Here is a 72,089-nt window from a genome sequence, read left to right on the forward strand (position 1 = left end):
ATGGGGACATTGCTACAGGTCTATGTGCTGCAATACTACACATAAACCCCAATGGGGACATTGCTACAGGTCTGTGTGCTGCAATACTACACACAAACCCCAATGGGGACATTGCTACAGGGCTATGTGCTGCAATACTACACACAAACCCCAATGGGGACATTGCTACAGGTCTATGTGCTGCAATACTACACACAAACCCCAATGGGGACATTGCTACAGGTCTATGTGCTGCAATACTACACATAAACCCCAATGGTGACATTGCCCCAGGTCTATGTGCTGCAATACTACACATAAACCCCAATGGGGACATTGCTACAGGTCGTTGTGCTGCAATACTACACACAAACCCCAATGGGGACATTGCTACAGGTCTATGTGCTGCAATACTACACATAAACCCCAATGGTGACATTGCCCCAGGTCTATGTGCTGCAATACTACACATAAACCCCAATGGGGACATTGCTACAGGTCTATGTGCTGCAATACTACACACAAACCCCAATGGTAACATTGCTACAGGTCTATGTGCTGCAATACTACACACAACTGCAGTGTTATTGATAAGTAGCTTTAGATCCTGTAATGCAAATTAATGCCCACACCCCTCATCCCCTGAGAAAAAAACGAGCACGAGGTCACGGTAGAAGGTCAATATATGGTGTTTATTATGACGGAGTATAGTGAGTTACCCTACCAGGATCCACGCATTGTAAAACAACCGTTCATCGTGCTGCGCTAAGCTGTGAAGATCGCTGAATACATGAAATCGTCATCCATGACACAGAATGTGAAGACACGTTTAATAGGGGGGGATCACGTCAGGCTGCAGGGGAGAGGCCGGCGGAACGGGACGGACGATGAGCGCTCGAGCGGTATGTGATATCGGTATATATGGGGGCTTCCTGTGAAATAGTCACAATTCATATAATATTATAATATCCAGTCTGAATAGAACGGTTTTTGGAGTTTGTATATACTATGTTACATTGAGGCAAGATGGAAAATCTATAGACGGGTTATTGGTTCTATGGAATGAGCCGGAACTAAGGGATCTGTATTCAATCCCATCTGACGACGATTTAGGCTTTGTGCGCACGAACATGCTGAAATTTCTGCAGTGATTTGGCAGCACATGTGCGCTGCAAATCGCTGCAGAAACCCTGCGTCATAGATGCAATGTGTCTGCAGAATAGATGCCGATTTCCTGCTCTCTGGATGCGGCCTCTCCCATAGACCGAGTGGGAGCAGCATCCAAAGCGCACAAAATAGGTGACATGCTGCACTTTTAAACACACGGATTTTGTCAAATGTTTGACACTCAAATCGCTGCGCTCAAAAAAGCAACGTGCGCACGGATTATGCACAATCTTCATAGATTGTGCAGGGGACGCAGGACGCATGCGTTTACGCTGCAGTGCTAAACACAGCGGAAATGCATGAAATTACGCTCCATGCGCACACAGCCTTATAATGGTCGTGATAGAGTTAATCGACCATAGATACAGAATAAAAGGGGCAACATAGAAATCACCTAACTGGGCCACCATCGTGGTGCTGGATTCTGCCACCCGGGGTATCTGTTTGCCCCCTGGACCAATTCGGGCCCATTACAGTGCTGCCAACTTTAAATACTTGCCAACTTTTGAAACTTGGCAATGGAGTGAGGACGTTTTTTGCTACTTTTTAGCCCGGCCCAGACCCCCATTCTCCACCCATTTGGCATTCGCTTTCTGCCCCCTCAGTGACTCGGTTCCTTCTCTCCTGAAACCAGGGCACAAGAAACTGTTCCAAATTTCTGATGACCGGTATTTTCTACATTACCCAGGAGATTCCCTAACTCTTCCGAGGGTCGGGTGGGTCTCGCCTCATTCTGGACGAGTTGGCACGTAACAGCTAAGCGGATGGGTCGACCTTGGACCCTGTGCATTGATCTGTCCACAAAGAATAATATAAACGGTGTTTTCCAGAAACTTCAATGGGATCCATGGCGGCCAGTTCAGTCCATCGATATATATGTAGGGTCATTATTGGTTGAATATGACAAGAGGTGTCAGACAGAGACATTAGAATTTTCCCAATTGCAACAATGTATCCATTTTCCATGCATTGTGTGAGACGGCCGCCAATCTCTTACATGATAGGGAGGCGCTTGTCTGCCACTTTCGGCAAAGCATTGGACTGCCGATAGGTATGAAAGATTATCCGAACATAACATATATGTTCTCACCCTCGAGACACCAGCCTCGGGTTATTGCATAGTAGTGACACCGCTGCTGTGTACCCTTAATATTAGGTGCATGCAAATCTGTGGATAATTTTTTTACATTTAGGGCTCGTCCCATAATAAAATAAGGTTTGTATTCCAGGGTATGAGAATCCTGTGCATGCAGGTGATGCTGTCCTCCTCCTCCGCCTCCCAGCCGGGTCCTCAGCCCTGTGCGGGCAGGCAGAGTTATGCAGTGAGGGCCACTCTGAGGATCTCTCTCCGATTGAAAGTTTTTATGCTCCACGTACGCGCTCGGCTCTACACAACCAGCGCTGATCATCTCTATGCCCGCTTCTGTTCGGACACAACTTTTTTTTTAATCCTCCCCTCTCCGAAACAGCAGTTCAATGCCTCCAAGAGGGTGCATGGGTAGAGGGGGGTTCTGCAACCATGATACTTGGTACTGTGCGTTTAGGCTGTTTCGAGGGTCATTGCATATTCAGCAGCCCTGGTCGTACCGTTTTCATCCTTATGGAGTGGTTTCCTTCAGCAAGAAAAGTAGACAAAAATGTAGGAAAACATTATTAACACAACAGGAAGAAAAGAATCGGGATAAATTAGATGCATCCAATAATTAATAAGTTTTTATTCCAAAACTGATCCTGAAATGTATCCTTATATTACAGAGCTGCACTCACTATTCTGCTGGTGCAGTCACTGTGTACATACATTACATTACTGATCCTGAGTTACCTCCTGTATTATACTCCAGAGCTGCACTCACTATTCTGCTGGTGCAGTCACTGTGTACATACATTACTGATCCTAAGTTACCTCCTGTATTATACTCCAGAGCTGCACTCACTATTCTGCTGGTGCAGTCACTGTGTACATACATTACATTACTGATCCTGAGTTACCTCCTGTATTATACTCCAGAGCTGCACTCACTATTCTGCTGGTGCAGTCACTGTGTACATACATTACATTACTGATCCTGAGTTACCTCCTGTATTATACTCCAGAACTGCACTCACTATTCTGCTGCTGCAGTCACTGTGTACATACATTACATTACTGATCCTGAGTTACCTCCTGTATTATACTCCAGAGCTGCACTCACTATTCTGCTGGTGCAGTCACTGTGTACATACATTACATTCCTGATCCTGAGTTACCTCCTGTATTATACTCCAGAGCTGCACTCACTATTCTGCTGGTGCAGTCACTGTGTACATACATTACATTACTGATCCTGAGTTACCTCCTGTATTATACTCCAGAGCTGCACTTACTATTCTGCTGGTGCAGTCACTGTGTACATACATTACATTACTGATCCTGAGTTACCTCCTGTATTATACTCCAGAGCTGCACTCACTATTCTGCTGCTGCAGTCACTGTGTACATACATTACATTACTGATCCTGAGTTACCTCCTGTATTATACTCCAGAGCTGCACTCACTATTCTGCTGGTGCAGTCACTGTGTACATACATTACATTACTGATCCTAAGTTACCTCCTGTATTATACACCAGAGCTGCACTCACTATTCTGCTGGTGCAGTCACTGTGTACATACATTACATTACTGATCCTAAGTTACCTCCTGTATTATACTCCAGAGCTGCACTCACTATTCTGCTGGTGCAGTCACTGTGTACACACATTACATTACTGATCCTGAGTTACCTCCTGTATTATACTCCAGAGCTGCACTCACTATTCTTCTGGTGCAGTCACTGTGTACATACATTACATTACTGATACTGAGTTACCTCCTGTATTATACTCCAGAGCTGCACTCACTATTCTGCTGGTGCAGTCACTGTGTACATACATTACATTACTGATCCTGAGTTACCTCCTGTATTATACTCCAGAGCTGCACTCACTATTCTGCTGCTGCAGTCACTGTGTACACACATTACATTACTGATCCTGAGTTACCTCCTGTATTATACTCCAGAGCTGCACTCACTATTCTGCTTGTGCAGTCACTGTGTACATACATTACATTACTGATCCTGAGTTACCTCCTGTATTATACTCCAGAGCTGCACTCACTATTCTTCTGGTGCAGTCACTGTGTACATACATTACTGATCCTGAGTTACCTCCTGTATTATACTCCAGAGCTGCACTCACTATTCTGCTGGTGCAGTCACTGTGTACATACATTACATTACTGATCCTGAGTTACCTCCTGTATTATACTCCAGAGCTGCACTCACTATTCTGCTGGTGCAGTCACTGTGTACACACATTACATTACTGATCCTGAGTTACCTCCTGTATTATACTCCAGAGCTGTACTCACTATTCTGCTGGTGCAGTCACTGTGTACATACATTACTGATCCTGAGTTACCTCCTGTATTATACTCCAGAGCTGCACTCACTATTCTGCTGGTGCAGTCACTGTGTACATACATTACATTACTGATCCTGAGTTACCTCCTGTATTATACTCCAGAGCTGCACTCACTATTCTGCTGGTGCAGTCACTGTGTACATACATTACATTACTGATCCTGAGTTACCTCCTGTATTATACTCCAGAGCTGCACTTAGTGTTTAATATTGCTTTCTTGTTCTATACAGAACTTTTTCTGCTGATTTGCATTCTGGGAAATGTCTTTTTTACACCTAGCACTGTGCAGTCATTTCTTATAGGAAGATTTAGCCGTCCCCTGTATTACAGCAGCTCTTCTATGCTGGATGGGGTCAGCAGAGTTGTGAGTGCATCGGACGCTGTATGGAGCTCGTCATGTGATTCATATTATATTTGTTTTGTAAATGTTTAGATCTCTTTCCTATTTTCACATCCAGAGCCGCTGCTAACCTTCTGCTGACCTTCTGCTGGCTGCACTGGCTGCACCTTCTGCTGGCTGCACTGGCTGCACTGGCTGCACCTTCTGCTGGCTGCACTGGCTGCACCTTCTGCTGGCTGCACCTTCTGCTGGCTGCACTGGCTGCACTGGCTGCACCTTCTGCTGGCTGCACTGGCTGCACTGGCTGCACCTTCTGCTGGCTGCACTGGCTGCACCTTCTGCTGGCTGCACCTTCTGCTGGGTGCACTGGCTGCACCTTCTGCTGGCTGCACTGGCTGCACCTTCTGCTGGCTGCACCTTCTGCTGGCTGCACTGGCTGCACTGGCTGCACCTTCTGCTGGCTGCACTGGCTGCACTGGCTGCACCTTCTGCTGGCTGCACTGGCTGCACCTTCTGCTGGCTGCACTGGCTGCACTGGCTGCACCTTCTGCTGGCTGCACTGGCTGCACCTTCTGCTGGCTGCACCTTCTGCTGGGTGCACTGGCTGCACCTTCTGCTGGCTGCACTGGCTGCACCTTCTGCTGGCTGCACCTTCTGCTGGCTGCACTGGCTGCACTGGCTGCACCTTCTGCTGGCTGCACTGGCTGCACCTTCTGCTGGCTGCACTGGCTGCACCTTCTGCTGGCTGCACCTTCTGCTGGCTGCACTGGCTGCACCTTCTGCTGGCTGCACTGGCTGCACTGGCTGCACCCTCTGTTTGTAACGTGATGGTTACACAGAATCGGCTGCACTCCTCTGCTCACTGGTAACCAGAAACCAGTACAATTCACAATGCTGTCATAGATGGAACTGGGGGGGGGCACAATGTCATTTAGGATAAGTAAAGATCATGAGTTAGAACGTTACTTCACATTATATTATATTATTCAGGAGAACACAAATGATTCTCAGTCATTTCTTGATATGACGTCAGTTTTTCTGTTATGATTGGTTGAGGGTCAAAGTTAATAGAGGTGTGATGTAAGGGTTAAACACTGTGATGTCATCACCTGGGATCGGGATCAGCTCTTCCGTAAAGGGGATCTGGTCTTCCTAGGACACCAATGGGCTGAGAAAGAATCAGATCCAGACTGCATTACAATAAGGCACGCTGATGGAGCATGGTGGGAGTTGTAGTTCCCCCCTCACTTGAAGATCATTGCTCTATGGTTCTCTTAGACTAGTTTCACACTTGCGTTCAGCGCATTCCGTCACTATGGAGAATAGCGCAGTCCGTTAATGCACTGCGCTATTCTCCATAGACTTGTATGGACGACGCACTGTAACGCAAGTGTCTGCGTTGCATCCGCTGGACGACGCAGCGTCGTTATTTTGACGCTGCGTCGGGCGGATGGAACGCAGCATGTAACGTTTTTCTGCGCTTGGCGGAGTGTCAAAAAAACGCAACCTGCAGGAATCAGTTAGGAGTCCGTTGTTTTTATAATGGACGCCTATGGTGGCGGATTCCGTTAGAATGCGTCATTTGACGGATTCCGTTAACGCAGCTGTCTTTACACAACTGCGTATGCTCAGATGTGTAAAGTCAAGGAAAAAAAACTACAACGGACTGCGTTATTTTGTACGATCTGTAGCATGCGTTGTGCCACTATATGCAACGCATCCGTTGCATGCGTCACACAACACAATGCTACAGATCCCGTCCAACGCAAGTGTGAAACTAGCCTTATTGGTTTGGATACAATGCAGCTCAGTGAATGGAATTGTTATCATTGACATCCTCACAAAGCAGCGTGTTTGCTACAATGCATCATTCTTTATGAGATACATCTGAAAATACATAGTAACACATGGAGACATGAGAAAGAGAACATTACTGCAGCTGTGTTCATCTCGAAAAGAATATTTGGACTGAGCACATTGTCACAACACCCCAGCTGTGTGCACAGAAGGATCCGGCGACTAAAACGCTCCTGGATTCCTGATACTTGTTCCCAGGAATGTGCTCGTAGATGTTTGCTCCTATGTGTCGCCCATCTCTCCTGATGTTTGTGCAAGTTTTGCTGCATCTATTAATTTTGACTGTGATAATGAATGGTTATCCCAGAATGTAATCGCCCGCCGCCTGTCCGCACGAGGCAAACGCCGCCGCCGCAATTTATACCGCATCAATCATGGCGGAGATGAGACTGACATATTTTTAAATGGAGACTGCAGACCTTTTCAAATCCTGACTGTAATGGAAGGAAATAACACGATTGTCTGCAGACTGGATAATAAGAAGTTGGGATACGGTACAATGGTTGTCAGCAACAGACGTACAAACGTTTGCATTTTCACCTGTGACATGACAGATCCAGCACCGGCTTATTAATGGGAGGATTTGATAATCAGACAGCTCTTAAAATCTCCCCACGGAGAGAAGCGGCAATTAGCAGAGCGTAATGGAAGCGAAAAAAATAAAATAAAAATCAATTCTATGCTGTTCCCTGCAATTACATCAGGACTGCGGAAACTGCGGCCGATTGTATGGGTAACCGAATCCCGCTACCGGCCCGCAGCTCAGCACACCAGCCATTACACTTGACGGCCGATGCAAAATCTCATATGGGCCCTACTCTCACAGGTCTTTAATAGGATTGGTCTCATGGGGGCCATATAGACCTTGTAGTCCCCTTAGGCTCCAGGACCCAAATGTAACTGCAGACTCTTGCACCCAGAGTGATGACCAGCTATTTTATTTTTTTTATACATGTATCCTAATTTTGTCTCAGTCTTTCAAAAATGTTTGCTCCCCATGCTTTAAACTGCAGCATTACTCCAAAAGGGTGTAGTTGTGATTAATGATTTTCAGCTTAGCAGAATTGTCTATTAGAACCTGATCATCAGAGGACAATAAAACTTTCACACTGAACTGCAGCAATATTTATGGCCACAACAGTTTGCCCCCTGCCATAGTGAGAGTTCTGTTTCATATAACTTTTTTTTTTTTTTTTGCTGCACTATTCTATGTCCTGTTGTGAATAAATATGTGACTTCAGATTTTGTGTTATACTGAGCCTGATGAAGAGACCTGAGGAGTCTGGAGCTGCTATTATCACCATCTTTTCAGTTAGCCATTAAAAGGTATCAACCACTGAGGACTTCAGTTCTTTTAAACAAACTTTTTTTTTATCTCTACTGGCTAACACGGTACAAAGATATATTTTACCTCTATTAGAACCTGACCCAGTTGAAAATGTTCCTTTTGTTTTTGCTGCTGCACTTTCACCCTACCTAGGCCTCTGCTACACTTCGGCAAAAAAATGTATGTGTCTCACATTCCGTTTTTCGGGTCCGTGTTCCGTTTTTAATGGGCGTTTCTCCGGTACGTGTGACATCCGTGTGATGGTGTATGCTCGCCGTGTGTGCATGTGGAATGTCCGTGTATGTGTGAGATACATACATGTGATGTCCGTGTGTTATCCGTTTGAAATGATCCATGTGTGTGGCAAAATGTCATTGCTACATACCCGCTGACACAGACAGCGACGCGCGATGAGAATGAACTTCACCTCATTTCATGTCATACCACGGCTCTGTCTGTGTGTGGCGTACTGATTAGCGGTCACCCGTGAAGGACTCACCGGTGACCGATAATCCCCGGAGTGACTGAAGTTAGTGGTGTCATTATCGCTGCCGTCACTCAGGCTACCCGCGGCTAGCTGGAGTCCTCCACCTGAGCCCACAACACACCAGTGACTTTTTTGCAGATCGCTTAACTCACTTCTGTCACTTGGGCAACTTGCTGTCACAGTTGGAGGTTCCAGCGGTGGCCGCGAGTAACCTGAGTGACGTCATCACTAATTGCGCGTCTCACCTCAGTTGCTGCGTGGAGCTGACAGAGAGCGGTCATGTTATGTGGCCGCTCCTGTCACCTTCATGTAGCAGAGCTGATAGCATCGTTGGACCTCCGTGGATTACGCCGGACCTGGATGGGTATTTGTGGCTTAATAAAGTGGTGAAAGAGGTTGGTTGGTTTTGTGTATTATTCCAAATAAAGGATTTTTTGGATGTGTGTGTTTATTTTCTTTAACTTACAGGTTAACCATGGAAGGTATCTCGGGGAGACGCCTGTCATGATTAACCCCTTATTACCTCGATTGCCACCGCACCAGGGCAATTCGGGATGAGCTGGGTAGAGTCCCGGAAATGTCGCATCTAAAGGATGCGGCAATTCTGGGCAGCTGCTGGCTGATATTGTTAGGCTGGGTGGCTCCCCATAACGTGGAGCCCGGCATTCTGAGAATACCAGCCTTCAGCTGTGTGGCTTTACCCTGGCTGGTATCAAAATTTGGGGGACCGCACGTCGTTTTTTTAAAATTTATTTATTTATTGTACTGCATGATATAGACCCGCCCACCGGCGGCTGTGATTGGTTGCAGTGAGACAGCTGTGACTCAGCGTGGGGGCGGGTCTGACTGCAACCAATCATAGGCGCCGGTGGGCGGGGGAAGCAGTGAATACGAGATTGAATTATGAGCGGCCGGCATTTTCAAAAAAATAAAAGCCGGCGGAGGTTTTTCACAGCTGTGCAGCGCCGCGCCCGTGATCGGGGATCGGTGAGTGAGTATGCAAGAGGGGGAGAGTCTGACCGACGGACAGAGAGAGGGACAGACAGACAGACAGAGCGACCATCTGACAGCGAAAAATACCGACCGACAGAGGGAGATTGACCGACATCGCATCCAGAATTCACCAAAAAAAACGCACACGGACGGTACGGGTAGAACACGGACATACTAAGTGTCACATGTGTGCAGACATGGACCCATTGACTTTAGCGGGTCCGTGCCTGCGTGATGCCGGAGAAAAACGGACATGTTGAGCGTGTTGACAAACGCACACACGTACAAACGACACGGACACATGTTCCGTGTGGCTTTACGTGTGTGTGCCTGTTACCATAGGGTAACATTGGTGTACGTGTCTCCGTGCCGCCAGTACGGGCAAAAACGTACCAAACACATACCGGTGGCAAGGATGTGTGTCGGAGGCCATAGAAATATTGTCTTTTAGACCCAGAGAGATTCCAGAATCTACCTCCTGTCTAAAAGGCTGAGGTTCCTGCGCCATCCCCCCCATACTTTACACTGCAGCTCTGCCTGTTCTGATTGGCTGTGACAGTTCATAGAGAGCTGCATTTCATACAGCGAGGACAGAATGATTATATATGACTGTACGTTATGGCCATAACTTATAGGAGAGGCCGAGGTGTCACTTTTATTGCAGAGTTCACCGTGTGGACCGCGGCGCAAATGTCACTGGAAGGTGGAATCTTAATTCATTTTTATTATCAACTGCCTTAATAAAAAAGGAGGACGGAGCGCAGTCATGAAACATGGCCTTATTTACCGTACGCAATCTTTGGGACAGGGGGAGAGAGTTATTACCTTTACAACCACTCTGCCATATAGGATAGCCCCCAACAACCGTCAATCTTCTGTTATGGGGTCACTCACAAGTTTAATAGTGGGGGGCCGCACTCCTCCTTGACATAATTCACAAGAGGAGAGTGGCAATAAGTAAAGGGTGACGGGCCACACCTGGATGTGGAGGTCTAATAGGACCCTGCATAACCCTACTAGTGGCAGCAGAGAAGTGGATACAATTGTATCCAGTGCAGACAATGCTCCGTGAGCCTGATACATTGTTGCAAACTATCATTTGTGCTGTTTTGCTCACAGTTCAGACTGGACACAACCATAAGGACAAAGATCAGCTGTGTACAGAGATTGACCCATTCACTGACAGCAAGCAGAGATGTCGAAAATGATGAAATGACAAAGTTGCAACTCTTTTGTACATTGTATTTTACATTATCCTGAAAACCTATTAAAGGGCTCGTCGTGGCCTTGTTACACCTGTCTAGTTGCACAGGTCTGAAGGCGATGACATCATAGGAAATCTGGTGACATCACAATTCAGGTGGCAAGCCATCATTGGACACCATGTCAAGACTGACAGCGATGAGAGCTCCTATCATCCCACAATTGCACCCTTCTAGTAATGGTAGTGGCTGGTTGTGAGGCCCTTGTTGCACCCTGATGAAGTGTACCTTAAAGGGGATGTCCAGACTTGGAAAGACGCGCTGGAGTCCTCCCGTCTGTCTGAGCTGTGTTGCTGCTCAGCCCCATTGAGGTGAACAGGGCTCAACCACAACCCTTTTTTTTGGAAGATATCAGAGCTGTTTTTGTAATCCTGGACAATCCCTTTAAGGCTGTAGGTGTGCACCCAGCATCCCAATGTGTGAGCTCCTCTCTCCTCAGAGACTCTGGGTTCTCCCACCCTCATCATAATTTATTATTCATGATCTTCTGCCATCTGCCTTCTCATCAATCACAATAAAGCCCTGCGCCGTCCCTGCAATGTTCTCCCCATCTCCTCGCCAATTCCCAGCGCTGCAATAAACCTGCGGATTCTGTGCATCCAGCCATGAAGTGCGGGAAGCTGTCACACAATCCCCCATGACTATTCATAAACCCCTCCAGGGGGGGCTCTCACCGCCTCCAACAAGACAAAACTCAACTGGGGCGAAACGCAAAAAGTTGGCGAAAGCGGCCAGCGGTGTCCACCACGGCCAACTACTAATACACTCTAAACAGTAAAAGCCTATTAACTCCAATAGCTCCCAAACTCTAATAATATCACATCTAGTAATCCAAAAACTGTAATCTGTTATCCTTTAATCCAAAAAGTATAATAATCTGTCATCCTATAATGAAAAAACTGTAATAATCTGTCATCCTATAATCCAAAAACTGTAATAATCTGTCATCCTATAATGAAAAAACTAATAATCTGTCATCCTATAATCCAAAAACTGTAATAATCTGTCATCCAATAATGAAAAAACTGTAATAATCTGTCATCCAATACTCCAAAAACTATAATAATCTGTCATCCAATAATTCACAAACTCTAATATCACATCTAATAATCCAAAAACTAATCTGTCATCCTATAATCCAAAAACTGTAATAATCTGTCATCCTATAATCCAAAAACTATAATAATCTGTCATCCAATACTCAAAAAAATATATAATAATCTGTCATCTAATAATCCAAAACCTATAATAATCCAATACTCCAAAAACTATAATAATCTGTCATCCAATAATGAAAAAACTGTAATAATCTGTCATCTAATACTCCAAAAAAATATATAATAATCTGTAATCTAATAATCCAAAAACTATAATAATCTGTCATCCAATACTCCAAAAAATATATAATAATCTTTCATCCAATAATCCAGATACTTTTTTTCATTAAGTAACAATCCTTGTATGCTGGATTAACAGGATATTCTAGAATGTTCTGTCCTAGGTTGGACTCTACACCGTGCGGTATACATTGGATTGGCGCTCGGCTTCTGTTCTGCCGCTTCATTACGGAGCGCACAGCGGGGAGACGGGTGACCCTGCTATTAATACTCCGGCCGCTCCAGATGGGAACATTACAGGGTTTCTTTATTTAGTTCTGGCGATGGATCCAAAAAAGTGACAGCAGCTGAGAGAACACGGCTGATAACAGCGAGCAGGTCACTGCAATAACGAGGAGGATCTAATGATTGATCCTACAGACGACCAGGGAGACGAGAACTGGGAAACTGCTGTAGTAGCATTGTGTTATGGTCATGCTGGGAGTTGTAGTCTCCTGTGTATAAAGTATCATAGAACTGTGTTATAGTTACAGTATGATCAGTGGCCGGGTCATGCTGGGAGTTGTAGTCTCCTGTGTATAAAGTATGATGATCAGTGGCCGGGTCATGCTGGGAGTTGTAGTCTCCTGTGTATAAAGTATGATGATCAGTGGCCGGGTCATGCTGGGAGTTGTAGTCTCCTGTGTATAAAGTATGATGATCAGTGGCCGGGTGATGCTGGGGGTTGTAGTCTCCTGTGTATAAAGTATGATGATCAGTGGCCGGGTGATGCTGGGAGTTGTAGTCTCCTGTGTATAAAGTATGATGATCAGTGGCCGGGTGATGCTGGGAGTTGTAGTCTCCTGTGTACAAAGTATGATGATCAGTGGCCGGGTGATGCTGGGAGTTGTAGTCTCCTGTGTATAAAGTATGATGATCAGTGGCCGGGTGATGCTGGGAGTTGTAGTCTCCTGTGTATAAAGTATGATGATCAGTGGCCGGGTGATGCTGGGAGTTGTAGTCTCCTGTGTATAAAGTATGATGATCAGTGGCCGGGTGATGCTGGGAGTTGTAGTCTCCTGTGTATAAAGTATGATGATCAGTGGCCGGGTGATGCTGGGAGTTGTAGTCTCCTGTGTATAAAGTATGATGATCAGTGGCCGGGTGATGCTGGGAGTTGTAGTCTCCTGTGTATAAAGTATGATGATCAGTGGCCGGGTGATGCTGGGAGTTGTAGTCTCCTGTGTATAAAGTATGATGATCAGTGGCCGGGTCATGCTGGGAGTTGTAGTCTCCTGTGTATAAAGTATGATGATCAGTGGCCGGGTGATGCTGGGAGTTGTAGTCTCCTGTGTATAAAGTATGATGATCAGTGGCCGGGTCATGCTTGGAGTTGTAGTCTCCTGTGTATAAAGTATGATGATCAGTGGCCGGGTGATGCTGGGAGTTGTAGTCTCCTGTGTATAAAGTATGATGATCAGTGGCCGGGTCATGCTGGGAGTTGTAGTCTCCTGTGTATAAAGTATGATGATCAGTGGCCGGGTGATGCTGGGAGTTGTAGTCTCCTCTGTATAAAGTATGATGATCAGTGGCCGGGTGATGCTGGGAGTTGTAGTCTCCTGTGTATAAAGTATGATGATCAGTGGCCGGGTCATGCTGGGAGTTGTAGTCTCCTGTGTATAAAGTATGATGATCAGTGGCCGGGTGATGCTGGGAGTTGTAGTCTCCTGTGTATAAAGTATGATGATCAGTGGCCGGGTCATGCTGGGAGTTGTAGTCTCCTGTGTATAAAGTATGATGATCAGTGGCCGGGTCATGCTGGGAGTTGTAGTCTCCTGTGTATAAAGTATGATGATCAGTGGCCGGGTGATGCTGGGAGTTGTAGTCTCCTGTGTGTAAAGTATGATGATCAGTAGCCGGGTCATGCTGGGAGTTGTAGTCTCCTGTGTATAAAGTATGATGATCAGTGGCCGGGTGATGCTGGGAGTTGTAGTCTCCTGTGTATAAAGTATGATGATCAGTGGCCGGGTGATGCTGGGAGTTGTAGTCTCCTCTGTATAAAGTATGATGATCAGTGGCCGGGTCATGCTGGGAGTTGTAGTCTCCTGTGTATAAAGTATGATGATCAGTGGCCGGGTGATGCTGGGAGTTGTAGTCTCCTGTGTATAAAGTATGATGATCAGTGGCCGGGTCATGCTGGGAGTTGTAGTCTCCTGTGTATAAAGTATGATGATCAGTGGCCGGGTGATGCTGGGAGTTGTAGTCTCCTGTGTATAAAGTATGATGATCAGTGGCCGGGTCATGCTGGGAGTTGTAGTCTCCTGTGTATAAAGTATGATGATCAGTGGCCGGGTCATGCTGGGAGTTGTAGTCTCCTGTGTATAAAGTATGATGATCAGTGGCCGGGTCATGCTGGGAGTTGTAGTCTCCTGTGTATAAAGTATGATGATCAGTGGCCGGGTGATGCTGGGAGTTGTAGTCTCCTGTGTATAAAGTATGATGATCAGTGGCCGGGTCATGCTGGGAGTTATAGTCTCCTGTGTATAAAGTATGATGTTCAGTGGCCGGGTCATGCTGGGAGTTGTAGTCTCCTGTGTATAAAGTATGATGATCAGTGGCCGGGTGATGCTGGGAGTTGTAGTCTCCTGTGTATAACGTATGATGATCAGTGGCCGGGTGATGCTGGGAGTTGTAGTCTCCTGTGTATAACGTATGATGATCAGTGGCCGGGTGATGCTGGGAGTTGTAGTCTCCTGTGTATAACGTATGATGATCAGTGGCCGGGTGATGCTGGGAGTTGTAGTCTCCTGTGTATAACGTATGATGATCAGTGGCCGGGTCATGCTGGGAGTTGTAGTCTCCTGTGTATAAAGTATGATGATCAGTGGCCGGGTGATGCTGGGAGTTGTAGTCTCCTGTGTATAACGTATGATGATCAGTGGCCGGGTCATGCTGGGAGTTGTAGTGTTCTGGATATTGAGTACAGTAAAAGGCTATTATGGGCATGTCCAGCAGGTGGACATGTTGGGGGTTGTAGTACCCCACGTCTACAGGGTAATAGCATTGTGTTATCGCCATTTCTAGAGGGTTATGTCATGTTGGGGGTTGTAGTACCCTGTGTGTATAGTATAGTAGGACTGTGTTATCGCCATTTATAGGGTCTTGTCTTGATGGGGGTTGTAGTACCCTATGTGTATAGTAGTATTGTCAGCCATGCTGGGGGTTGTAGTACCCTATGTGTGTAGTAGTATTGTCAGCCATGCTGGGGGTTGTAGTACCCTGTGTGTATAGTAGTATTGTCGGCCATGCTGGGGGTTGTAGTACCCTATGTGTATAGTAGTATTACAGCCATGCTGGGGGTTGTAGTACCCTGTGTATAGTAGTATTGTCGGCCATGCTGGGGGTTGTAGTACCCTATGTGTATAGTAGCATTGTCAGCCATGCTGGGGGTTGTAGTACCCTATGTGTGTAGTAGTATTGTCGGCCATGCTGGGGGTTGTAGTACCCTATGTGTGTAGTAGCATTGTCAGCCATGCTGGGGGTTGTAGTACCCTATGTGTGTAGTAGTATTGTCGGCCATGCTGGGGGTTGTAGTACCCTATGTGTACAGTAGTATTGTCAGCCATGCTGGGGGTTGTAGTACCCTATGTGTATAGTAGCATTGTCAGCCATGCTGGGGGTTGTAGTACCCTATGTGTATAGTAGTATTGTCAGCCATGCTGGGGGTTATAGTACCCTATGTGTATAGTAGTATTGTCGGCCATGCTGGGGGTTATAGTACCCTATGTGTACAGTAGTATTGTCGGCAATGCTGGGGGTTGTAGTACCCTATGTGTATAGTAGTATTGTCAGCCATGCTGGGGGTTGTAGTACCCTATGTGTATAGTAGTATTACAGCCATGCTGGGGGTTGTAGTACCCTGTGTGTATAGTAGTATTGTCAGCCATGCTGGGGGTTGTAGTACCCTATGTGTGTAGTAGTATTGTCGGCCATGCTGGGAGTTGTAGTACCCTATGTGTGTAGTAGCATTGTCAGCCATGCTGGGGGTTGTAGTACCCTATGTGTGTAGTAGTATTGTCGGCCATGCTGGGGGTTGTAGTACCCTATGTGTACAGTAGTATTGTCGGCCATGCTGGGGGTTGTAGTACCCTATGTGTATAGTAGTATTGTCGGCCATGCTGGCAGTTGTAGTACCCTATGTGTATAGTAGTATTGTCGGCCATTCTGGGGGTTGTAGTACCCTATGTGTGTAGTAGTATTGTCAGCCATGCTGGGGGTTGTAGTACCCTATGTGTACAGTAGTATTGTCGGCCATGCTGGGGGTTGTAGTACCCTATGTGTATAGTAGTATTGTCGGCCATGCTGGGGGTTGTAGTACCCTATGTGTATAGTAGTATTGTCAGCCATGCTGGGGGTTGTAGTACCCTATGTGTGTAGTAGTATTGTCAGCCATGCTGGGGGTTGTAGTACCCTATGTATATAGTAGTATTGTAGGCCATGCTGGGGGTTGTAGTACCCTATGTGAATAGTAGTATTGTCAGCCATGCTGGGGGTTGTAGTACCCTATGTGTATAGTAGTATTGTCGGCCATGCTGGGGGTTGTAGTGCCCTGTGTGTATAGTAGTATTGTCGGCCATGCTGGGGGTTGTAGTGCCCTATGTGTATAGTAGCATTGTCAGCCATGCTGGGGGTTGTAGTACCCTATGTGTATAGTAGTATTGTCAGCCATGCTGGGGGTTATAGTACCCTTTGTGTATAGTAGTATTGTCGGCCATGCTGGGGGTTGTAGTACCCTATGTGTATAGTAGTATTACAGCCATGCTGGGGGTTGTAGTACCCTATGTGTATAGTAGTATTGTCAGCCATGCTGGGGGTTGTAGTACCCTATGTGTATAGTAGTATTGTCGGCCATGCTGGGGGTTGTAGTACCCTATGTGTATAGTAGTATTGTCGGCCATGCTGGGGGTTGTAGTACCCTATGTGTATAGTAGTATTGTCAGCCATGCTGGGGGTTGTAGTACCCTATGTGTATAGTAGTATTGTCGGCCATGCTGGGGGTTGTAGTACCCTATGTGTATAGTAGTATTGTCAGCCATGCTGGGGGTTATAGTACCCTGTGTGTATAGTAGTATTGTCGGCCATGCTGGGGGTTATAGTACCCTGTGTGTATAGTAGTATTGTCGGCCATGCTGGGGGTTATAGTACCCTGTGTGTATAGTAGTATTGTCGGCCATGCTGGGGGTTGTAGTACCCTATGTGTATAGTAGCATTGTCGGCCATGCTGGGGGTTGTAGTACCCTATGTGTATAGTAGCATTGTCAGCCATGCTGGGGGTTGTAGTACCCTATGTGTATAGTAGCATTGTCAGCCATGCTGGGGGTTGTAGTACCCTATGTGTATAGTTGCATTGTCAGCCATGCTGGGGGTTGTAGTGTTCTGTGTTTTCCTGCTTTCTGCTCTCACACGTGACCGTCTTCTCTGGCAGTCTCTGCGGATTCGGTGCAGCCGTCCTCTCTGCCGGAGATCAGCGGCCGCCTCATTAGTTGCCCCTTACTGTATAATTATGGAAACAGCCGAGGAGCAGGGGGTAAAGAAAAGCAATTAATTCAGCCAGCAGTGCCCCAATCAGCGCGGCCGCAGGACGCCTCGTCACCGCCGGAGCCACAAACCTTCACAATTTGTTAATTTGTAGCAATCCCTTTGGTAATTGCAGATTCTTGAGAATTTACCCTAAACACATTTTGGGGAAAATAAAGGATTAGTCTACTGCATTTCAGGCCTATATCTTCCATCCTACATTATGGGAGCAGCGCCACTCTAGTCCTCAGGCGCTGTCTGGTATTACAGCTGGATTCAGTTGACCTGACATGGCTGACCTAAATAAAGAGCTCCCTTCTTCAGGGGGCTCCCGCTGTGTTTGGACGCCCGGCTCTTACCTTTTTATTGCCTTGTAACACATAATAACCACTATGAAGAGGACGACAGCTGCCAGGATGATGAGCAGGAAATGCCACCAGGTCTCCTCCACGCAGCACTGCGGGATCTTAACTGCAAAGACAAAGGCACGCGGTCAGGGGGAAGAATATAAAGCGAGAACACGGGGACCCCCAAACTGGGCCGCAACAACTGCTGCCACTACAACTCCCAGCATGCAGGCAGAAAACCACATGACGGCAGCACACGACACATCAGCTTGCATAGGAGCTGTATACACAAACTGACATTGGGGTTCCAATATCTTATTTCAGATTTTTTTAAGTAAACAAAGGGCTGTGAATATTCTGCACGGTGCAAAGGCTTTAGGCAGGTGAAGATAAAGTGCTGCAGAGTAAGAAACGTCCAAAAATAGAAGGGTTAATAGTTTATTTTTATAAGTTACCAAAACAAAAAGTAAATTAATTAAACAAAAATGTAAATTCCCTCAGTATTCAGTGACCGCCCGTCTCCTCCATCCTCAGTATTCAGTGACCGCCCGTCTCCTCCATCCTCAGTATTCAGTGACCGCTCGTCTCCTCCATCCTCAGTATTCAGTGACCACCCGTCTCCTCCGTCCTCAGTATTCAGTGACCGCCCGTCTCCTCCATACTCAGTATTCAGTGACCGTCCGTGTCCTCCGTCCTCAGTATTCAGTGACCGCCCGTCTCCTCCGTCCTCAGTATTCAGTGACCGCTCGTCTCCTCCATCCTCAGTATTCAGTGACCGCTCGTCTCCTCCATCCTCAGTATTCAGTGACCGCCCGTCTCCTCCATACTCAGTATTCAGTGACCGCTCGTCTCCTCCATCCTCAGTATTCAGTGACCGCCCGTCTCGTCCATCCTCAGTATTCAGTGATCGCCCGTCTCCTCCATCCTCAGTATTCAGTGACCGCCCGTCTCCTCCGTCCTCAGTATTCAGTGACCGCCCGTCTCCTCCGTCCTCAGTGTTCAGTGACCGCTCGTCTCCTCCGTCCTCAGTATTCAGTGACCGTCCGTCTCCTCCATCTTCAGTATTCAGTGACAGCTCGTCTCCTTCGTCCTCAGTATTCAGTGACCGCCCGTCTCCTCCGTCCTCAGTATTCAGTGACCGCCCGTCTCCTCCATCCTCAGTATTCAGTGACCGCCCGTCTCCTCCGTCCTCAGTATTCAGTGACCGCACGTCTCCTCTATCCTCAGTATTCAGAGACCGTCCGTCTCCTCCATCCTCAGTATTCAGCGACCGCCCGTCTCCTTCATCCTCAGTATTCAGTGACCGCCCGTCTCCTCCGTCCTCAGTATTCAGTGAACGCACGTCTCCTCTATCCTCAGTATTCAGAGACCGCCCGTCTCCTCCATCCTCAGTATTCAGTGACCGCCCGTCTCCTCCATTCTCAGTATTTAGTGACTGCCCGTCTCCTCCATCCTCAGTATTCAGTGCCCACCTGTCTCCTCCGTCCTCAGTATTCAGTGACCGCCTGTCTCCTCTGTCCTCAGTATTCAGTGACCGCCCGTCTCCTCCATCATCAGTATTCAGTGATCGCCCATCTCCTTCATCCTCAGTATTCAGTGACCGCCCGTCTCCTCTGTCCTCAGTATTCAGTGATCGCCCATCTCTTTCGTCCTAGGTATTCAGTGACCGCCCGTTTCCTCCGTCCTCAGTATTCAGTGACCGCCCGTCTCCTCTATCATTTCTTCTTGGCCTCTTGTACACAGGTTATGGAGGAGCTCAGAAGGAGATTGCTCTAAATCTTGGAGACCGGACCGTGGATCTTCTGTCTCTGAGGCTTGTGTGGGTCCTTCTGTCTCTGAGGCTTGTGTGGGTCCTTCTGTCTCTGAGGCTTATGTGGATCCTTCTGTCTCTGAGGCTTGTGTGGATCCTTCTGTCTCTGAGGCTTGTGTGGATCCTTCTGTCTCTGAGGCTTGTGTGGATCCTTCTGTCTCTGAGGCTTGTGTGGATCCTTCTGTCTCTGAGGCTTGTGTGGATCCTTCTGTCTCTGAGACTTGTGTGGATCCTTCTGTCTCTGAGACTTGTGTGGATCCTTCTGTCTCTGAGGCTAGTGAGGATCCTTCTGTCTCTGAGGCTTGTGTGGATCCTTCTGTCTCTGAGGCTTGTGTGGATCCTTCTGTCTCTGAGGCTTGTGTGGATCCTTCTGTCTCTGAGGCTTGTGTGGATCCTTCTGTCTCTGAGGCTTGTGTGGATCCTTCTGTCTCTGAGGCTTGTGTGGATCCTTCTGTCTCTGAGGCTTGTGAGGATCCCTCTGTCTCTGAGGCTTGTGCGGATCCTTCTGTCTCTGAGGCTTGTGCGGATCCTTCTGTCTCTGAGGCTTGTGCGGATCCTTCTGTCTCTGAGGCTTGTGCGGATCCTTCTGTCTCTGAGGCTTGTGCAGATCCTTCTGTCTCTGAGGCTTGTGTGGATCCTTCTGTCTCTGAGGCTTGTGCGGATCCTTCTGTCTCCTGATTCCAGTCTGGATGATGTGAGATCAGGGCTCTGTGGGATCAGCACCTTCAGGGCTCCTTGTTTTTATTGACATCGGCTGGATGTTGGGGGTCGTTGTCCAGCTGAAGAATAAATTTGGAGCCGATCAGTTTACATGACGGAGAAGAACCTGCCATGATTTTTCAGCAGTGAAGGCACCAACATATGGAAGACACTGAGAACACCGTTAGTGGCCAGTGAGACGATGCAGCAGATGACACATCATGTTACTTTCCTTCAAAAATCCGTAGCTATCCAGTGTAAAGAAGAGGGAGGAGGTCCCCGACAGCTGAGAGCTGAGGAGATTTACACTTATCTTTTCCTCATTCTCTTTGTATTTTGTTAATTGATACAAATAAACAATCTATGTATGGAGCTCCTTACTCTCCGCCATTGTTTCCTCACCTGCCTAGAACATTTGCACAGCACTGTATGATGTGTGTTGTGGAACAGCTCTCAGATAGTGGGGTCCGGGGTCCGGAGCCGTCATATTTTACGCTGCCCGACCTTGTCAGATGAACATATTTATGTTATATTGGAGCCGTAGTGTAACAGCAGATATCGATCCGGAGTTCTGAGCAAAGACAAAATATGTGACAGGAGCTAATGATAATGAATGGCAGAGCTGCGGCAGAGGACAGTTCCACATACGGGCCTCTCCCGACGTCACCACGTTCAGCTTTAAGGCCCTGTGCGCACGCTGCAGATTTACAGCGGATTTTACCACGGATTTGCCGCAGAAAATATGTCTAACATTTTTGCAGTCACTCTCCAGCAAAACCTATGGGTATAAAAAAAATGCTGTGCGCACACTGTGTATTTTTATACCTGCGGAATTAATGTGCATGTCACTGCGGCAAATCCGCGGCAAATCCGCATGCGGATTTCGTTACGGTTTTAGTGCATTTTTTACCGCAGGTGCAAGATTCTTTAAGAATGCCCAGATTTTCCTTGAGAAAAAGACAATTTCTAGTGCGCATGGCCTTAAAGAGTTTTTAGTGCTCCGTATTTTCCTTGTGTCAGTAATGCAGCGTTACAGTTACAGCACAGGGGACCCTGCTGCTTTATTACTCAGCGGAGACTGCGGCTCCTGGTTCAAATCCGCACAATGTCATTGTCTCTTGTTTCTACGCTGAGGTTTCTGTGCAGATTTTTCCCATTAGGGCTGCTTCTCACTTGCGAGTTTCTCGCAGTAGAGCAATATGAGAAAAACTCGCATTGGAATCGGACACATGTTAGTCAATGATTCAGCTCGCATCTGCGATTTTATTCTCAGTCCAAATCGGACTGAGCATGCTGCTTTTTTGCGAGTTTCTACTGCGAGTCTCTCCAATGCAAGTCTATGGGAGCGTGTAAATAATCGGATGTCACGGGACGGCACTCACCATCCTAGTGACATGCGATTTTCTAAATACATTTCTCGCATGTTTCCTAAAACACTGGAAACGAGCGATGTCTCACAATGTCTGTCAATCCCTATTCTCTGTCAGTCGGTCTCTCCCTCTCGGTCTCTATTCTCTCTCTCTGTCGGTCGTCACTATCTCTGTCCCTCTCTCACAGTCTGTCGGTCATTTTCCCCTCCTCTCTCATACTCACCGATCCCCGATCCCCGGTGCGGAGCTGCACGGCGTTCACACTGCTCCGGCGGCTTTTACTATTTTGAAAAAGCCGGCCGCTCATTAAACAATCTCGTATTCCCTGCTTTCCCCGCCCACAGGCGCCTATGATTGGTTGCAGTGAGACACGCCCCCACGCTGAGTGACAGGTGTCTCCCTGCACCCAATCACAGCAGCCGGTGGGCGTGTCTATACTGTGCAGTGAAATAAATAATTAAATGATTAAAAAAAAGGCGTGCGGTCCCCCCCCAATTTTATTACCAGCCAGATAAAGCCATACGGCTGAAGGCTGGTATTCTCAGGATGGGGAGCTCCACGTTATGGGGAGCCCCCCAGCCTAACAATATCAGCCAGCAGCTGCCCAGAATTGCCGCATACATTAGATGCGACAGTTCTGGGACTGTACCTGGGTCTTCCCGAGTTGCCCTGGTGCATTAGCAAATCGGGGTAATAAGGAGTTAATGGCAGCCCATAGCTGCCACTAAATCCTATATTAATCATGTCAGTCGTCTCCCCGGGACACCTTCCATGATTAATCTGTAAGTTACAGTAAATAAACGCACACACACACACACACACATCTGAAAAAATCATTTATTAGAAATAAAAAACACTAACAAATTCCCTCATTATCACCAATGTAATAAGCCCCAAAAAGCCCTCCATGTCCGGCGTAAATCAGGATGGTCCAGCGTCGCTTTCAGCTCTGCTGCATGAAGGTGACCGGAGCTGCAGAAGACACCGCCGCACCTGTCAGCTCCACGCAGCAAATGAAGAGAGCCGCACGATCAGCTGTGCTGTCACTGAGGTTAATCGCGGCCACCGCTGGATCCAGTGGCGGCCACCGGGTAACCTCAGTGACAGCACAGCTGATCGCGATACTCACCTCAGTTGCTGCGTGGAGCTGACAGGAGCGCCGGTGTATTCTTCAGCTCCGGTCACCTTCATGCAGCAGAGCTGGAAGCGACGCTGGACCATCCTGAATTACGCCGGACATGGAGGGCTTTTTGGGGCTTATTAAATTGGTGATGAGGGAATTTGTTAATGTTTTTTATTTCTAATAAAGGATTTTTTCGGGTGGGTGTGTTTATTTACTGTCACTTACAGATTAATCATGGAAGGTATCTCGTGGAGACGCCTGACATGATTAATTTAGGATTTAGTGGCAGCTATGGGCTGCCATTAACTCCTTATTACCCTGATTTGCCAACGCACCAGGGCAAATCGGGAAGAGCCGGGTACAGTCCCAGAACTGTCGCATCTAATGTATGCGGCAATTCTGGGCGGCTGTTGGCTGATATTGTTAGGCTGGGGGGCTCCCCATAACGTGGGGCTCCCCATCCTGAGAATACCAGCCTTCAGCCGTATGGCTTTATCTGGCTGGTATTAAAATTGGGGGGGACTGCACGCCAGTTTTTTTAATTATTTAATTATATATTTCACCGCACAGTATAGACACGCCCACCGGCTGCTGTGATTGGGTGCAGTGTGACACCTGTCACTCAGCGTGGGGGCGTGTCTCACTGCAACCAATCATAGGCACCGGTGGGCAGGGAAAGCAGGGAATACGAGATTGTTTAATGAGCGGCCGGCTTTTTCAAAATAGTAAAAGCCGCCGGAGCAGTGTGAACGCCGTGCAGCGCCGGGGATCGGGGATCGGTGAGTATGAGAGAGGGGGCTGCTCAATTCAGTTACTCAGGAGTTTAGCGGTCACTGGTGAGTCCTTCACGGGTGACCGCTAATCAGGACGCAACACAGACAGAGCCGCGGGATGACAATGAAGTCGGGTGAAGTTCACCCGAGTTCATTCTGATCGTGCGGCTCTGTCTGTGGCTGCTGTCAGCGGCCATGTAGCAGAGCTGAATGGCAGATGACATAGTAAAAAATACGCATTACACACGCATTACACACGCTAGTAAAATCATTAATTTATTCAGAAAAAAGTATCGCACTTGCGTTGCACTCGGACCTAACGTGAACTAAAATCAGCCGAGTTTTTTTCAGCCAACTCGGACCGATTTTACTCGCATAGATGTGTTTCCAGCTTTTAGATGCAGAAAATCCACTGGTAACAAGGCAAGTAATCTGCTAAGAATGTCAATAAAGCTTTGTCAAAGACAAATACCAAGAAGTATCAAAAACAAAGTATCTTCATTCAAAGCAACAAAACAAACAAAGACAAGAAACCGCAGCATCAAGAACACAAGCAACCGAACTCATCAAGGGAATGTATCCTCTGTACACCGTCACAAAGGCTGACTGCAGGACAGGACTACACGCTATTAGGGTATGTGCGCACGTTGCGTACTAGCCCAGCACCGAAAAGGTGCGCTTCAGAGCGCAGCTGAAAAGCTCCGTTATGAAGCGCATGGTGCCGGCGAGAACGTGCGCTCTGCCTGCAGCTCCTGCCATAGACAGAGCAGGAGCTGCCGGCAAAGCGCACGGAAGAAGTGACATGTCACTTCTTTTTGCGCAGAGCTTCGGCAGTAGCCGAAGCGCTGCGCTCTGAGACGCCACGTGCGCACGGCTCCATAGACTGTGCAGGGGACGCAGGACGCATGCAGTTACGCTGCGCTGCAAAGCGCAGCGTAACTGCATGAATTTACGCAATGTGCGCACATAGCCTTAGGGTAGTCCGCACGCTGCGTTCTTGATTTGACAAAAAAGCACCCTTTGGCAGACTTCACAACTGTAAACACTGCATTTGACAAAAAAAAACACGGTAAAAACGCATGCATTTTCGATGCGTTTTTGTCAGTGCGTTTTTTAAAGGGAACCTGTCACCAGTTTTTTCGCTATTAAACTAAAAGTATCCCCTTCTGCAGCTCCTGGGCTGCATTATATGAAGGTGCACGTTGTTGCTGACCCCCTTGCAGACCCCAAAAAGAACTTTATAAAATCTCACCGTTTCCTATGCAAATAAGTTGTGTTGGCCAGATGGGCGGGCTCTATTTTGGCTCCTGTGCCCCCTCCTGCCGCTGTTCGCCATCCCCCTGTCATGATTTACATGGATGGTGACACCCCAGTCATCGTCCATGCTGCTGGCGACGTCTCGCGCAGTTTGCTGTGCCCCTATCGCTTGCTTGAGCAGATAGTTTCCCTCGCTGTGGTGATGTATTTGCGCACCCGCCCATAATCTCACACCTATGCAAATACATCACCGGTGCGACTGAAGGAAACTTTCTGCTCAGGCCCACGATAGGGGCCTGCGTGAGACTTCGCCAGCAGCATGGACAATGAAGGTGCTTTGTAGAATGCAGCCCAGGAGCTGCAGAAGGTGATACTTTTGGTTTAATAGGGAAAAAACTGGTGACAGGTCCCCTTTAAAGGAGAAATAAAATATGACAGAATAGGATAATTGATAGACAGCTAGAATACATAGATAGAGAGAAAGAACATATAGAATAGGTAGAACAAACATAGAAATAATAAGAAAGAACATATAGAATAGGTAGAACAAACATATAGAAATAATAAGAAAGAACATATAGAATAAATAGAAAAAAATAACAGAATAGCTCTATAGATAGAGGGATAGCTAGCTTGGACAGCTGCTTTTTTTTATTTTTTTTTGGTAAGAAAATGACATAGGGCCCCCCCCCATTTTTCATATCCAGCACAGGAACAGCAGCAGCTCCCGGCTGCAGCCCTCAGCTGTGTGCTGTACCTTAGCTGGTTATGAAAAATAGAGGGGATCCCACGCTTTTATTTTTAAATTATTTGATTTAAAAAAAAAAAAAATGACGTGGGGTCCCCTCATTTTTCTGAAACCAGCCAAGGTGCAGCAGATAATTATCGTTGTTTGGCCCTTTCCAGCCTAAAAATAGAAGCCCACTGCCGCCCCAGAAGTGGCACATCCATAAGATGCGCCAATTCTGGCTGGCACTGGACCCGGCTCTTCCCGTTGCCCTAGTGCGGTGATAATCAGGGTAATAAGCAGTTAATGGCAGCCTACAGTAGCCACTAAGTCCTAGATTAGTGATGGCAGTCATCTATGAGACCCCGCCCCATCATTAGTCTGGAAGTGAAAGTAAATAAACACATACACCCCCAAAATGCTTTATTTGGAATAAAATACAAAAAACACCCTCTTTCACCATTTTATTAACCCATAAACACCCCTGTAGGACTGAAGTAATCCACACGAAGTCCCATGGCGATTCAGCTCTGCTACATCTATTTCCTGTCACATCCAGCACTATAGAGCATGACTGCCCACTGACAGCAGACAGAGCAGTGTGATGAGGATCAACTCGGGGGAACCTCTGACGTCAGTGCCGCGACACAGGCAGAGCCCGCAGCTGTGATGTCAGAGGTTCACTCAAGTTCATTCTCATCATGCGGCTCTGCCTCTGCGTCACGGCCTGATTTGCGGTCACAGGTGAAGGACTCCAGCTGTGAACGGAAATCACCTGAGTGACGTCACCACTGATAGCACGACTCACTTCAGATGCTGCATAGAATTCACAACGAGCTCGCTGTGAGTGTCAGATGTAGCAGTGCTGGAAGCGTTGTGGGACCTTGTGTGGATTAAATCGGACCTGGAGGGGTGTTTGGGGGGTTAATAAAGTGGTGAAAGAGGGGGCTTTTTTGCCTTTTATTTCAAATAAAGGATTCTTGGGTGTTCGTGTTTATTTACTTTCACTTACAGATTAGTGATGGGGGTGTCTCATAGACGCCTGCCATTACTAAACTAGAGCTTATTGGCTGCTATGGGCTGCCATTAACTCCTTATTACCCTGATTGCCACCGCACCAGGGCATTTGGGATGAGCCGGGTAAAGTCCCGGGACTGTCGCATCTAATGGATGACTACGGGTGACAGGTGACTACAATTACTCTCTGTTATCAGCCAATACTGGGGAGCAGTTGCAGCAGGCTCCATGGCTGTAGCCGGCACATGATAGGACAATGTGATGGGACACCGGAGCTGACATCATCGGGTTTTGATTTATTTTTGGCTCAGAGTTGATTAAACCGGCGTTGGGCAAGTTGTGGACGACCGCTTTAATTGTTGGGGGGGGGTTTCCTCAGGTTTATATGAACCTTCTACTAAAATAAGAGTTTATAAAGAAACTTTCCTGGCGTTGAAGGTGATTGTGTTGTTTCTATTCCCTCCATGTCCACAGCAGATAAAAGAAGCAATCATCCTCTGAAATGAAGCTGAGCCGTAGCCTGTAGGTAGGAGATGCTATCCTCATTGATTACACGGCTATCAGAGAGGGAATCTCCCACCGCAGCTTATTCCTTATCTCTATGAGCCGCAGTCGAGCAGAATTCCGAAAACTTTTATTGTTCTGGAATATTCCGATTAAAGGAGACGACCCCAATAACTGTCTGCGGATAATTGTACAGCTCCACATTAATCTGCATCTTCCTATATCAGTGACCACTATTTCAGTACATGCAGGTATGTAAAGCTGCAAAAATGTCATATGCTGTACAGTGCACTGCTTTTCTACAATGCACAGACTTGTTTTAGGCTCCTCCCGCTCATCATCAATCTTATAGCTTCCCATTATAGTGCAGCTTTTGTGTATGGGTGACCACATACAGCTCTAGAAGGTAAAGCAGCAACAGGAAAGTCATCTGCTGCACTGTACACTGCCTTGCACATTGCACAGACTTGTTTAAGCACCTCCCATTCATTCTTAATCATATTGCTCCACATTACATTGCAGGCTAAGGTGCTATTATTTGGTATGGGTGATCATCTGCAGCTTTGTAAGGTAAAAAGGAGACAGGAAGTTCTACTTGCTGTACAGTACACTGCCTTTTTGCAATGCACAGACTTGTTTATGCAACTCCCACTCATTTTTAATCATACTACTACACATTATATTGCAGGCTAAGGTGCTATTATTTGGTATGGGTGATCATCTACAGCTTTGTAAAGTGGAGACATGAATTTCTACTTTCTGTAGAGTACACTGCTTTTCCATGATGCACAGACTTGTTTACGCTCCTCCCATTCATTTTTAATCATACTTCTCCATATTACATTGCAGGCTAAGGTGCTACATGGCATGGGTGATCACCTGCAGCTTTGTAAGGTAAAGAGGAGACAGGAAGTTCTACTTGCTGTACAGTACACTGCCTTTTCACAATGCACAGACTTGTTTATGCACCTCCCACTCATTCTTAATCATACTACTCCACATTACATTGCAGGCTAAGGTGCTATTTGGTATGGGTGAACATCTGCAGCTTTGTAAGGTAAAAAGGAGATAGGAAGTTCTACTTGCTGTACAGTACACTGCCTTTTCACAATGCACAGACTTGTTTATGCACCTCCCACTCATTTTTAATCATACTACTACACATTATATTGCAGGCTAAGGTGCTATTATTTGGTATGGGTGATCATCTACAGCTTTGTAAAGTGGAGACATGAAGTTCTACTTGCTGTAGAGTACACTGCTTTTCCATGATGCACAGACTTGTTTATGCTCCTCCCATTCATTTTTAATCATACTTCTCCATATTACATTGCAGGCTAAGGTGCTACATGGCATGGGTGATCACCTGCACCTTTGTGAGGTAAAGAGGAGACAGGAAGTTCTACTTGCTGTACAGTACACTGCCTTTTCACAATGCACAGACTTGTTTAAGCACCTCCCATTCATATTCATTTGTGCATTTTGAAGATAACAAAAACCCTTCAATGTATCTAAAAACCTGATAGACTTGAACGGATATTTCCCTGCACCATAAATCTCTAAATATAACTCAGCCAACAGCGGAACGAAAACGAATTTCTAAAAGCAGCGGTTGTTAATTAGGCCAGATTCATGTCAACCGCGGCAGATAATCCGTGTTTTCTCCTTCTACACAATTAACAATTATTCTAAAGATTAAATGTAGCACAATTTAATCATGACGGAGTCGCGCTAATGATCTGCAGGACTGCGCAAGCCACAAGATGGCGTTAATGACAGCGGCAAGATAATCGCATTATCATGGCTCCGCCGCAGTATTTATAGGGTCGCTGGGTGTATTCTATTAAGGAAATGGGCCAAATTCTCCATTGTTTCCTGCAGCTATTTATAGTGCAGCTTAAGATTGTTTCCACTTTATTAAATACACAGAACGACCATCCATCAGACGACGACGAAACAAGCAGCGGATCACGATGAGCCTCAGAAACGTGCGCACCCGTCATCTCACACGTTTGCTCTGTCTATAAATACTAGTGAACTAAAAACAAAATTCCTGCTTCCGACCCCTACAAAGCAACTCCCTCCAATGTCCAAAGGCATCACAGAGGTCTGAAAATGTACATGGGGGGAACATAGACGTAACAAATGAATGTGGATGACCACAGGGACTGTGTACATACATTACATTACTGATCCTGAGTGACCTCCTGTATTATACTCCAGAGCTGCACTCACTATTCTGCTGGTGCAGTCACTATGTACATACATTACATTACTGATCCTGAGTTACCTCCTGTATTATACTCCAGAGCTGCACTCACTATTCTGCTGGTGCAGTCACTGTGTACATACATTACATTACTGATCCTGAGTTACCTCCTGTATTATACTCCAGAGCTGCACTCACTATTCTGCTGGTGCAGTCACTGTGTACATGCATTACATTACTGATCCTGAGTGACCTCCTGTATTATACTCCAGAGCTGCATTCACTATTCTGCTGGTGCAGTCACTGTGTACATACATTACATTACTGATCCTGAGTTATCTCCTGTATTATACTCCAGAGCTGCACTCACTATTCTGCTGGTGCAGTCACTGTGTACATATATTACATTACTGATCCTGAGTTACCTCCTGTATTGTACTCCAGAGCTGTACTCACTATTCTGCTAGTGCAGTCACTGTGTACATACATTACATTACGGATCCTGAGTTACCTCCTGTATTATACTCCAGAGCTGCACTCCCTATTCTGCTGGTGCAGTCACTGTGTACATACATTACATTACTGATCCTGAGTTACCTCCTGTATTATACTCCAGAGCTGCACTCCCTATTCTGCTAGTGCAGTCACTGTGTACATACATTACGGATCCTGAGTGACCTCCTGTATTATACTCCAGAGCTGCATTCACTATTCTGCTGGTGCAGTCACTGTGTACATACATTACATTACTGATCCTGAGTTACATCCTGTATTATACTCCAGAGCTGCGCTCACTATTCTGCTGGTGCAGTCACTGTGTACATACATTACTGATCCTGAGTTACCTCCTGTAGTATACTCCAGAGCTGCACTCACTATTCTGCTGGTGCAGTCACTGTGTACATACAGTACATTACTGATCCGGAGTTACCTGATGTATTATACTCCAGAGCTGCACTCACTATTCTGCTGGTGCAGTCACTGTGTACATACAGTACATTACTGATCCGGAGTTACCTGATGTATTATACTCCAGAGCTGCACTCACTATTCTGCTGGTACAGTCACTGTGTACATACAGTACATTACTGATCCGGAATTACCTGATGTATTATACTCCAGAGCTGCACTCACTATTCTGCTGGTGCAGTCACTGTGTACATACAGTACATTACTGATCCTGAGTTACCTCCTGTATTATATTCCAGGGCTGCACTCACTATTCTGCTGGTGCAGTCATTGTGTACATACAGTACATTACTGATCCTGAGTTACCTCCTGTATTATACTCCAGAGCTGCACTCAGTATTCTGCTGGTGCAGTCACTGTGTACAAACAGTACATTACTGATCCGGAGTTACCTGGTGTATTATACTCCAGAGCTGCACTCTCTATTCTGCTGGAGCAGTCACTGTGTACATACATTACATTACTGATCCTGAGTTACCTCCTGTATTATCCTCCAGAGCTGCCCTCACTATTCTGCTGGTGCAGTCACTGTGTACATACATTACATTACTAATCCTGAGTTACCTCCTGTATTATACTCCAGAGCTGCCCTCACTATTCTGCTGGTGCAGTCACTGTGTACATACAGTACATTACTGATCCGGAGTTACCTGATGTATTATACTCCAGAGCTGCAGTTCTGCTCCATGTGATTGCACATAATACCATGTCATACACCCCTAGTTGGACATCACTTGTGTGTTCAGTCTGATATGAAGATGTCGGTTCTTTACCGTGTCCATCACCTGAGCATTAGGGCTGCTTCTCACTTGTGAGTTTCTCGCACCATTTGTCTCAATGATTTCCTATGGAAGCGTGTTTAAAGAAGGATCACACACGCACATCAGCGTTCCTATTTGCGAGTGTGGCAGGAACTTTGCTCATTCATTATTCAACAGATGATTGTGACATCACATTTCCAAAGGTTAATTAAATGACACGTGTAATCTCTTTTAGCTAATTAAGATGTTGCAGGAAACTAGCATCGCAAACGCGACACACGCGCGAGCAAAAAGGATCGCACTTGCGTTGAAATCGGTCCTAACGTGAACTAAAATCAGCCGAGTTTTTTTCAGCCCAGTCGGACCGATTTTACTCGCATAGATGTGTTTCCAGCCTTATGCAGACACTGAACATGCAGGGATGAGATTTCAGCTCTTCTGTGAGTGTAATGCAGACATTCAGGACACGGTGAATTATCCAGGATGAACAGTGGAATATCTGCTGCGATATATCAGCATCTTCGGGTTCAGGATCTGTGAGATCTGCAGAATGTTCCTTAATTCTAGAACATCTTGTGCTGAGCGATTCCATCCACACACGCTCGGTGTGAACCACGGCCAGCGGCAGCTTCTCAGAAATGGCCGGGTTTCGGGAGACCTCATAAATTGTTCTTTGCCTGTTGCAAGCAGAACATTAATTTGGAGGAAAGTGGAGGCGTCTTTTGCAGTAATGCACACTCCATGTCTCGCAGATCTGAAGCCGCTTCCTGCAGCAGCGAGGCCTCGAGTGATAACCCCGCAGCCGCAGGAGCACATGAAAGAAGCCGGATTCACAGCGCTACATTAATAAAAACGACCGCACTGCATTAATGAGGCGTGTATGGTCTGCAGTCTGAACCGCCTGTCATTGGGCTTATCTGCTCCCGGAAAAGCTGGGTATTAGGACTCCGGGGCATCTGATGGAAACAAATTAGGAAAGTGGGGCAAGGGGATCTCTACATAATAATCTAAGGATGGGGAAGACGGGGTCCATTCTATAAGGATCGTGCACGTGCGGCCACCCATACCACAAGCTGTAGTTTAGTGTGATGCTGCCTGATTGTGAGGCACCTAAACAAGTCTGTGCACTGTAAAAAAAAGCAGTATAAGGCCCCCTTCACACGTCCGTGAAAAACACGCACGTGTGTTACGGGCCGTTTTTCGGGTCCGTGTCCCGTTTTTGTGTCCGTTTTTATGGTCCGTGTGGCACCTGTGTGAATTGCGTATGCTAGCCGTGTTTGTGTGCAGAACGTCCGTGTGTGCGTGTGGAATTAACGTGTATGTGTACGTGTAATGTCCGTGTGTAATGTCCGTGTGTGTGATGCACAATGTCGTTTATAAATGTCGGCTGACAGCAGACAGAGTTGCGCGATGAGAATGAACTCGGGTGAACTTCACCCAACTTCATCCTCATACCGCGGCTCTGTCTGTGTCGAGTACTGATTAGCGGTCACCTGTGAAGGATTCACCGGTGACCGCTAATCCCCCGATTGACTGAAGTGTCCCCCCCTCTCTCATACTCACCGATCCCCGATCACCGGCGCTGCACGGCATTCACACGGCTGCGGCGGCTTTTACTATTTTGAAAAAGCCGGCCGCTCATTAAACAATCTCCTATTCCCTGCTTTCCCCGCCCACCGGCGCCTATGATTGGTTACAGTGAGACACGCCCCTACGCTGAGTGACAGGTGTCACACTGCACCCAATCACAGCAGCCGGTGGGCGTGTCTATACTGTGCAGTAAAATAAATAAATAATTAAAAAAAAACGGCGTGCGGTTCCCCCCAATTTAAAAGCCAGCCAGATAAAGCCATACGGCTGAAGGCTGGTATTCTCAGGATGGGGAGCTCCACGTTATGGGGAGCCCCCCACCCTAACAATATCAGTCAGCAGCCGCCCAGAATTGCCGCATACATTATATGCGACAGTTCTGGGGCTGTACCCGGCTCTTCCCGATTTGCCCTGGTGCCGTTGGCAAATCGGGGTAATAAGGAGTTATTGGCAGCCCATAGCTGCCAATAAGTCCTAGATTAATCATGTCAGGCGTCTATGAGACACCTTCCATGATTAATCTGTAAGTTACAGTAAAAAAAACACACACACCCGAAAAAATCCTTTATTTGAAATAAAAAACACACACAAATTCCCTCATTACCAATTTATTAACCCCGACAAACCCTCCATGTCCGGCGTACTCCACGGACCTCCAGCGTCGCGTCCAGCTCTGCTGCATGGAGGTGACAGGAGCTGCAGAATACACCGCCGCTACGGTCACCTCCACGCAGCTAATGAGGTGAGTAGCGCGATCAGCTGCTGTCAGTCAGGTAACTCGCGGCCACCGCTGGATCCAGCGGTGGCCGCGGGTAACCTCAGTGACAGCAGCTGATCGCGCTACTCACCTCATTTGCTGTGTGGAGGTGACCGGAGCGGCGGTGTCTTCTGCTGCTCCTGTCACCTCCATGCAGCAGAGCTGGACGCGACGCTGGAGGTCCGTGGAGTACGCCGGACATGGAGGGTTTGTCGGGGTTAATAAATTGGTAATGAGGGAATTTGTGTGTGTTTTTTATTTCAAATAAAGGATTTTTTCGGGTGTGTGTGTTTATTTAGTGTAATTTACAGATTAATCATGGAAGGTGTCTCATAGACGCCTGACATGATTAATCTAGGACTTATTGGCAGCTATGGGCTGCCAATAACTCCTTATTACCCCGATTTGCCAACGGCACCAGGGCAAATCGGGAAGAGCCGGGTACAGCCCCAGAACTGTCGCATATAATGTATGCGGCAATTCTGGGCGGCTGCTGACTGATATTGTTAGGGTGGGGGGCTCCCCATAACGTGGAGCTCCCCATCCTGAGAATACCAGCCTTCAGCCGTATGGCTTTATCTGGCTGGCTTTTAAATTGGGGGGAACCGCACGCCGTTTTTTTTTAATTATTTATTTATTTATTTTACTGCACAGTATAGACACGCCCACCGGCTGCTGTGATTGGGTGCAGTGTGACACCTGTCACTCAGCGTGGGGGCGTGTCTCACTGCAACCAATCATAGGCGCCGGTGGGCGGGGAAAGCAGGGAATACGAGATTGTTTAATGGGCGGCCGGCTTTTTCAAAATAGTAAAAGCCGCCGGAGCAGTGTGAATGCCGTGCAGCGCTGCGCCGGAGATCGGGGAACGGTAAGTATGAGAGAGGGGGGGAAACTGACCGACAGACTGTGAGAGAGGGACAGACAGACAGAGAGACCGACAGAGAGACTGACCGACGGACTCAGGGAGATTGACCGACATACACAGAAATAGAAAGAATAGCCGACATCACTAGAAATAAAAACACCAAACGGACACGGACTATAGGTATATGCATACGTGTTTACTAACGTGTGTGCACATACCCATAGACTTTCATTGTGTCCACGTGTGCGTGCTCCGTGCAGATAACGGACATGCATCCGTGCCAAACGCAAACACATACGGATCACGGACACGCACACACGGACATAATGAAATAACGGACGTGTGACCACAATCATAGATTAACATTGGTGCACGTTTGGCCGTGTCTCCGGTATATACGGAAACGGACCAAACACGCACGTGTATCACGGACGTGTGAAGGGGGCCTTACATAGTTGCATGTGGTCACGTTGGGGAACCATAGACTGCAGTATAATGCGAAGCTGCATGACTGAGGATGAGTGGGAGGCGGCTAAACAAGTCAGTGCATCGTGGTAAGGCAGTGTACTGTATAGCAGATGAATTTTGGTCCTTTATGTAGCCGCGTGGAGCTGGCCATGTCCACTTTTATCCATTTGCTGTACTTGTCATAGAGGGGTTGGCTTCTAATTTTTTGGTCACTGAACACTCCATACGTAAAGAACATATGTTCCCCAAAATCACAATATCATCAGTCTGACCTAACAGCAGTTTCCCAAAATCTCAGTATAATAATAATAATTTTATTCATTTATATAGCGCTATTAATTCCTCAGCGCTTTACATACATCAGGAACACTGTCCCCATTGGAGCTCACAATCTAGAGTACCTATCTGTATGTCTTTGGAGTGTGGGAAGAAACCGGAGAACCCGGAGGAAACCCACGCAAACACGGGGAGAACATACAAACTCCTTGCAGATGGTGTCCTTGGTGGGATTTGAACCCAGGACCCCAAGACCTACAAGACTGCAGTGCTAACCACTGAGCCACTACAAGACTGCAGTGCTAACCACTGAGCCACCACAAGACTGCAGTGCTAACCACTGAGCCACCACAAGACTACAGTGCTAACCACTGAGCCACCACAAGACTACAGTGCTAACCACTGAGCCACCACAAGACTACAGTGCTAACCACTGAGCCACCACAAGACTGCAGTGCTAACCACTGAGCCACCACAAGACTGCAGTGCTAACCACTGAGCCACCACAAGACTACAGTGCTAACCACTGTGCCACCGTACCCAACAACTCAATGTATCTGTAGACTGAGACAATACCATAAGATGGAACCCAATAGTTACAGTTTCTAAAGATGCTGCACCTCTCCTTTCAGACTCGTTTATAAAGTTTGGCTCTAAAAAGCCTGACCCCGTGACCCTCGCTCCGTGCTTTGGGGTTTTCAGCTGCAAAGTGCACCCCGGTGAGTGGAGAGGAATCTGCATGAAGTTAAATGTGTCATGCAACAGAATGTTTGGTGCAAATTCAGGTTTTAAAAGTAGAAAACTAATTCCACAAGTCACCATGACCGGTGTGATACAAAGTATTGATAACGGGGGCGCTGCAGTGAGCTGCGCCAAACGCCTAAAGAATATGGCGGATCCTTCAGCTGCTGTGCAACACTGGAAGAAATGTTCTGCGCTCAGCTGTGTGGGGTAACCTTGATTTGTTAAGATTTACCCACTTTTCAAAAAGTTGGGCTATGTTCTGACCGTGTGGTATTCCTCTGTTCTCGAGCAGGTCCCTCCCGAAATGCTAAAAGATTTGTCTCATTTATATGTTTAGATAAACAACTGCTGAGCAGTTTTCAAAGACAACAAAAGTCCAAGGATAAGTTTACACGTCCCGTGGTCATCCGTTACAATGGATCTGTTGGGAAACTGATTTCTGCCGGATCCGGTTTTTTTTAATATGGGAGTCTATGGAGAACAGATCCGTTAAGTGATCGCTATTTAAGTCATCGCTATTTACCCATCCATTGTGCATACATTTGTAACAGATCTGTTGTTTTCTTAACAGATCCGTTACAAATGGACGACAAATAGTAAAGCATTAACGGATCCATTACAAATAGACGATAAATAGCAATGTGTTAACAGATTCGTTACAAATAGACGATAAATAGCAAAGCATTAACGGATCCGTTACAAATAGACGATAAATAGCAATGTGTTAACGGATCCATTACAAATGGAGGATAAATAGCAATGTGTTAACAGATCCATTACAAATGGAGGATAAATAGCAATGTGTTAACGGATCCGTTACAAATGGAGGATAAATAGCAATGTGTTAACGGATCCGTTACAAATGGAGGATAAATAGCAATGTGTTAACGGATCCATTACAAATGGACGACAAATAGCAAAGCATTAACGAATCCATTACAAATAGACGATAATTAGCAATGTGTTAACAGATTCGTTACAAATGGAGGATAAATAGCAATGTGTTAACGGATCCATTACAAATGGACAATAAATAGCAATGTGTTAACGGATCCATTACAAATGGACAATAAATAGCAATGTGTTAACGGATCCATTACAAATGGAGGATAAATAGTAATGTGTTAACGGATCCATTACAAATGGACAATAAATAGCAATGTGTTAACGGATCCATTACAAATGGAAGATAAATAGCAATGTGTTAACGGATCCATTACAAATGGAGGATAAATAGCAATGTGTTAACGGATCCATTACAAATGGAGGATAAATAGCAATGTGTTAACGGATCCATTACAAATGGACAATAAATAGCAATGTGTTAATGGATCCATTACAAATGGACAATAAATAGCAATGCGTTAACGGATCCATTACAAATGGACGATAAATAGCAATGTGTTAACGGATCCATTACAAATGGAGGATAAATAGCAATGCGTTAACGGATCCATTACAAATGGACGATAAATAGCAATGTGTTAACGGATCCGTTACAAATGGAGGATAAATAGCAATGTGTTAACGGATCCGTTACAAATGGAGGATAAATAGCAATGTGTTAACGGATCCATTACAAATGGACGACAAATAGCAAAGCATTAACGAATCCATTACAAATAGACGATAATTAGCAATGTGTTAACAGATTCGTTACAAATGGAGGATAAATAGCAATGTGTTAACGGATCCATTACAAATGGACAATAAATAGCAATGTGTTAACGGATCCATTACAAATGGACAATAAATAGCAATGTGTTAACGGATCCATTACAAATGGAGGATAAATAGTAATGTGTTAACGGATCCATTACAAATGGACAATAAATAGCAATGTGTTAACGGATCCATTACAAATGGAAGATAAATAGCAATGTGTTAACGGATCCATTACAAATGGAGGATAAATAGCAATGTGTTAACGGATCCATTACAAATGGAGGATAAATAGCAATGTGTTAACGGATCCATTACAAATGGACAATAAATAGCAATGTGTTAATGGATCCATTACAAATGGACAATAAATAGCAATGCGTTAACGGATCCATTACAAATGGACGATAAATAGCAATGTGTTAACGGATCCATTACAAATGGAGGATAAATAGCAATGCGTTAACGGATCCATTACAAATGGACGATAAATAGCAATGTGTTAACGGATCCATTACAAATGGAGGATAAATAGCAATGTGTTAACGGATCCATTACAAATGGAGGATAAATAGCAATGTGTTAACAGATCCGTTACAAATGGAGGATAAATAGCAATGTGTTAATGGATCCATTACAAATGGACAATAAATAGCAATGCGTTAACAGATCCGTTACAAATGGAGGATAAATAGCAATGTGTTAACGGATCCATTACAAATGGAGGATAAATAGCAATGTGTTAACGGATCCATTACAAATGGAGGATAAATAGCAATGTGTTAACGGATCCATTACAAATGGAGGATAAATAGCAATGCGTTAACAGATCCGTTACAAATGGAGGATAAATAGCAATGTGTTAATGGATCCGTTACAAATGGACGATAAATAGCAATGTGTTAATGGATCCATTGTCCATAGACTCCACATGTTAAAAGTGGATCTGGTCGACATCCATCATTTAACAACAGACAAAAGAGTTGTGTTTGCTTTACTTTTTTGCAAACAGATTTCTAAAGGATCCATGATAACGGATGACTGCTGGACATGTGACCCCGGCTGACGCTGCTCAGGCATTCTGTGCTAAGACTCTGTACTTTACAATAAAAGTCAATGGAAGGCTCAAAAGACGGGCGTCTGAGTGTCTTGTAGGCACTTGTGCCGGAGACGCCAGCGTTTTCCTCATTGCTTTACGCATTTCAAAAAATGTCTGGAAAACTCTAGTAAAAAAACAAAGTCCAAAAAGCACAAGAAAAACAATCCTAAAAGAGAAAAATAAAAACCAAAACCACATTCAGGAGGGATTTCTGAATCGTCGTCTGCTTCAAGATTGGACGTTTCTGACTATCAGAATGTGCCAGAAAGCCGGGCCCGGATTGGCGTAAAAAGACCAAAACTGTTTGGTTTTTTTTAATTCTGGCAATAATTGATGAATAAGGGTTGATTTAAGTAATAAAAAGCAAATTCTATCAAGAATGTGATATTGCAATCCATCTGATAGCGTTCTCCGCTGGGATGAGATTGGCGCAGGCACAGACTGTCTGGACTGAATTTAAGAGCTTAGATCACTAAATGGGCCAATATATTCCCCATCACCAGAGAGATCAACACAGGACAAAAGTAACCAAAACAAATGATACAAAGTATCCGAGCCGCTTCCTGGTCTGATCTTCCCAGACTATTGTGCCTGATGCAAATATACCAGAAAGTCTGAAATGTTCACTATTCCTCATAGACTTGTATTGGCTACGGATAACAACGGATGGTCTTGCGTTGCATCCGCTGCACGACGCAGTGTTGTTATTTTGACGCTGCGTCGGGTGGAGGGAACGCTGCATGTAGCGTTTTTTGAGCAGCGCAATCCGTAGGATTTCGCTGCGCATGCTCTCTCTGGCTCCCTGCACACGTAACCAGGGTAAACATCGGGTTACTAAGTAATGCGCTTTGCCTAGTTACCCGATATTTACCCTGGCTACGGGTGCAAGGAGCCAGCGCTAAGCGGTGTATGCTGGTAACCAAGGTAAATATCGGGTAACCAAGCAAAGTGCTTTCCTAGTTACCCGTTATTTACCCTGGCTACGTGTGCAGGGAGCCCGACACTTTCCCGCTCGGCTCCGCCCCCTCCCACACTCCACTCCACATGTACACACGCACGTACACACACACTCACACTCACCTGTCCCCAGCCTTGCATTCCTCGCTGCACTGACGTCCTCAGCGCCATGGTCCCGCTCGGCTCCACCCACCACGCACTCTTCCCCCCTCACATATTCTCGGCGGCCGAATGATCAGCTGATCACCCGGCGGCCGGCTGCTGTGAGCAATCAGCTGATCACCCGGCGACTGGCTGCTGTGAGCGATCAGCTGATCACCCCGCAACCGGCTGCTGTGAGCGATCAGCTGATCACCCGGCGACCGGCTGCTGTGAGTGATCAGCTGATCACCCGGCGGCCGGCTACTGTGAGCGATCAGCTGATCACCCGGCGACCGGCTGCTGTGAACGATCAGCTGATCACCCGGCGGCCGGCTGCTGTGAGTGATCAGCTGATCGTTCACAATAGTCTGCCGCAGGTAAAACGAAAGAAGAAAAAAAAAAAAGATTCCGTTGTTTTGTCGATCCGTTGCATCCGTCACACAACGCAATGCAACGGATACCGTTCAACGCAAGTGTGAAAGTAGCCTAAGTTGACTGATTGAGAAAAGAAAGGGTCAATAAAACCGCCCAATAACGAGGACATTGAGCCCAATTACAGATAGACCTGTCCGCACAGTGCGGTCTCATTTCTAGAGGGAACGCAAAGTGATGGCTGCTCCAGGAAGGGCAGAACGATGCATCCATTATCAGGGCTCTCCATGCATTTTTTGGAGATCATGCTGCCCTATTGAAATTAACAAGGTTAACAAACCCAAAAGGAAATAATTCAGAGCTTTATTTCCCAGGATTTGGGATTTTGAGATTGAAACACTTCAGAGCCTGGGCTGAAGCTGAAGGTATCTGTATTCGCACCATTTTAAGTTTTTCCACTTGTTTTTCTTTGCTCTTGCCATTCCTGTGTGCAGGCGTCTCCCTCCTATACAGTGTGCAGGCGTCTCCCTCCTATACTGTGTGCAGGCGTCTCCCTCCTATACTGTGTGCGGGCGTCTCGCTCCTATACTGTGTGCAGGCGTCTCGCTCCTATACTGTGTGCAGGTGTCTCCCTCCTATACAGTGTGCAGGCGTCTCGCTCCTATACTGTGTGCAGGTGTCTGGCTCCTATACTGTGTGCAGGCGTCTCCCTCCTATACAGTGTGCAGGGGTCTTGCTCCTATACTGTGTGCAGGCGTCTCGCTCCTATACTGTGTGCAGGTGTCTGGCTCCTATACTGTGTGCAGGCGTCTCCCTCCTATACTGTGTGCAGGTGTCTCCGTCCTATACTGTGTGCGGGCGTCTCCCTCCTATACTGTGTGCGGGAGTCTCCCTCCTATACTGTGTGCAGGCGTCTCGCTCCTATACTGTGTGCAGGCGTCTCCCTCCTATACTGTGTGCGGGCGTCTCCCTCCTATACTGTGTGCAGGCGTCTCCCTCCTATACTGTGTGCAGGCATCTCCCTCCTATACTGTGTGCAGGCGTCTCCCTCCTATACTGTGTGCGGGCGTCTCCCTCCTATACTGTGTGCAGGCGTCTCGCTCCTATACTGTGTGCAGGCGTCTCGCTCCTATACTGTGTGCAGGCGTCTCGCTCCTATACTGTGTGCAGGCGTCTCGCTCCTATACTGTGTGCAGGTGTCTGGCTCCTATACTGTGTACAGGCGTCTCCCTCCTATACTGTGTGCGGGCGTCTCCCTCCTATACTGTGTGCAGGCATCTCGCTCCTATACTGTGTGCAGGCGTCTCCCTCCTATACCGTGTGCAGGCGTCTCCCTCCTATACTGTGTGCGGGCGTCTCCCTCCTATACTGTGTGCAGGCGTCTCCCTCCTATACTGTGTGCAGGCATCTCCCTCCTATACTGTGTGCAGGCGTCTCCCTCCTATACTGTGTGCGGGCGTCTCCCTCCTATACTGTGTGCAGGCGTCTCGCTCCTATACTGTGTGCAGGCGTCTCGCTCCTATACTGTGTGCAGGCGTCTCGCTCCTATACTGTGTGCAGGCGTCTCGCTCCTATACTGTGTGCAGGTGTCTGGCTCCTATACTGTGTACAGGCGTCTCCCTCCTATACTGTGTGCAGGCGTCTCGCTCCTATACTGTGTGCAGGCGTCTCGCTCCTATACTGTGTGCAGGCGTCTCCCTCCTATACCGTGTGCAGGTGTCTGGCTCCTATACTGTGTGCAGGCGTCTCGCTCCTATACTGTGTGCGGGCGTCTCCCTCCTATACTGTGTGCGGGCGTCTGGCTCCTATACTGTGTGCGGGCGTCTCCCTCCTATACCGTGTGCAGGTGTCTGGCTCCTATACTGTGTGCAGGCGTCTCGCTCCTATACTGTGTGCGGGCGTCTCCCTCCTATACTGTGTGCGGGCGTCTCCCTCCTATACTGTGTGCAGGTGTCTCCCTCCTATACTGCGTGCAGGCGTCTCCCTCCTATACTGTGTACAGGTGTCTCCCTCCTATACTGTGTGCGGGCGTCTCCCTCCTATACCGCGTGCGGGCGTCTCCCTCCTATACTGTGTGCGGGCGTCTCCCTCCTATACTGTGTGCGGGCGTCTCCCTCCTATACTGTGTGCGGGCGTCTCCCTCCTATACAGTGTGCAGGCGTCTCCCTCCTATACCGCGTGCAGGCGTCTCCCTCCTATACCGCGTGCAGGCGTCTCCCTCCTATACCGCGTGCAGGCGTCTCCCTCCTATACCGCGTGCAGGCGTCTCCCTCCTATACCGCGTGCAGGCGTCTCCCTCCTATACCGCGTGCAGGCGTCTCCCTCCTATACCGCGTGCAGGCGTCTCCCTCCTATACCGCGTGCAGGCGTCTCCCTCCTATACCGTGTGCAGGCGTCTCCCTCCTATACCGTGTGCAGGCGTCTCCCTCCTATACCGCGTGCAGGCGTCTCCCTCCTATACCGTGTGCAGGCGTCTCCCTCCTATACTGTGTGCGGGTGTCTCCCTCCTATACTGTGTGCAGGCGTCTCCCTCCTATACTGCGTGCAGGCATCTCCCTCCTATACCGCGTGCAGGCGTCTCCCTCCTATACCGTGTGCAGGCGTCTCCCTCCTATACTGTGTGCGGGTGTCTCCCTCCTATACCGTGTGCAGGCGTCTCCCTCCTATACCGTGTGCAGGCGTCTCCCTCCTATACTGTGTGCAGGCGTCTCCCTCCTATACTGCGTGCAGGCATCTCCCTCCTATACTGCGTGCAGGCGATGACCCACCAGTGACACTCATTCCATACCAGGGTTATTAATGCATGTTCACACCAGGCGGAAAATCTGCAATAAAGTGGATAAGAGCATGATCATCCCATCCTCCCGCTGCGGAGGAAAAGGCTTCCAGATTGAGCGCAGCGAGTGGTGTAAGGGCGAAATCCATGGCAAATATTCAGCCAAATTCACATGCATCTAATGCCGGGTTCCATCTGCATAAACGCCACATGTGGCTTCTGCCGGAGCCTGCACCAATAGAAACCAGAGCAAGCCGCGCCATTTGTTTTATAAACGCCTTTCTCCCTACGTGGCGGTGTCCGGATCCACCTCTTTGCTTGGATGTCCCATATATAAAATAACACCCCGCACACTCCCCTTAGTGCACACTCCCCTTAGTACTCACTGGTTGTCACGGGGTACTCACTGGGGGCAGGGAGTCTTGGCGGTGGTGGCGGAGGAGGAGGCGGAGGCAGTAATGGCGGGGGTCTGCACTGACACACTTGTTGACAACCGCCGGGTATATTTTCTACTGTGGATCTGGAACATGTCTTCTGAAGTTCAGCCTGAGCGATCTAGAAGAAAAGCAAGGGTTAAAGACGCCCCAATGGGCACAATTCCGGACTGTTCCCCCATATTGTCTACTCCATAGGATCTGGACCCTGCGGTGACCATGACTCCTGACATGTCTACAGATAATAACCCAGAGAACAAAGCTTGGTGGAAAAGTGCGAAAATCAAGTGGACGGCAGAGCGCTGCAGTACCACTAAAGGCCACTAGACGATAAATGGCGCTGTGTCAGGTCAGTGGGGCTCTGACCCCAGGACCCCCACCAATCTATAACTGACCCTTAGATTAGATGATCAATATTAAAGTCCTGGAAAACCCCATTGAGGTGCTAATTTATTGACAGCCACATAGTATAATGTCAGGTTCTTTATGTCTTGCAATGCTCTCTGGGAAAAAAAACTATGCAAAACAGAAGGAAGAAAACTGTCTATACTGCCACCTAGTGCAACCCTCCTGTATAGCAGCTACTTGTTGGACCGTCTCCTATATACGACTTCTTTTGATTTTTGCTGCTTATTAAGGTGAATAAACTGTTGTAAATGTGAACTGCGCTCATGCACGTTACACCATCTTAGTGCTGCATGTGAAGCGGGACCGGTGCCCCTTTAATGGTGCCCTTTAATTGAGGGTCGCCCAGTAATGATAATATGGGGGCTGATGGGCTCCGGTAAGGCTCAATGTAACACGCAGACCGCTGTTCCAGGCCCGTTACCCGGCCTAATTGTTGGTTGCAGATCGTACCATTTATGGAGCAGGAGGTGGCGGTATAAATAGCAGATTTCATTAAAGCTCATTTCATATACACAAATAAGGATCAGATATCTCCTGTTAAATATAGACGGTTGGGATTTATGCAGTAAGCGGAGATGACGACATGGGGCCGAACAAAGCTCAAGTCAAGATTAAAGATTCCTATAAGAAGTGTAAAAAGTCATCAAATACAGCTCCAAATGACTTGTAACCTGCACTGATACATCGACCGTCAGCAGTGCGAGCAGGACCAAGGCAGCAGTGCGAGCAGGACCAGGTCAGCAGTGCGAGCAGGACCAGGTCAGCAGTTCGAGCAGGACCAGGTCAGCAGTGCGAGCAGGACCAAGGCAGCAGTGGGAGCAGGACCAGGTCAGCAGTGCGAGCAGGACCAAGTCAGCAGTGCGAGCAGGACCAGGTCAGCAGTGCGAGCAGGACCAGGTCAGTAGTGCAAGCAGGACCAGGTCAGCAGTGAGAGCAGGACCAGGTCAGTAGTGGGAGCAGGACCAGATCAGCAGTGGGAGCAGAACGAGGTCAGCAGTGGGAGCAGAACGAGGTCAGCAGTGCGAGCAGGACCAGGTCAGCAGTGCGAGCAGGACCAGGTCAGCAGTGCGAGCAGGACCAAGTCAGCAGTGGGAGCAGGACGAGGTCAGTATTGCGAGCAGGAGAAGGTCAGCAGTGCGAGCAGGACCAGGTCAGCAGTGGGAGCAGGAGAAGGTCAGCAGTGCGAGCAGGACCAGGTCAGCAGTGGGAGGGGAGCAGGACCAGGTCAGCAGTGGGAGCAGGAGAAGGTCATTAGTGCGAGCAGGATCAGGTCAACAGTGCAATCAGGACCAGGTCATTAGTGTGAGCAGGACCAGGTCATTAGTGCGAGCAGAACGAGGTCAGCAGTGCGAGCAGGACCAGGTCAGCAGTGCGAGCAGGACCAGGTCAGGAGTGCGAGCAGGACCGGGTCAGCAGTGCGAGCAGGACCGGGTCAACGGTGCGAGCAGGACGGGGTCAGCGGTGTGAGCAGGACGGGGTCAGCGGTGTGAGCAGGACCAAGTCAGCAGTGGGAGCAGGACGAGGTCAGTATTGCGAGCAGGAGAAGGTCAGCAGTGCGAGCAGGACCAGGTCAGCAGTGGAAGCAGGAGAAGGTCAGCAGTGCGAGCAGGACCAGGTCAGCAGTGGGAGGGGAGCAGGACCAGGTCAGCAGTGGGAGCAGGACCAGGTCAGCAGTGGGAGCAGGAGAAGGTCATTAGTGCGAGCAGGATCAGGTCAACAGTGCAAGCAGGACCAGGTCATTAGTGTGAGCAGGACCAGGTCATTAGTGCGAGCAGGACCAGGGCAGCAGTGCGAGCAAGACCAGGTCAGCAGTGCGAGCAGGACCGGGTCAGCAGTGCGAGCAGGACCGGGTCAGCAGTGCAAGCAGGACCAGGTCATTAGTGTGAGCAGGACCAGGTCATTAGTGTGAGCAGGACCAGGTCAGCAGTGCGAGCAAGACCAGGTCAGCAGTGCGAGCAGGACCGGGTCAGCAGTGCGAGCAGGACCGGGTCAGCAGTGCGAGCAGGACCGGGTCAGCATTGCGAGCAGGACCGGGTCAGCAGTGCGAGCAGGACCGGGTCAGCAGTGCGAGCAGGACCGGGTCAGCAGTGCGAGCAGGACCGGGTCAGCAGTGCAAGCAGGACCGGGTCATCAGTGCGAGCAGGATCGGGGCAGCAGTGCGAGCAGGATCAGGTCAGCAGTGCGAGCAGGACCAGGTCAGCAGTGCGAGCAGGACCAGGTCAGCAGTGCGAGCAGGACCAGGTCAGCAGTGTGAGCAGGACCAGGTCAGCAGTGCGAGCAGGACCAGGTCAGCAGTGTGAGCAGGACCAGGTCAGCAGTGCGAGCAGGACCAGGTCAGCAGTGCGAGAAGGACCAGGGCAGCAGTGCGAGCAGGACCAGGTCAGCAGTGCGAGCAGGACCAGGTCAGCAGTGCGAGAAGGACCAGGGCAGCAGTGCGAGCAGGACCAGGTCAGCAGTGCGAGTAGGACCAGGTCAGCAGTGCGAGCAGGACCAGGGCAGCAGTGCGAGCAGGACCAGGGCAGCAGTGCGAGCAGGACCAGGTCAGCAGTGCGAGAAGGACCAGGGCAGCAGTGCGAGCAGGACCAGGTCAGCAGTGCGAGTAGGATGAGGTCAGCAGTGCAAGCAGGATGAGGTCAGCAGTGCGAGCAGGACCAGGCCAGCAGTGCGAGTAGGACCAGGTCAGCAGTGCGAGAGGGATGAGGTCAGCAGTGCGAGCAGGACCAGGGCAGCAGTGCGAGCAGGATGAGGTCAGCAGTGCGAGCAGGATGAGGTCAGCAGTGTGAGCAGGACCAGGCCAGCAGTGCGAGTAGGACCAGGTCAGCAGTGCAAGAGGGATGAGGTCAGCAGTGCGAGCAGGACCAGGGCAGCAGTGCGAGCAGGATGAGGTCAGCAGTGCGAGCAGGATGAGGTCAGCAATGCGAGCAGGACCAGGTCAGCAGTGCGAGCAGGATGAGGTCAGCAGTGCGAGCAGGATGAGGTCAGCAGTGCGAGCAGGACCAGGGCAGCAGTGGGAGCAGGACCAGGGCAGCAGTGCGAGCAGGATGAGGTCAGCAGTGTGAGCAGGACCAGGTCAGCAGTGCGAGCAGGACCAGGTCAGCAGTGTGAGCAGGACCAGGTCAGCAGTGCGAGCAGGACCAGGTCAGCAGTGTGAGCAGGACCAGGTCAGCAGTGCGAGCAGGACCAGGTCAGCAGTGCGAGCAGGATGAGGTCAGCAGTGCGAGCAGGACCAGGTCAGCAGTGGGAGTAGGACCAGGGCAGCAGTGCGAGCAGGATGAGGTCAGCAGTGCGAGCAGGACCAGGCCAGCAATGCGAGAAGGACCAGGCCAGCAGTGCGAGCAGGATGAGGTCAGCAGTGCGAGCAGGACCAGGCCAGCAGTGCGAGCAGGACCAGGCCAGCAGTGCGAGCAGGACCAGGGCAGCAATGCGAGAAGGACCAGGGTAGCAGTGCGAGCAGGGTGAGGTCAGCAGCGCGAGCAGGACCAGGCCAGCAGTGCGAGCAGGACCAGGGCAGCAGTGCGAGCAGGACCAGGTCAGCAGTGCGTGCAGGACCAGGTCAGCAGTGCGAGAAGGACCAGGGCAGCAGTGCGAGCAGGACCAGGTCAGCAGTGCGAGTAGGATGAGGTCAGCAGTGCAAGCAGGATGAGGTCAGCAGTGCGAGCAGGACCAGGCCAGCAGTGCGAGTAGGACCAGGGCAGCAGTGCGAGCAGGACCAGGGCAGCAGTGCGAGCAGGACCAGGTCAGCAGTGCGAGCAGGACCAGGGCAGCAGTGCGAGCAGGACCAGGGCAGCAGTGCGAGCAGGACCAGGTCAGCAGTGCGTGCAGGACCAGGTCAGCAGTGCGAGAAGGACCAGGGCAGCAGTGCGAGCAGGACCAGGTCAGCAGTGCGAGTAGGATGAGGTCAGCAGTGCAAGCAGGATGAGGTCAGCAGTGCGAGCAGGACCAGGCCAGCAGTGCGAGTAGGACCAGGGCAGCAGTGCGAGCAGGACCAGGCCAGCAGTGCGAGCAGGATGAGGTCAGCAGTGCGAGCAGGACCAGGCCAGCAATGCGAGAAGGACCAGGGCAGCAGTGCGAGCAGGACCAGGGTAGCAGTGCGAGCAGGATGAGGTCAGCAGTGCGAGCAGGACCAGGTCAGCAGTGTTCCCCGCTCTGATACATCTGCCTTGATATTAGATATGTACAATGTAAGTGATATGCTGTGCACGGATCCGAGGGCTGCTCACCTGCAGGAGTCCAGCGAGGGGCAGCGTGAGACAGTGAATGAGGAGGGTGGGAGAGAGGAGGCAGAGGCTCCGGGGGTTCTGCATAACTCCTGGAGAAACGGTCACAACCTGCAAAACTGGGAGAAAAGCCAAAAAGTAACAGGAATTAATGGTTAGTGGAGACAAGCAGCAAACAAAGCACAAAGATACAATGGGGTGGTCCAGTAAGGCTATGTGCACATGATGGGTTTTTTAGGAGGTTCTGCTATGAAATGTGCCTGAAAAGTGCCCTAAAAATGCAAAACAGAATGAACCCATGTATTGTTATGTCACAGCGACTTATTTATGTTATTTAAAATAACATTAAAAGAAGTGAACAAACCATTCCTCAGATATCCACAACCTAAGTGCAGAAGTCTATGAGCGGCCACAAAGACAGATGAAAGACGTCTTTAAAAAAACCTAAAACTTAAGCATTTCTAGAAGAAGGTTTCACTTAAAAAATCTTTGTGGACTCAACAGAGTTTAAAAAAAACGGCGTGTGTACATGCTCCACAAAAGTACTGCACAAAAACCAGAGTCCTTGTGTACATTCATTACACCCATAATAAAACTGCAGAGCTGCACTCACTATTCTGCTGGTGCCGTCACCGTGTACATACATTACATTACTGATCCTTGGTTACCTCCTGTATTATACTCCAGAGCTGCACTCACTATTCTGCTGGTGCAGTCACCGTGTACATACATTACATTACTGATCCTGGGTTACCTCCTGTATTATACTCCAGAGCTGCACTCACTATTCTGCTGGTGCAGTCACTGTGTACATACATTACTTTACTGATCCTGAGTTACCTCCTGTATTATACTCTAGAGCTGCACTCACTATTCTGCTGGTGCAGTCACTGTGCACATACATTACATTACTGATCCTGAGTTACCTCCTGTATTATACTCCAGAGCTGCACTCACTATTCTGCTGGTGCAGTCACTGTGCACATACATTATATTACTGATCCTGAATTACCTCCTGTATTATACTCCAGTGCTGCACTCACTATTCTGCTGGTGCAGTCTCTGTGTACATACATTACTGATCCTGAATTACCTCCTGTATTATACTCCAGAGCTGCACTCACTATTCTATTGCAGTCACTGTGAACATACATTACATTACTGATCCTGAGTTACCTCCTGTATTATACTCCAGAGCTGCACTCACTATTCTGCTGGTGCAGTCACTGTGTACATACATTACATTACTGATCCTGAGTTACCTCCTGTATTATACTCCAGAGCTGCATTCACTATTCTGCTGGTGCAGTCACTGTGTACATACATTACATTACTGATCCTGAGTTACCTCCTGTATTATACTCCAGAGCTGCACTCACTATTCTGCTGATGCAGTCACTGTGTACATACATTACATTACTAATCCTGAGTTACCTCCTGTATTATACTCCAGAGCTGCACTCACTATTCTGCTGCTGCAGTCACTGTGAACATACATTACATTACTGATCCTGAGTTACCTCCTGTATTATACTCCAGAGCTGCACTCTGAATAGATACATCTGTAAATGTTGAGTTTTGCAGCTTTCGAGTCTCTAGAATACAGTGTAAACCTTTGTATAATGAAGTGAGGTAAATGTGTCTTCTTCATTCCGATCTTTGCCGCACTTCCTTTGATGGGAGGTGATCTGGTCGGAGGGGGGGTTTGTGCATTGGGGTCCTCCCCCGCGTTCTTCTCCTTGGGTCACCTACCTCCATTGTATTCGCGCCTTTGCCTGACGTATTCACACGCAGAATAATATGAAGAATATAAAACAGTAAAACTTATTTTATGTTCTCCTTTTCGGGAATGCCGTGGACAGGCGGTGTGTGCGTCCATGTGATAGCGGAAACAACAGCGCCACTTATAGGTGATAACAGAGAGAAAATGATGTCAGAGACTGCAGCTTACTGTTTACAGGGGAAATGTGAGGTTTGTGCTCACTGAACGATGCTAGAGATCAGAATATGCAGTAATTAAAGCCGAACTCTAACATGCGACCTCCATAGCCGGATCCGGCCTAAAACTCCCAAACATAAAACAGCAAAAGCCTGATCTTAGAATCAAGGAGCATTCTATCACACAAAGACTAAGAGGAAATTTAGATTTTTGCCTCCAGTCAGTAATTTGCCAGCCTAAAATGGCTGATAACAGAGGACAATAGAATGCATAGCGCAGAAACACAAAGGCTTTGGCTTTAGCCTCCTATTAAACAGGCATTGTCGGAGTCTGCAGAGCTGAGTTTGTCACGTGTCAGGACTGAGCTTGATACGGGAAGGAAAGCAAAGCACGTCAGATGCAGCAGAGCCAAGTTTGTTAGGGGCAGTCAAATCTGTCAGATGGGTCCGAGCTCGGGGCATAAAAATGTCAGAGGTGGCAGAGCTCACAGGGATATCAAATAATGGGATTTTACATGGGGCTGCAGGTAAATCAGCACTGCTACATCTGTCACTGCCACCAGTATTTTAAGCAAGGTGATCACTGCTACTTTTTTTTGTTGTTTTTTTTGTTGTTACTGTCACTCTGTCCTAATCCAAGGACCCCTGGATGAGTGTATGATAGTAGTAGACGCTGCAATTCATGAAATTCTGCCAGTGAGGGGATTTACAGGGAATAAGAATCCTTACACCCTCCCTACTCCATCCCCAGCAGACAGCAGAGCCATTGTCAGCTCACACTATGGTACCGGGTGCCACCAGGGTCTGTGGCCTCATCCAAAATAATCCACACTTGTCTGGACTCTGCATGAAGCGTCTATGTTCTCCTCGCCTGTTATGTTAAGTCTGGACTGTGAGCTCCAGGGACAGGGAGGATGGGAGTCATGCCTCGAGTATGGGATGCTGGCATTAGATTGTGAGCTCCTGGGTCAGGGAGGATGGGAGTCATGCCTCGAGTATGGGATGCTGGCATTCGATTGTGAGCTCCTGGGTCAGGGAGGATGGGAGTCATGCCTCGAGTATGGGATGCTGGCATTAGATTGTGAGCTCCTGGGTCAGGGAGGATGGGAGTCATGCCTCGGGTATGGGATGCTGGCATTAGATTGTGAGCTCCAGGGACAGTGAGGATGGGAGTCATGCCTCGGGTATGGGATGCTGGCATTAGATTGTGAGCTCCAGGGACAGGGAGGATGGGAGTCATGCCTCGAGTATGGGATGCTGGCATTCGATTGTGAGCTCCTGGGTCAGGGAGGATGGGAGTCATGCCTCGAGTATGGGATGCTGGCATTAGATTGTGAGCTCCTGGGTCAGGGAGGATGGGAGTCATGCCTCGGGTATGGGATGCTGGCATTAGATTGTGAGCTCCTGGGACAGGGAGGATGGGAGTCATGCCTCGGGTATGGGATGCTGGCATTAGATTGTGAGCTCCTGGGACAGGGAGGATGGGAGTCATGCCTTGGGTATGGGATGCTGGCATTAGATTGTGAGCTCCTGGGTCAGGGAGGATGGGAGTAATACCTCGGGTATGGGATGCTGGCATTAGATTGTGAGCTCCTGGGACAGGGAGGATGGGAGTCATGCCTCGGGTATGGGATGCTGGCATTAGATTGTGAGCTCCAGGGACAGAGAGGATGGGAGTCATGCCTCGAGTATGGGATGCTGGCTTTAGATTGTGAGCTCCTGGGACAGTGAGGATGGGAGTCATGCCTCGGGTATGGGATGCTGGCATTAGATTGTGAGCTCCTGGGTCAGGGAGGATGGGAGTAATGCCTCGAGTATGGGATGCTGGCATTAGATTGTGAGCTCCTGGGACAGGGAGGATGGGAGTCATGCCTCGAGTATGGGATGCTGGCATTAGATTGTGAGCTCCAGGGACAGGGAGGATGGGAGTCATGCCTCGAGTATGGGATGCTGGCTTTAGATTGTGAGCTCCTGGGACAGTGAGGATGGGAGTCATGCCTTGGGTATGGGATGCTGGCATTAGATTGTGAGCTCCTGGGTCAGGGAGGATGGGAGTAATGCCTCGAGTATGGGATGCTGGCATTAGATTGTGAGCTCCTGGGACAGGGAGGATGGGAGTCATGCCTCGGGTATGGGATGCTGGCATTAGATTGTGAGCTCCTGGGACAGGGAGGATGGGAGTCATGCCTCGAGTATGGGATGCTGGCATTAGATTGTGAGCTCCTGGGACAGGGAGGATGGGAGTCATGCCTCGAGTATGGGATGCTGGCATTAGATTGTGAGCTCCTGGGACAGGGAGGATGGGAGTCATGCCTCAGGTATGGGATGCTGGCATTAGATTGTGAGCTCCTGGGACAGGGAGGATGGGAGTCATGCCTCGAGTATGGGATGCTGGCATTAGATTGTGAGCTCCTGGGACAGGGAGGATGGGAGTCATGCCTCGAGTATGGGATGCTGGCATTAGATTATGAGCTCCTGGGACAGGGAGGATGGGAGTCATGCCTCGAGTATGGGATGCTGGCATTAGATTATGAGCTCCTGGGACAGGGAGGATGGGAGTTATACATTAGGTATGGAATATTGGGATTAGATTGTGAGCTCCTGGGACAGGAAGGATGGGAGTCATGCCTTGGGTATGGGATGCTGGCATTAGATCGTGAGCTCCTGGGACAGGAAGGATGGGAGTCATGCCTTGGGTATGGAATATTGGGAATAGATTGTGAGCTCCTGGGACAGGAAGGATGGGAGTCATGCCTTGGGTATGGGATACTGGCATTAGATTCTGAGCTCCTGGGACAGGGAGGATGGGAGTCATGTCTTGGGTATGGGATGCTGGCATTAGATTGTGAGCTCCTGGGACAGGGAGGATGGGAGTTATACATTGGGTGTGGAATATTGGGATTAGATTGTGAGCCCCCTCCTTCAGTGACCCATAGCCTTTCATTGGAGAGTTTAATCCATGACCAGAATAAATGACCTCTGTTTTGTTTTCTTTTTTTTCTTTGGAAACTACTGTATCCCAAAAACGTGGTCATTGTTTAAGCTACATAAACTGAAAGGAGTTTGAGCAATTACCATGAAAATATCAGCAATTACTTGTACAAGAATCACAGATGTGTGAATGAGGCCTTATCCATTGGGAGTGGGATAGCGCGATACTGAGAGCTGCCGGAGACAGATGATGGGAGTTATAGAATAGGTGTTGAATATTGAGATTAGATCATGAGCTCCATAGGACAGGGAGAAGTGAATCATGCCTTGGGTAGGAAATATTGGGATTAGATTGTGAGCTCCTGGGTCAGGGAGTATAGGAGTTATGCCTTGAGTATGAAATATTGAGATTACATGGTGAGCTCCTGGGTCAGGGAGGATGGGAGTCATGCCTTAAGTAAGGGATGCTGGCATTAGATTGTGAGCTCCTGGGTTAGGGAGGATGGGAGTCATGCCTTGAGTAAGGGATGCTGGCATTAGATTGTGAGCTCCTGGGACAGGGAGGATGGGAGTCATGCCTCGAGTATGGGATGCTGGCATTAGATTGTGAGCTCCTGGGACAGGGAGGATGGGAGTCATGCCTCGAGTATGGGATGCTGGCATTAGATTGTGAGCTCCTGGGACAGGGAGGATGGGAGTCATGCCTTGAGTAAGGGATGCTGGCATTAGATTGTGAGCTCCTGGGACAGGGAGGATGGGAGTCATGCCTCGAGTATGGGATGCTGGCATTAGATTGTGAGCTCCTGGGACAGGGAGGATGGGAATCATGCCTTGAGTAAGGGATGCTGGGATTAGATTGTGAGCTCCTGGGACAGGGAGTATAGGAGTTATGCCTTGGGTATGAAATATTGGGATTAGATTGCAAGCTCCCGGGATGATGAGAGGCATCCGTCTATGTACTGCGCTACAGTTGTCACTATATAAATAATGCTTTACTCCAGGGATAGTTGGCAGCTTGCCTCATGTTTTCATGGACAGCATAGTCAGTATCCTATCCCCAGTATTGTATAAACTGCTTAGTGTACAATGGGCCCCGTCATATGTCTATATTGTGGCTTTTACCAACTGGAGCGTGGCATCCACTTGGTCCACGAAGAAGGCCATCCCATGATGTGATACAAGCCGACAGGCTGTTATCTACAGGAATTGCGCCACACTTGCAGAGTGCGCCACTTTCTATGTAGCCACGCCCCTTTAAATGGCAAATAAAAATGGCTGTTTTTTCCATGGTTCCACTTTCCTCCATGTGCTATTGCAATATTCTGTGCTCCACTAATTACATGTTCTACAATAGCGGTCCCCAACCTGTGGCTCTTGAGCTGTTGTAAAAACTACAAGTCCCAGCATGCTACATCCTATCGCCCCTCACCCTACCTGCAATGACCTCTGCAGAAAACCCTCCAGAGATGGAGAAGACCTTTCTGGAGCCCAGTTCATAGCCAGAGCTAAACTCCTTGCAGTCACCTCTATGGAGACAGAGTCAGCAGGGACTGGAGGTCTCACAGGGCAAGACATGAAGAAACTTTAATTCTTCCAAGGTTGTGATGTTCCTGAGCTGTGAGGACTCTTCTGCTCTGGAGGGGGAGACTCTGCCAAATCTTAACTGGATTTGTCCCTGGAGATTGTTTTATGCTGAGGATGCATAAGGTGCACTGTTTACTTTGCTTGGTTTCCTTGGAAAGGATTTCTTAACTCTTTCCTTGCAGGAATTGCTTGGAGCAAGTTGCAGCCGAGCTGTGCAATGCACCGCACTATGCTGGTATATAGGGGTAGCAGATGCTGGTGGTCCTGGCAGATGAGGAGGGCAGACATCTGGGGTCCTGTGTCCCTGGGAGGCTGGTGAGCTCAACTCTCATTTATGTATCAAAGTTTCCACAATGTATCAGACAAAGTGTCAACATTCTATCCAAACATAAACAATGGAGAGCAACCACTGCCGGAGTCTGGCTCTCACTTACCTCTTTGGTTGTCGGGGTCTTGGGGTCTACAGATGTCTCCCGTCCCTTAAGGAGAAGTTGTGGGGGAGCAGGTCCTTCCCTGGCGGAGGTTATATCCCCCATGTCTCAGCCTCACCCCAGCCTGGCTTCATCTTCTTGGAGTTCCTGGACAGTATGGAGCCCCCACCCTCTTCCCTTCCTTGCGCCTGGCTGCTCCAAGAACCAGGGGGGCAGTGGAGTCCTGAGGGGTCTATTAAGATAGTAAAAGTGACTCACAGGCAGAGACTTCCAGAGCAGGGTACAAGCCCCCCCAACAAGGGAACAGCTTCCATTCTTCCTCCAAACTCTCCTGCAAAAAGCAATCTGCACAGACCACAAGTCCAGGTCACATCCCCAGCAGCCGAGGCTGGAGAATGCAGAATGACAGAGCCAGGGGCTGGCTGCAATCTATCCTCAGCATACTGCAGTCATTTTTCATCCCCATCTAGCGAGTCCATTGTGTATTTGGCACTCAGTGCTGTTTGATTGTTCCGTTTTTCTAGAGCCACATGATCCTGGATAGGTGGAGGGAGCTGCTCCACTCCCCACTCCTCCTGCTTAGAAGGGGGGATGCCCCTGCACCTGACTGGGATCCAAATGTTGTGGATGATTCCAGTGGGGAGGGAGGAAGGGAGATCCTGGATTCTCTCCAGACACAAGGGTTTTCACAGTCTTGAGAAAAAGTAGAGCTTCTTAAAGAAGGAAAAGGCTGCGTTTTGGATCTTGAACACTGGACCCATTGGAGTCATGATCATATAGGCATTGAAGATGGAAGGATATTGGGGGCATTGGAGTCATGATACAAATACAGAAAGAAGCATCCTGCAAACAAGACTGAAGAACAGTTCTGTGCATTTCTACAAATTAGGATGGGAAACTTGCAACATTGTATTATGTAATAGGCTGAGATGGATGGTGGCATCTACTCAGGGGCGGACATATCATTGGTGCAGCCACACAAGGGCCCGAGAGGTCAGGGGACCACTAACACCTGTAAACCAGGTGCAGACATATCATTGGTGCAGCCACACAAGGGCCCGAGAGGTCAGGGGCCACATCCAGCTCCAAAGCAGGGGCGGACATATCATTGGTGCAGCCACACAAGGGCCCGAGCGGTCAGGGGCCTCATCCAGCTCCAAAGCAGGGGCGGATGTATCATTGGTGCAGCCACACAAGGGCCCGAGCGGTCAGGGGCCTCATCCAGCTCCAAAGCAGGGGCGGACATATCATTGGTGCAGCCACACAAGGGTCCAAGAGGTCAGGGGACAACTAATACCTGCAAACCAGGGGCGGATGTATCATTGGTGCAGCCACACAAGGGCCCAAGAGGTCAGGGGCCACATCCAGCTCCAAAGCAGGGGCGGATATATCATTGGTGCAGCCACACAAGGGCCCGAGTGGTCAGGGGCCACATCAAGCTCCAAAGCAGGGGCGGACATATCATTGGTGCAGCCACACAAGGGCCCGAGAGGTCAGGGGCCACACCAAGCTCCAAAGCAGGGGCGGAAGTGTCATTGGTGCAGCCACACAAGGGCCCGAGAGGTCAGGGGACCACTAACACCTGTAAACCAGGTGCAGACATATCATTGGTGCAGCCACACAAGGGCCCGAGAGGTCAGGGGCCACATCCAGCTCCAAAGCAGGGGCGGACATATCATTGGTGCAGCCACACAAGGGCCCGAGAGGTCAGGGGCCACATCCAGCTCCAAAGCAGGGGCGGACATATCATTGGTGCAGCCACACAAGGGCCCGAGAGGTCAGGGGACCACTAACACCTGCAAACCCTGGGCGGACATATCATTGGTGCAGCCACACAAGGGCCCGAGAGGTCAGGGGACCACTAACACCTGCAAACCAGGGGCGGACATATCATTGGTGCAGCCACACAAGGGCCCGAGAGGTCAGGGGACCACTAACACCTGCAAACCAGGGGTGGACATATCATTGGTGCAGCCACACAAAGGCCCAAGAGGTCAGGGGACCACTAACACCTGCAAACCAGGGGCGGACATATCATTGGTGCAGCCACACAAGGGCCCGAGAGGTCAGGGGCCACATCCAGCTCCAAAGCAGGGGCGGACATATCATTGGTGCAGCCACACAAGGGCCCGAGAGGTCAGGGGCCTCATCCAGCTCCAAAGCAGGGGCGGATGTATCATTGGTGCAGCCACACAAGGGTCCAAGAGGTCAGGGGCCTCATCCAGCTCCAAAGCAGGGGCGGACATATCATTGGTGCAGCCACACAAGGGCCTGAGAGGTCAGGGGCCACATCCAGCTCCAAAGCAGCAAGGAGCTTCTATCACAGCAGAACGATTAGACTCCAGAGGGCCCATATACTGTTCTTGCACAGGGGCCCTTTTCTGTCTGTGTCCACCACTGCATTTACTGATGTATGGAGTAGAAGCACTGGTCATCTTAAGCACACAGACCGACAGTAATGACCAATGGTATAAGAAGGATTACAGATTTATGTCTTTACACCCCCCCCCCTTCCAAAATAATGTCCAAAGAGACACAATGAAATTAAAAAAGAAAAAATAAGTGCAGTACTGACAATGACCACCAGGGGCCAAATCCTCCCTTTAATTATAGTATATAATACTACTATAATAATAATTAATTTTTATTTATATAGCGCTAACATATTCCACAGCAACGCACAATTCAAAGGATACATATACAGACAATAGCAGACATCACAGAATATCGCAATTCATCAGAAACCATGAGGAGTTAGGGCCCGGATCACCAGCTACAGCCTAGTAGTATCAATATATAATTGTATAGATATTATATATCAAGTGTGCAATGCATTCTGAGGTCCTCAAGTGTGTGTGTGTGTGTGTGTGTGTGTGTCTATGCAGTGTGTGTGTATGCAGTGTGTGTGTGTGTATGCAGTGTGTGTGTGTGTGTGCAGTGTGTGTGTGTGTGTGTGTGTGTGTGTATGCAGTGTGTGTGTGTGTGTATGCAGTGTGTGTGTGTGTATGTATGCAGTGTGTGTGTGTGTATGCAGTGTGTGTGTGTGTGTGTGTATGCAGTGTGTGTGTGTGTATGCAGTGTGTGTGTATGTATGCAGTGTGTGTGTGTGTGTATGCAGTGTGTGTGTGTGTGTGTGTGTGCAGTGTGTGTGTGTGTATGCAGTGTGTGTGTGTGTATGCAGTGTGTGTGTATGTATGCAGTGTGTGTGTGTTTGTGTATGCAGTGTGTGTGTGTGTGTGCAGTGTGTGTGTGTGTGTGTGTGTGCAGTGTGTGTGTGTGTATGCAGTGTGTGTGTGTGTATGCAGTGTGTGTGTATGTATGCAGTGTGTGTGTGTTTGTGTATGCAGTGTGTGTGTGTGTGTGTGCAGTGTGTGTGTGTGTGTGTGTGTGCAGTGTGTGTGTGTGCGTGCAGTGTGTGTGCAGTGTGTGTGTGTGTATGCAGTGTGTGTGTGTGTATGCAGTGTGTGTGTGTGTGTGTGTATGCAGTGTGTGTGTGTGTATGCAGTGTGTGTGTATGTATGCAGTGTGTGTGTGTGTGTATGCAGTGTGTGTGTGTGTGTGTGTGTGCAGTGTGTGTGTGTGTATGCAGTGTGTGTGTGTGTATGCAGTGTGTGTGTATGTATGCAGTGTGTGTGTGTTTGTGTATGCAGTGTGTGTGTGTGTGTGTGCAGTGTGTGTGTGTGTGTGTGTGTGCAGTGTGTGTGTGTGTATGCAGTGTGTGTGTATGTATGCAGTGTGTGTGTGTTTGTGTATGCAGTGTGTGTGTGTGTGTGTGCAGTGTGTGTGTGTGTGTGTGTGTGCAGTGTGTGTGTGTGCAGTGTGTGTGTGTGTGCGTGCAGTGTGTATGCAGTGTGTGTGTGTGTGTGTATATATACACGTGTGTGTGTGTGTGTTATTGTAGCAGAATTAGGTACAAACTAAGAGAGAAGGAGATATGTGACGGACGCCATTCAGTAATTTCTGACTTTATGATTTCCCTTTTTAGGAACCAATTGATAATTATAAATGATTAGAACTCCACTTGTGTGTCTATCTGGGGGTGCTATCTTCTTCCCGTTAGGAGGACCCTACAAGGAATAGGGAGAGAAATGGAGTACTGGGCAGTGATTGAGTTGAGTTATGGAGGACGGTGTAAAACCAAAACTCCATGTTTCCTGGCCATAATATAAAACCTAGTTCTTGAACCATTGCTCATGTATTTACAGGATCCATCTGGTTTTATGTAAAGTTTAGCAACGTTTTGCTAAGATTTTTTTGTTTTTAATTCTTCCTCGGTTCTCCATTTCTAGAGTTAAACAAGAAACCCATCCTGCAACAAGTGAGGAAGCACAAAGTGTGTCCGAACATTGCATTGCGTCGTTTATACAAGACATGGGCATGGGCAGCCTCTGGGATTATTTTATTTTCATAAAATGTTCACATTTTATGCTGAAATTACTTGTTGCTTTTGAGTTCCATTAAACATTTTGCAGTTTGCTTTCTATGGCCTCTGTGTTGCACTGTCTATTGCTGGCTAGAGACAGAGTTAACTGAGAATACCTCAGCAAGCTGGCTCACCATTGTATTCCTTCTTCTGAGCTCCTTTCAACTGACTTCTGTACACTAAGTGCTGCTGAACTTTCATATGATCATGAATCAGCTGAGAGAAGCTCAGAACAAGGAAGAAAGTTATACATTTTGGTCATTCTACAGATCAGTTATTATTATTATTATTATTATTATTAATAATAATATCAGTTATCTCCTTTCACATCCAGCAAGGTCCAGTGCAACACAAATGTAAAAATGACTTTCAGCCCAAAATACTATGCTCTAAAATTCCAGCAATGGCGCCCCCTAGTGTGAACTGCAACCTGCAAGCTCTTGTGTCTTCCGTGAAGTTTGTAACCATCGAGTGTGTGAAGAAGGAAAAATAAAAGATCTTGTGTTTTACTAAACTTCAGCCTGAACCGTCTCTTTATGGGATGTGGAGGCACTGACCGCCCCTTTGCTCCTCACTGCAAAGATCCAGGGCAGTCTTTAGGGGCCAGGGGCAGCACGGTGGCTCAGTGGTTAGCACTGCAGTCTTGTGGTGGCTCAGTGGTTAGCACTGCAGTCTTGTGGTGGATCAGTGGTTAGCACTGCAGTCTTGTGGTGGCTCAGTGGTTAGCATTGCAGTCTTGTGGTGCCTCAGTGGTTAGCACTGTAGTCTTGTGGTGGCTCAGTGGTTAGCATTGCAGACTTGCAGCGCTGGAGTCCTGGGTTCGAATCCCACCAAGGACACCATCTGCAAGGAGTTTGTATGTTCTCCCTGTGTTTGCGTGGGTTTCCTCCGGGTTCTCTGGTTTCCTGCCACACTCCAAAAACATAGTGATAGGGAATTTAGATTGTGAGCCCCAATGGGGACAGCGTTCCTGATGTATGTAAAGCGCTGTGGAATATGTTAGCGCGATATAAAAATAAAGATTTTTTTTTTTTTTTTTTTTACAATGGGGGTCTTGATTTAGTAGCTAGGGGTGTAACTTGAAACTTGGCCTCAGTACAAAATGTCCACTAGGGCCTCAGTTACAATAGGTCTTTAATAAGTGTTTTCATTATTGGTCCCCCATAGGCTACAGGGTCCAGGTGCGATTGCAGCCCCTGCACCTAATATTGTTACACCCCCTCATGTATGACACCTGCAGGTCATTTATTGAGGGTAAGTGACCCCATACTAATCAGCCGGGGCCCCTCTGTAATCTGACACATCAGGGGGCACATCTTTAATTTCGATAGTACTGTACATGTCAGTAAATCTCTGCTCTCATCCGTCGTCCCTTTCCACTCTCGGCACGCGCGGCCGCCGTTGCCTTATTTAATCCATTCATCCTGGAGCTCCGTCTCCTTCTTCTTCAGGAATGTCTGCCGGGGTCTTAATGTATCTTGATGGTTCAGTTCTATAGTTTCCAGTGGAGGACGGACACGATTCCTGCGCTTCCTCAAGCTATTTCAGCACTTCTGCTCAACACCGACCATAATCCACTTGGCCATCTACATACATGGCAGTACATGAAAGGGAAGTCGCCTGGGGCTCCGCAGCCTGAGATACCGCAGCCAAGACACAATGGCCGTCTAATAAAGGCTCCTGCATTCATTCTGGTCTTTAGAATGCTCATCAATATGCACAACCTGCGCCCATCACTGACTGCTGCAGAACCTCTTGCAAGAAGGCGGTGCCAGCTGTGTGGAGATTAAATGAGAAAGACACATGACTGTGATTTTAAAGTTGTATTTAGGCGCCTTCCCTAAAGGAATTGTGTTCCCCGAACTTACAGCATCTCCTGTAACTATAATGTGTGTGAGCCGGGCATAGTCTGCTGCTTGTGGGATATTCTCTTCACATAGATATAAGGTGCAGATAGTGATAACCATAGATAACAGAAGGGTGCATTATCCCTGTACTGTGACATCACTATGTGTATTATCCCTGTACTGTGACATCATTGTGTGCAGTATCCCTGTACTGTGACATCACTGTGTGCATTATCCCTGTGCTGTGACATCGCTGTGTGTATTATCCCTGTACTGTGACATCGCTGTGTGCAGTATCCCTGTACTGTGACATCACTGTGTGTATTATCCCTGTACTGTGACATCGCTGTGTGTATTATCCCTGTACTGTGACATCATTGTGTGCAGTATCCCTGTACTGTGACATCACTGTGTGCATTATCCCTGTGCTGTGACATCACTGTGTGTATTATCCCTGTACTGTGACATCACTGTGTGTATTATCCCTGTACTGTGACATCACTGTGTGTATTATCCCTGTACTGTGACATCACTGTGTGCATTATCCCTGTACTGTGACATCACTGTGTGTATTACCCCTGTACTGTGACATCACTGTGTGTATTATCCCTGTACTGTGACATCACTGTGTGTATTATCCCTGTACTGTGACATCACTGTGTGTATTATCCCTTTACTGTGACATCACTGTGTGTATTATCCCTGTACTGTGACATCACTGTGTGTATTATCCCTTTACTGTGACATCACTGTGTGTATTATCTCTGTACTGTCACATCACTGTGTGCATTATCCCTGTACTGTGACATCACTGTGTGTATTATCCCTGTACTGTGACATCACTGTGTGTATTATCCCTTTACTGTGACATCACTGTGTGTATTATCCCTGTACTGTGACATCACTGTGTGTATTATCCCTTTACTGTGACATCACTGTGTGTATTATCTCTGTACTGTCACATCACTGTGTGCATTATCCCTGTACTGTGACATCACTGTGTGTATTATCCCTTTACTGTGACATCACTGTGTGCATTATCCCTGTACTGTGACATCACTGTGTGCATTATCCCTGTACTGTGACATCACTGTGTGTATTATTCCTGCACTGTGACATCACTGTGTGCATTATCCCTGTACTGTGACATCACTGTGTGCATTATCCCTGTATATTAGGGGATCCAAAATAAGTATAAGCGATTTATATTCTGAAGTTGGTGCTGGATTTCCTTCCTAATAGTGAAGTGGGGCCTGAATCTATGTTTTGTGAGGGGGCTCCTTGATTACATTACATAAAACTCTACCAGCTGCTACAGGAGAGAATCTTTGCAGCAGGAACCAACTTCAGCTCCACAGCAGGTGGAGAGGTAATAGCGTGCAGGTGGACTGTCCCTTTTAATGACGGCGTGCAGGTGGACTGTCTCTTTTAATGACTGCGTGCAGGTGGACTGTCCTTTTTAATGACTGCGTGCAGGTGGACTGTCCTTTTTAATGACAGCGTGCAGGTGGACTGTCCCTTTTAATGACGGCGTGCAGGTGGACTGTCTCTTTTAATGACTGCGTGCAGGTGGACTGTCCTTTTTAATGACTGCGTGCAGGTGGACTGTCCTTTTTAATGACGGCGTGCAGGTGGACTGTCCCTTTTAATGACTGCGTGCAGGTGGACTGTCCCTTTTAATGACGGCGTGCAGGTGGACTGTTGCTTTTAATGACGGCGTGCAGGTGGACTGTCTCTTTTAATGACGGCGTGCAGGCGGATTGTCTCTTATTAATGACGGCGTGCAGGTGGACTGTCCCTTTTTAATGACGGCGTGCAGGGGGACTGTCCCTTTTAATGACGGCGTGCAGGTGGACTGTTGCTTTTAATGACGGCGTGCAGGTGGACTGTTGCTTTTAATGACGGCGTGCAGGCGGACTGTCGCTTTTAATGACGGCGTGCAGGTGGACTGTCTCTTTTAATGACGGCGTGCAGGTGGACTGTCTCTTTTAATGACGGCGTGCAGGTGGACTGTCTCTTTTAATGACGGCGTGCAGGTGGACTGTCTCTTTTAATGACGGCGTGCAGGTGGACTGTCTCTTTTAATGACGGCGTGCAGGTGGACTGTCCCTTTTAATGACGGCGTGCAGGTGGACTGTCCCTTTTAATGATGGCGTGCAGGTGGACTGTCTCTTATTAATGACGGCGTGCAGGTGGACTGTTGCTTTTTAATGACGGCGTGCAGGTGGACTGTCCCTTTTAATGACGGTGTGCAGGTGGACTGTCGCTTTTTAATGACGGCGTGCAGGTGGACTGTCCCTTTTAATGATGGTGTGCAGGTGGACTGTCGCTTTTTAATGATGGCGTGCAGGTGGACTGTCCCTTTTAATGACGGCGTGCAGGTGGACTGTCCCTTTTAATGACTGCGTGCAGGTGGACTGTCCCTTTTAATGACGGCGTGCAGGTGGACTGTCCCTTTTTAATGATGGCGTGCAGGTGGACTGTCCCTTTTAATGACGGCGTGCAGGTGGACTGTCTCTTTTAATGACGGCGTGCAGGTGGACTGTCGCTTTTAATGACGGCGTGCAGGTGGACTGTCTCTTTTAATGACGGCGTGCAGGTGGACTGTCCCTTTTAATGACTGCGTGCAGGTGGACTGTCTCTTTTAATGACGGCGTGCAGGTGGACTGTCTCTTTTAATGACGGCGTGCAGGTGGACTGTCTCTTTTAATGACGGCGTGCAGGTGGACTGTCCCTTTTAATGACGGCGTGCAGGTGGACTGTCTCTTTTAATGACGGCGTGCAGGTGGACTGTCCCTTTTAATGACTGCGTGCAGGTGGACTGTCTCTTTTAATGACGGCGTGCAGGTGGACTGTCTCTTTTAATGACGGCGTGCAGGTGGACTGTCTCTTTTAATGACGGCGTGCAGGTGGACTGTCTCTTTTAATGACGGCGTGCAGGTGGACTGTCCCTTTTAATGACGGCGTGGAGGTGGACTGTCCCTTTTAATGACGGCGTGCAGGTGGACTGTCTCTTTTAATGACGGCGTGCAGGTGGACTGTCTCTTTTAATGACGGCGTGCAGGTGGACTGTCTCTTTTAATGACGGCGTGGAGGTGGACTGTCCCTTTTAATGACGGCGTGCAGGTGGACTGTCCCTTTTCATGGCACCATCTGCTTTTTCTTTACGAGAGAACGGACCAGTCCTCAGCCCGGACTCCAGGGCGTTGTGCACACAGATGATTATGTGCAATGCTGAGAGTTGAAGCGGACAGTGGAAACGAATCCCATAGTTGTGACTTTCTGACATTTTTGTAATGAAATATTGTGGCATCTGCCAATGTTCGAGCTTTAGAGCAAGTGCCGATGTGTCTGTAACTGTGATGGGATACGCGGGAGCCATACATCGGCCGGATCAGCTGAAGCCGCGCTCGAAAGAGCTGGGTGCCAGGAGGGGGCGCCACTTTGCCATCAGTAGGTCATTTAGATACCAGGGTGCAGTTATAAGACCAAAGTCAAGATGCAGCACACAGAGAAGGAAGACACAGCGGTGACGCAACAAAAATGTATTCATTCAGAAGCAGGGGTCAGAAGATACAGGGGTCAGAAGATACAGGGGCTGCTCATCACAAGGGAAGAGGTACAGTTTTCTTAGTTCTCAACAACAGCAATCAATGAAGATCTGGTCTACAAAACTTCAGGGAAGGGACAATCTTTCTATTAATTCATGGCCCACGTTAACTACCAGGAGAAAGGATAGGGACCAGTCATAGTCTATGGGATCTACAGGATCCCCCAGCATCCAGACCTGGGATGCAGGTACCTGGCAGTGTGATGGTGGCAGTGGTGGATGATGGCGTCCTTGTAATAATTGATTTTGGGACTACTACCATCAAAATTCTTGTTTGAAGCCAAATATTCTTTATTCTATGCCTGAAATGAATGGTTTAGTTACGAGTTGTCTACTTTTGGTCACCCAGGTCTTCTATTACTGGCCTTTCTGAGAGTGAGGGACAGAAGAAGTCTCCTACCCCCAAGATTAGCTTCGTGCAGTACTTGTTATGGCACCCATTCTAATAGCAATCTATGCTGAGTCCAGTGGTCGTATAATCCCAGCCGAAAAATAAATGTGCCCTAAAATGGGCTGTGAAGATCCAATTCTGCCTCTTAAAGGGAATGACCATCTTGAATCTTTTTTATATTCTACTAGCTGTACTACCCGGCTTCGCCCAGGTTAATAACTGCTGTTAACAAAATAGATTGTATTAACATTCCCGGGATAGAATGTATAAATAGAATGTATTAACGCCCGGGATAGTAACTGTCTCTCTGTTTCTCTCCCATTCTCTGTCTGTCTCCCCCTCTGTATATATCTCTCTGTCTCTCTATCTATCTCTTTGTCTGTCTGTCTCTTTCCCTGTCTGTCTCTGGCTGCCTCTGTCTCTTTCTCCGTCTGTCTCAATCTCTTTCCTTGTCTATCTATCTCTGTCACTTTCCCTGTCTGTCTCTTTCCCTGTCTGTCTCTTTCCCTCTCTTTCCCTGTCTGTCTCTTTCCCTCTGTTTCTTTCCCTGTGTCTGTCTTTGTCTCTTTACCTGTCTTTGTCTGTCTCTTACCCTGTCTGTCTCTTTCCCCTTCTTTCCCTGTCTGTCTGTTTCCCTGTGTCTGTCTCTGTCTCTTCGTCTGTGTCTGTCTCTTTCCCTGTCAGTCTGTCTCTGTCTGTCTCTTTGTGTCTGTCTCTTACCCTGTCTATGTCTGTTTCTTACCCTGTTTGTGTCTGCCTCTTTCCCTGTCTGTGTCTGTCTCTTCCCCTGGCTGCATTGTGACACGCAAACATTCCATATAAGGGCGTGGCTGCGCATTCTTCTGAAGTTCTGGCTGCACTGTGGCTCCCAGCTCCATTCGCTTTAATGGAGGCAGGATTTTTGGCGAATAACTGTAAAGCGCGAGGTTAAAATTTCCCCTCAAAACATAGCCTATGACGCTCTCGGGGTCCAGATGTATATTAGATGGTCACCTAAGTCATCAGCTCGTATACAAGGGGTGGAAGTTTTGCTGCTTTGTCCCCAATGCAATTATTAAAAGAGAGAAGTGGGGTTCCGGCTGGATAACCCCTATCAGCGGAGCGCCTGTACCGGTGCCTAAGTGGTTAATGCCGAGCCCGCTCCGTCCATCCATCTTCTCCTGCAGAATATTTGCTTTCCAGAATTAATTTGCTCCTCTCATCCGCGTCTTGAGAGGTAATCCTCGCTCGGTGTCTCCCTGTCATTTTTCCTGCAACAGATTGTCATGTCAGAACTGAAGCCGGGGATGGAGGGGGATTAGGGGCCGCAGTAACTCCTCTGCGAGGTGCATTACAGCCCGACTCCGGGAAATGAATGGAGAGTAAACAAGGGAAGGCGTTCATTAATGCGCCCGGGAATGCGCCGGGGGGCGCCGCTCTTCTCCCGCTGACAGTGACGGCAAAGCTCCCTCTAAACAGAGAAATGCAAACTTCTGTGATGCCCCAGTGACAGCGCCTAAGCCTCCATCTTGGCATGAGATCAGCGGCGAGATACATAAATAGGGGAGATTTGCATCTTACGATCCGTATTATTTGGACAGGAGAATTACACGTAAATTGTGACCTTCAAAGTTATTAAACCGTCCTAAAGGAGAAGAACATAATCCGCGACATTGTAATTCCTAATATTTATGGACTAAATCCACGTCTGCCGCTTATCTCCCCCTCTCCCCCCTTATTGCGATTCTTTACTTTAATCTTTTTCGGATGAGCAATTTGAGAACAGGAGACATCGGCTGAAGGATTGGCTGCAAGACTGGGGACGGGACACAAGGGGGCGCTGCATTGTGCTGGGAAAGTGTGCCTAACTGCACTGAATAGGGGGCCGGAGGTTATGGGGGGGGGCCACTGCCAATTGTGCTAGAAAAGTGTGCCAAACTGCACTGAATAGGGGGCCGGAGGTTATGGGGGGGGCCCACTGCCAATTGTGCTAGAAAAGTGTGCCAAACTGCACTGAATAGGGGGCCGGAGGTTATGGGGGGCCACTGCCAATTGTGCTAGAAAAGTGTGCCAAACTGCACTGAATAGGGGGCCGGAGGTTATGGGGGGGGCCCACTGCCAATTGTGCTAGAAAAGTGTGCCAAACTGCACTGAATAGGGGGCCGGAGGTTATGGGGGGCCACTGCCAATTGTGCTGGAAAAGTGTGCCAAACTGCACTGAATAGGGGGGGGGTGTCAAAGGTTATGGGGGGGGCCCACTGCCAAATGTGCTGGAAAAGTATGCCAAACTGCACTGTATAGGGGGCTGAAGGTAGTGGGGGGCCACTACCAATTGTGCTGGAATAGTGTGCCAAGCTAAACTGTACGAGGGCCAGAGGTTATGGGGGGGCCACTGCCAATTGTGCTGGAAAAGTGTGCCAAACTGCACTGCACAGGGGGGCCGGAGGTTATGGGGGGGCCACTGCCAAGTGCAGTCTCAGGAAAAAGCTTCTATAAACGGCTCATATTTAGTGGTGGATTGTGGGGGAGACAGGCGGGGGGCATAGTGATGATTGAAGCAAGGGGTCCATATCACTGGTGGACACAGGTCCCTGTGAAAGGACAGTAAATGGGCCCTTTGTAGTCGGTGCAATAGCTCCTCATAACGCACTATTCCTCCCCATTGGGGGGTAGTGGCCCCCTTACCTCTTGGACACTTGGACGGCTGCACGGGTTGCACCAATGATATGTCTGCCTCTGGCCCAGGTACTGATATTGCAGAGGGCCCTCTGCATCTGTGAGGCAAAATGAAATGGTTTAAGACTTTAGTTCCTTAAAGGGTCTTTTCTAAGAAATCTTACGTGGGGATCAGTATTAGCAGGTAAAGTGCTGTGTAATAAAAAGGGGAGGAGCCAGTAAACACTAGTGTCTCCATCGCACAAAGACCCCTAGTGGCCATAAATAGAATTAACTTTCAAAACTGTTTTTTTTGAGTCACAAAGCCGATCCAAGAGGCGCTATAGACTGCAGACACAAGTGTAACAATATTTTTGGATGATGAGCACAATTGTGTAGCACTTTGGGGTCTATAGCATTGTTCATACTAATTATTATTATTTATTATTATAGTGCCATTAATTTCATGGCGCTTTACATGTGAAAAGTGGTAGACATAAACAAGTACGATAATCGTGAACAATACAAGGCACAGGTACCTACAGGAGGAGAGAGGACCCTGCCCACGAGGGCTCACAGTCTACAGGAGGAGAGAGGACCCTGCCCGGGAGAGCTCACAGTCTACAGGAGGAGAGAGGACCCTGCCCGCGAGGGCTCACAGTCTACAGGAGGAGAGAGGACCCTGCCCGGGAGAGCTCACAGTCTACAGGAGGAGAGAGGACCCTGCCCGCGAGGGCTCACAGTCTACAGGAGGAGAGAGGACCCTGCCCGCGAGGGCTCACAGTCTACAGGAGGAGAGAGGACCCTGCCCGGGAGGGCTCACAGTCTACAGGAGGAGAGAGGACCCTGCCCGCGAGGGCTCACAGTCTACAGGAGGAGAGAAGACCCTGCCTGAGAGGGCTCAGTCTACAGGAGGAGAGAGAGGACCCTGCCTGAGAGGGCTCAGTCTACAGGAGGAGAGAGGACCCTGCCCACGAGGGCTCAGAGTCTACAGGAGGAGAGAAGACCCTGCCTGAGAGGGCTCAGTCTACAGGAGGAGAGAGAGGACCCTGCCCACGAGGGCTCAGAGTCTACAGGAGGAGAGAAGACCCTGCCTGAGAGGGCTCAGTCTACAGGAGGAGAGAAGACCCTGCCTGAGAAGGCTCAGTCTACAGGAGGAGAGAGAGGACCCTGCCTGAGATTGCTCAGTCTACAGGAGGAGAGAGAGGACCCTGCCCACGAGGGCTCAGAGTCTACAGGAGGAGAGAAGACCCTGCCTGAGAGGGCTCAGTCTACAGGAGGAGAGAGAGGACCCTGCCTGAGAGGGCTCAGAGTCTACAGGAGGAGAGAGAGGACCCTGCCTGAGAGGGCTCAGTCTACAGGAGGAGAGAGAGGACCCTGCCCACGAGGGCTCAGAGTCTACAGGAGGAGAGAAGACCCTGCCTGAGAGGGCTCAGTCTACAGGAGGAGAGAGAGGACCCTGCCTCAGAGGGCTCAGTCTACAGGAGGAGAGAGAGGACCCTGCCCACGAGGGATCACAGTCTACAGGAGGAGGAGGACCCTGCCCGCGAGGGCTCAGAGTCTACAGGAGGAGAGAGGACTCTGCCCACGCCCACGAGGGCTCACAGTCTACAGGAGGAGAGAGGACCCTGCCCGCGAGGGCTCAGTCTACAGGAGGAGAGAGGACCCTGCCCACGAGGGCTCAGTCTACAGGAGGAGAGAGGACCCTGCCTGAGAGGGCTCAGTCTACAGGAGGAGAAAGGACCCTGCCCGGGAGGGCTCACAGTCTACAGGAGGATAGAGGACCCTGCCCACGAGGGATCACAGTCTACAGTAGGAGAGAGGACCCTGCCCACGAGGGCTCAGTCTACAGGAGGAGAGAGGCCCTGCCCGCGTGGGCGCAAAGTTTACAGGAAGAGAGAGGACCCTGCTTACAAGGGCTTACAGACTACAGGAGGAGGGAGGACCCTGCCCGGGAGGGCTAACAGTCTACAGGAGGAGAGAGGACCCTGTCCGCAAGTGCTCAAAGTCTACAGGAGGAGAGAGGACCCTGCTCAGGAGGGCTCACAATCTACAGGAGGAGAGAGGGCCCTGCCCACGAGGGCTCACAGTCTACAGGAGGAGAGAGGACCCTGTCCGCAAGGGCTCAGAGTCTACAGGAGGAGAGAGGGCCCTGCCCGCGAGGGCTCACAGTCTACAGGAGGAGAGAGGGCCCTGCCCGCGAGGGCTCACAGTCTACAGGAGGAGAGAGGGCCCTGCCCGGGAGGGCACACAGTCTACAGGAGGAGAGAAAACCCTGCCCGCGAGGGCTCACAGTCTACAGGAGGAGAGAGGACCCTGCCCACGAGGGCTCAGAGTCTATAGGAGGAGAGAGGACTCTGCACGAGAGGGCCCACAGTCTACAGGAGGAGAGAGGACCCTGCCCGGGAGGGCCCACAGTCTACAGGAGGAGAGAGGACCCTGCCCGTGAGGGCACACAGTCTACAGGAGGAGAGAAAACCCTGCCCGCGAGGGCTCAGTCTACAGGAGGAGAGAGGAACCTGTACGGGAGGGCTCACAGTCTACAGGAGGAGAGGACTCTGCCTGGGAGGGCCCACAGTCTACCAGAGGAGAGAGGACCCTGCCCAGGAGGGCTCACAGTCTACAGGAGGAGAGGACCCTGCCCGGGAGGGCCCATAGTCAACAGGAGGAGAGAGGACCCTGCCCGCGAGGGCTCACAGTCTACAGGAGGAGAGAGGACCCTGCCCGAGAGAACTCACAGTCTATAGGAGGAGAGAGGACCCTGCCCGGGAGGGCCCACAGTCTATAGGAGGAGAGAGGACCCTGCCCGGGAGGGCTCACAGTCTACAGGAGGAGAGGACCCTGCCCGGGAGGGCCCATAGTCAACAGGAGGAGAGAGGACCCTGCCCGTGAGGGCTCACAGTCTACAGGAGGAGAGGACCCTGCCCGGGAGGGCCCATAGTCAACAGGAGGAGAGAGGACCCTGCCCGCGAGGGCTCACAGTCTACAGGAGGAGAGAGGACCCTGCCCGAGAGAACTCACAGTCTATAGGAGGAGAGAGGACCCTGCCCGGGAGGGCCCACAGTCTACAGGAGGAGAGAGGACCCTGCCCGGGAGGGCCCATAGTCAACAGGAGGAGAGAGGACCCTGCCTGCGAGGGCTCACAGTCTACAGGAGGAGAGAGGACCCTGCCCGAAAGAACTCACAGTCTATAGGAGGAGAGAGGACCCTGCCCGGGAGGGCTCACAGTCTACATGAGGAGAGGACCCTGCCTGGGAGGGCCCACAGTCTACCAGAGGAGAGAGGACCCTGGCCAGGAGGGCTCAGAGTCTACAGGAGGAGAGAGGACCCTGCCCGCGAGGGCTCACAGTCTACAGGAGGAGAGAAGACCCTTCCCGGGAGGGCTCACAGTCTACAGGAGGAGAGAAGACCCTTCCCGGTAGGGCTCACAGTCTACCAGAGGAAGAAGGAAGAGGAAGAAGGGATTGGCAGAGAGGAGAGGCCGAGGATTAGCGGGGGGACAGGTGGATTAGTCGGGCAGCATAGTTTAGAATAGATTGTAGGGGTGCGAGACTGTTAGAAGGGAGGCCACAGAGCAAGAGGTTGCAGTAGTCCAGGCGGGAGATAATAAGGGCATGCACTAGGGTTTTTTCAGCTTCTTGGTTAAGGAATGTACGAATTCGGGAAATATTTTTGATTTGTAGTTAGCAGGAGGTAAAGAGGGCTTGGATGTGTGGCTTGCTGGTTCATACACATAATGAAAAGACTACAACCCCCAGTAAAACTTTACATAGTGGTGATGTCATCAGGAGACCCTCAATTGGGACTGTTTCTCCAACCAGATTGTACTAATGTGAAATTGGCCTTGGAAACGGCACAGAAAACACATTTTTGTGCATAAATTTAGATTTCTATGCAATTTAAGATCTGTAGAAAGTTGGGGGAGAAGAGTGGACTTCATGCAACTGCACTTGGGGAGCCAGCAGGCAAAATAGAGAATTCAATCCCCTTTATTGGGAATAGAAGCAGGCTAAACTGCCCCCATCTTTCCATGACCCCCTATATCACTCACAGTCTGGACCAATGTGACATATAAGGGAACCCAGATGTATCACAGAACATAGAAAACAAATAAAAGCAGCGAGTGCCCTCCGATTTGCGGCGAGTCCCCTCCGTTCTGCGGCGAGTCCCCTCCGATCTGCATCGAGTCCCCTCCGATCTGCGGCGAGTCCCCTCCGAT

General features: G+C 48.8%; 1 protein-coding gene across 3 annotated transcripts; it reads right to left on the reverse strand.

The window, feature by feature from the left end:
* Positions 1–650: 650 nt before the first annotated feature.
* Positions 651–55,568, reverse strand: PRIMA1 (proline rich membrane anchor 1). 3 transcript variants are annotated; one of them, XM_075330801.1, is made up of 6 exons: positions 54,969–55,568; positions 48,085–48,200; positions 43,409–43,577; positions 18,109–18,220; positions 6,040–6,098; positions 2,671–2,759 (listed from the first exon to the last, which is right to left on the reverse strand). In XM_075330801.1, exons 2-5 carry the CDS (start codon positions 48,166–48,168, stop codon positions 6,083–6,085), a joined length of 381 nt encoding a protein of 126 aa, XP_075186916.1. In that variant the 5' UTR covers positions 48,169–48,200; positions 54,969–55,568; the 3' UTR covers positions 2,671–2,759; positions 6,040–6,082. The 3 variants fall into 3 exon arrangements, with proteins under 3 accessions (XP_075186914.1, XP_075186915.1, XP_075186916.1); XM_075330799.1 differs by lacking the exon at positions 6,040–6,098 and having other exon boundaries at positions 651–2,759; positions 54,969–55,565; XM_075330800.1 differs by lacking the exon at positions 6,040–6,098 and having other exon boundaries at positions 651–2,759; positions 43,430–43,577; positions 54,969–55,557.
* Between the last annotated feature and the right edge of the window lie 16,521 nt (positions 55,569–72,089).

The sequence above is a fragment of the Anomaloglossus baeobatrachus genome, chromosome 12 (assembly GCF_048569485.1).
Source record: "Anomaloglossus baeobatrachus isolate aAnoBae1 chromosome 12, aAnoBae1.hap1, whole genome shotgun sequence".
Classification (NCBI taxonomy): domain Eukaryota; kingdom Metazoa; phylum Chordata; class Amphibia; order Anura; family Aromobatidae; genus Anomaloglossus; species Anomaloglossus baeobatrachus.

Coding starts and splice junctions, on each gene's coding strand:
- PRIMA1 (XM_075330799.1), bottom strand. CDS start 48,168: ATGCAGAACCCCCGGAGCCTCTGCCTCCTCTCTCCCACCCTCCTCATT. Junction 18,221..43,408: donor TGAGTACCCCGTGACAACCA/GTGAGTACTAAG, acceptor TTGTCTTTGCAG/TTAAGATCCCGCAGTGCTGC. Junction 2,760..18,108: donor TGTTACAAGGCAATAAAAAG/GTAAGAGCCGGG, acceptor TTCTTGCTGAAG/GAAACCACTCCATAAGGATG.